The sequence below is a fragment of the Rattus norvegicus genome, unplaced genomic scaffold (genome assembly GCF_021556685.1).
Source record: "Rattus norvegicus strain SHRSP/BbbUtx unplaced genomic scaffold, alternate assembly SHRSP_T2T haplotype2-0000033, whole genome shotgun sequence".
Lineage (NCBI taxonomy): Eukaryota > Metazoa > Chordata > Mammalia > Rodentia > Muridae > Rattus > Rattus norvegicus.
Genome location: NW_028238786.1, coordinates 17,970 through 90,058, shown reverse-complemented (window position 1 = coordinate 90,058; position 72,089 = coordinate 17,970). Strand labels below are relative to the sequence as shown.

General features: G+C 44.0%; 2 long non-coding RNA genes and 2 pseudogenes across 6 annotated transcripts; 3 read left to right on the top strand and 1 right to left on the bottom strand.

Annotated features, from left to right (window-relative positions):
* Positions 1–20,653: 20,653 nt before the first annotated feature.
* On the bottom strand, positions 20,654–51,109 carry LOC147997864 (uncharacterized). Of its 3 annotated transcripts, XR_015647526.1 has the most exons (4): positions 50,902–51,109; positions 50,307–50,428; positions 34,305–34,511; positions 20,654–21,312 (listed from the first exon to the last, which is right to left on the bottom strand). It is a non-coding gene; the product is annotated as an uncharacterized LOC147997864 (long non-coding RNA). The 3 variants fall into 3 exon arrangements; XR_015647529.1 differs by lacking the exons at positions 50,307–50,428; positions 50,902–51,109 and adding an exon at positions 36,139–36,326; XR_015647528.1 differs by lacking the exons at positions 20,654–21,312; positions 34,305–34,511 and adding an exon at positions 48,771–49,153.
* LOC147997867 (sperm motility kinase Y pseudogene) lies at positions 29,728–31,304 on the top strand (annotated as a pseudogene). The gene has a single exon (XR_015647524.1). The product of XR_015647524.1 is annotated as a sperm motility kinase Y pseudogene (transcript).
* LOC147997866 (uncharacterized) lies at positions 32,293–36,963 on the top strand. The gene is made up of 5 exons (XR_015647525.1): positions 32,293–32,985; positions 33,447–33,541; positions 35,086–35,264; positions 35,381–35,591; positions 36,218–36,963. It is a non-coding gene; the product is annotated as an uncharacterized LOC147997866 (long non-coding RNA).
* LOC147997865 (sperm motility kinase Y pseudogene) lies at positions 42,428–47,079 on the top strand (annotated as a pseudogene). The gene is made up of 3 exons (XR_015647523.1): positions 42,428–42,438; positions 44,021–45,613; positions 46,340–47,079. The product of XR_015647523.1 is annotated as a sperm motility kinase Y pseudogene (transcript).
* Positions 51,110–72,089: the final 20,980 nt, after the last annotated feature.

Below are 72,089 nucleotides of genomic sequence, written 5' to 3'. Positions count from 1 at the left end.
ATATATACATATATATATATATATATATATACACATATAAATTTGAAAACACCACAACATTTTATTAGTATATGTTAACCGAGTAAAGTGACAGATGTGGCATTTGTCTGCACATCATGCATGGGTGGGAGAAGAAATTAGAAGCCCTTGCATCAAATGAGGAGCTGCAGTTAACAGCAGCTGATAGAAATTCATTCTTCCTTGGGGGAAGGCCTTTGGTACGACTCCCAGTGAACAGCTGTACACACAGTATGCAAGCCTGACCAGGTCTAACAGGGATTAATGAGATACAAAAAATGTGTTTATGTGTATTTCTGTACACACACACACACACACACACACACACACACACACACACACACACACACACAGAGGGGTGGTTTAGTGGTGCTGACTTTTAACCCAGGATCTGATTCAGGTGGACCTCTGTGAGTTCTAGACTAATCTGATTTACACAGCCAGTCCCAGACTAACCAGTGCTATAGAGTCAAAAGGGGGATTCTGAGAGGAATCTTTTAGAATTTGGAGGAGAGAAGTTAGGGTTGATAAGACCATATTTTACTGTATAGATGTATGGAAATTTAATTAAGTGAGAAAATACATGAAGTAACTGAGAGGAAAAAAGTACACTCAATAATGGCAACTTTTTGAACTGACTTTTGTCCAGTTACTTGGCAAAGCAGAAATAAATATGCCTTTAACTGATTTCATCTATGGCAATGCCACTTTCCTTGAGTCAAAACACTTAACATAGATGATTGGAAATGACCTTGAAATCACAGTTACCCTCAGCATCCATGGGCTACATTGAAAATTTATAGTTCTGATTAAGAAGCTGGAAGATATTTCATAACTTTGTATTATCCACTGCGGATTATTTTATAGATCTATAGAATTCCACAACTCAGCTGTTAATTCATTCAATTCTCCCAGTAAACATCCATGATACAGTAATGATGCCCTAATCTCTTTGAACAGGTGCTCTGGTGCAGAGTTTGCCTGAGATAGCCCAACAGCTGCATCCTCTCTTGTCTCCTTCTAGAGAGCTTCATGACTCTGCTGAACAGAATATAAAGTTGGTTATTTGTTTGGATTTTACTTGGGATTTTTGTTTTTAGCCTTTTCCCTGATATCTTTCCATGATATATATTCTATTTTTCTAACTTTGATTTTAGTTCATTTCAAGCACATTATGCTACATGCAATATTAAAATAACCCAGCACTAAGTCTGGCTAAACACAGGCATCAGAGTTTCACGCAGCCTCCATGGCTACTTCTATGCACTTGTTACTCTGCATCCTAAGGCTCGATTGCTAAGCCGATTGTGAACCAGTTTAACATAAAATACCTTGACTACTCAAGATGAAATTGCTCTTTGTTTGAGCATGTGAAAAGATAGTCTTTTTATGAGCCAAATTTAATAATAACCAATCCTAAGTCTTTGCTCATGCCTTGTGAAGGATGGCATAAGGAATCTTTACCTTTCTTGTTTGGTTCTCTAGAATTTTCTAGTTCTTCAGGGTGGCTCCCTCTGCCCTTTCTGACCCAGAGAACTCTGGAAGGAGTCCAGGGCCTAATTACTTTTCCTATAAGCAGAAACATAAGGTCTTTCTCCCAAACTAGCATGTCCTTTAGCCAGTAACCAGAAAGATTTTTAGCTTGACATCTTTCCCAGAAAAATAGTACAATAACCAGAAAATTCAAAATCACACACATTTTGAAAATTAACTTCTCAACAAAGTAACTAAACCAAACAAGCACAGTAGAAACCTTACTTTCCGGCCTTTTCTAATCTGCCAGGCCAGGATATTGAACCCACTTTTGAGAGAACAGGAGCATCCTGTGAGACACTGAGACTTTCCTAGAGGATTTTATCCTCATCCAATCTCTGTTGTCTGCTTTGCAGGTTGTAGTTTTTCTGTTAGCTCAGCTTCTCCCTGCACAGCAGGAGCTCCCAGATAATCTGGGCCCATTTTCCCTGAGTTAGCTCTGAACCTCAGGAGAAATTCCTCAGGTGACTGAGGCCAAAATTGTGTCCTCTTCTATCCAATTAAACCAAATTAGCAACAATTAACCAAACTTTATTAAAAGCAGGCACCCTTTACTTTCCCTCTCTGCCTGGAGCCATTCATTATACTGATTCTTTTTACAGGAGGAGAACTCAGAGCCTGATATGGGTCTGTCTATCCCTGTGTTTAAGATTCCCATGTGCTGGAGTCCCTTGACTCATCTCTGCTCATTCAGGAATCTAATTCTCTCATCCCTAGGACAAGAATCCTAACTCCCTAGTGGATTGTTGACTACCACACTCGACGTCATCTATTGCATGTAGTTTTAAATTAAACCCATGCTAATTCATTCTATGCTCTGGTATCAGTGGTTAGGTTCACCCTACATGGCTAGTTCTATGCAGCCATCTTGTCTTGGTTCCTGCTGTTAGTTTGCTACTTTAACCAAACAAATTTTAACTGAAGTGCCTGGAGTGCTGTTGCATTTCTCATCCCACCCACACCCTCTGGCTGGCCTGCAGAAGGCTGGGTAAAGTTCCTCTCACAGGACTTGCCTTAGTCATTTGAAATGAAAATACCAGAGGTTTATACTAACCAGATTTACATGGGTAAATCTCCAAACCAAAAACGCCCATGCAAGGAACAGAAAACTCAATAATATAACGACAAAGTGTGCGATTAGATTGGACAAATACACCTCTACAGCACTCTATTGCCCATTTATGAAATCTCTAGCTACTTGTGGCTCCTCCAGGCCACAGGGGTCTGCTCCATTTTCAACCTCTTCCTCCTCCATCTACTTCTTGCCCACATCCTCCATCTCTATTTTTCTTTCTCTCCCTTTTCCAATGCATTCTGCTCTACCTTTTCCTTCCATTGTCCAATCAGAGGAAGTAACCTTTATTTGGCTAATTACTATTTCACCTGACATCATCTGAATATGTGATCTATTGCACTACAGGTCCACCCTGTTGGGAAAGCAAAAATACAAAGAGCAATCCACAAGACATTTTGCTCATTTTGAGTTAACACATATTGTAATTTCACCACATCTTTTTCATCATTTTTATTCTATTCTTATTAAGTTATTTCTAGGGAATATTTGTAGTTTTTAACTACAATGCTTACACATAGTAAGGAGGAGTTACAACACCCTAGACCTGAGCAGAATCTCTGAGGAGGTATACTTCCACTGTCAATACAAAGACTTAAGGACCATGGGACACAGGAGCAACACCAAGGTCCCAATACCACACCATCAGCTCCCTGGCAGCCCCATGACCATCAAACTGCTTCTAAAGAAGCAATGGTGCCAGCCACTCCTGACCAAGGCAGAGACAATGATGATGGTCGACCACCTGAACAGCATCTTATTTCCTCAAGTAAGAGCTCATTGAAGGACAACAGTTTTATGAAAACACCAGAAAATGGGGGTAAGGTAGAGGAGGATAAAGTCAGGCAAATATTTAGGCAAATTAGAGCAACTGTGAGCTAATGCCATGAGCATGGATGGTATAGTACACAGGGAACTCAAACCATATAAGATTATGTTGGACATAAATGGATAAGTTAAAATCGTAGACTTTCTTTCGCATTAGAACACAAGTTGAACCAGGGCAATGCTGAACTGGCACTGTGGTGCTTTGTCTTTTGGAACTCCTGAACTCTTGCCCAGCAAACTTTATGATAGTCCACAAAATGACATTAGGACCTTAGTTTTACATGGTACTTAAAAAGTTAAGATCTTTATTCATACTAGATTTGAAAAGACTTGTTGTGGCAATTGTATTCTGCCACCTGTTGGGTGTTAGAAGAGATGGATAACCTGCTTAGCCTCTTAATGATACTCAACATGAAATATAGGATGACAGTCACTGATGTGATGATGTACCTCTGGTTAAAGGAAGACCGGAAGGCTTTCTCAAATCCATATGAGGACTGAGCTCCATCACACAAGACCCTGTAATTGTGGACGACATGGAACATATTGAGTCCAGAGCCTAAGATATTACAATGTATAATCAACCCATGGGATCATGTTGCTTACTGTCCTGGCAAGTTCTCCAGGTGCAAGGCTGAACAACAGAGGCTCACACATTGAGTTCAGTTATTCCCTACCCTTGATGATAATGATTCATTCCCTTTGGGCTCAAGAGGAGTGGAAGCTACCCCACCCTAAGCACACTGGTCTCATCATCCTCCAATGGCTTTCTGTTTCCCTGCGGCCATAAACTGGTCCATGATTAGGCATAAGAGCCCCTGGTGCTGCCCTTCTCTCTTCAGGCCACTCGAGATGACACCCACACTGGAGAAACATGCATCCATGCCTCCAGTGTCGCCTGAATACACTAAATAATCAGCCTCACTGAGAAGAACAATGGCAATAAGAACACAGAAGCCAATCTACTCTCCTGGAATGCCTCAGTAGGGAGAAAGTCTGTCCTCAGCTAGTGCCAGCCCAGAGGCTTTAGGGACAGACCAAGCAAAAGTGGTGTTCCTGACACAATGAGGTCCATTGTCAATGGAGGTCCTGGGACAGTGGATGTGCTTCAACAGTTGAGGTCCTCAGAATATAGAGTAGAAGCTATGGAGGTCCCAGGACAGGGGAAGTGCCATATCAATGGTGCTTCGACAACTGTGGAGGTGCTGCAACAGTCGAGTTCCTTCAAATTGGAAGACTTGTGACAGTGGAGTGGCTGAGTTTTTGGAGGTACTGCAAGAGTGGAGGTACTGTGACAGTTGAGGTGCTTCATCAGTTGAGGTCCTGTAACAGTGGAGTTCCTAAGACATTTCAGGTCCTTTGACAGTGGAGTAGCAGCTGGGACAGTGGATATGCTGCTACAGTGGAGGTCTTGAAAAACTTCAATTGATGCACGAGTCAGGATCTTTGACCTAGGAGGTGATGGGACAGTACAGGTGTAGGAGAGCCAGTAGAGGTGTGGCGACAATAGAAATGCTATAATAGTGAAAGCCTTGCAGCACTAGAGGTCCTGTGATAGTGGAACTGCTTCGACAGTAGACGTACTGTGACAGAGGAGGTCCTGCCAATTCTAGTTTCAGAGGAAATAGATGTCCAGAAAAGTGGAGATCGTTCAATAGTGGGCTTTATGTGATAGTTGAGGTGCTACCACAGTGAAAGTCCAACATCAGTGGGTGGACACGCTGTGCCAGTTGAGGTAATGGAACTTGGATTTCCTGAGTTATTGGAGGTCCTGTGACTGTGGGGTCCTGGGAGAGTAGAGGTGCTGAGACACTGCTCTGTGACACTGGATGACCTTGTGACAGTTTAGGTGCAGTGACAATGAAAGTCCAGCAACAGTACACATACTGTGACAGTAGATGTCCTGAAAATTGAGGGTCCTGACAATGCAGCCGCTGTTATTGAGAAGGTCCTATGACACTGGAGGTCCAGTGATAGTGGAGGTACTGGGACAGAAGCCACACTGGAACAGTGGATGTCCTGCTACAGTGCACATCAAAGTGCTTGTAATGATGATGATTTTTGACCACTCTAACTTCATTTCACTACGCAAGTAATTGAGTCTGAGACAAGATAATACCTTTTCATGGTGCTACTTGAATGCCACTTGTTTTACAGTTAAGTCTGAAGGTCTAGGCTGTGACAGAGGAGGTCCTTTGACAGTGATGGCCCTGCAAAATTGGACATCCTACAACACTGGAGCTCCTGCAACAGTGGAGGTCTTGAGACTCTAGATTTACATTGACATTGCAGGTCCTGCGGCAGTGGAATTTCTCTGCGAGCTGAGGTCCTGCAACATACTAGTTGCTGAGAGATTCAATTTTCTGCAACAGTGAATGTCCGACAATAGTTCAGGTCCTGAAAAGTTGAGACTCTGTGAGAATAGAAGTACAGGGAAAGTGTATGTCCTGTGCCAGGAGAGGCCCTGCAATTTGGAGGCCCTGAGAATGTGGAGTTGATTTGACAACAGAGTTTCTACCACACTGGTGTTCCTGTGACAGTGTCCAACAAAGTCCTTGTATTAGAGAAGAAATAATGCCAGCCAGCAATGACCATGGAAGTGATGATGATGGCTGATCACCCCAACATCATCTCGATTCTTCAAGTAATATAGACCAAAACAATACATCTCTTCATGGAGCTGGTTGAAGGGCAACAGCTTTACAAATACACCCAAAAGTATGGCTATCTAGAGCAAGGCAAGGCCAGCAAAATATTGTGTAAATAATAGCTGTGATGAGCTACTGCTATGGGCACACAATATTTCACAGGCACCTAAAGCCAAAGAATATTGTGTTGTACATCAATGGGAAAGTCAAAATTACCAACTTTGGCCTTAGTATCCCATTCCAATCAGGGTAAATGATGAACCAGCACTGCAGTACTTATACTTTTTGTGTTCCTGAACTCTTCTTTGGCAAATTTTATGACGTTCCAAAGAACTAAATTTGACGCTTAGGTGGAGTTTTATATTTCATGGCAGTCAGAAAGTTTCCATTTGACTCTCTCTTCATTCTAGAGTTGAGAAGACAGGTTGTAGCAGGAGTGTGTGGTGCCTCTGGTGTGGTGTCAGAAGGACCTACTTAGCCTCCTAATGACAGTCAACCCTAGATATAGGCCAAAAGTCACTGTGGTCATGATGCAACCCTAGTTCAACTAAGGCTAGACGCAGTTCCCAAATCCCTATGAGCAACTGATCCCCCTCAGGCCAGACCCTGTAAGTATAAGAGCAATGGAATATATAGGATTCCAAGTGCTGGAAACTAAGGACACTTCAACTGAACAAAATTATAACCAGACCATGGCATCCTACTTCCTTCTGCAAAGGCAGGAAGTTCACAGGCAAGACAGCACAAAATAGGCTTGGACAGTCAGCACAGTGGAGGTGTGGGGAAAAAGCAGGTGCTAAGACAGTGGATGTCCTGCTACAGTGGCCTCCAAGTCCTTGTGAGGAGGAAGCACTTATGCCATCCAATAATGACCATGGCAATGATGACAATTGTGGTTAACCACTCCAACATCATCTTCAATAATTGAGACGAAAACAAGTAGATACCTTGTCATGGAGCTGTGTGAGGTTCAATGTCTTCATAAATGTATCTGAAAGTATGGCTACATAGTGAAAGACAAGGCATGGGAAATACTTATGCAGATATTAGCAGCCTGGATCTACTGTCAGGGGCACAGAATAAATACAGGACTTCAAAACAAATAAAATGGTGGATAAGAACAATAAAGTCAAAATCATCGACATTGGCCTTAGTACCCAAGACAAACCAGAGCAAATGCTGAACATGTACTACGGTGCTAACACTTTTGATGCCCCTGAACTCTTCCTGGGTTATACTTATGATGGTCCAAAGAACCACATATGAATGTTAGTCTTACATTTTATGGTAGCTGAAAAAGTTACCTCTGTTTTAATATAGGAGCTGAAAAGACAGGTTGTGGCAGGTGTGCATCTTGACCACTGTGGGATGTCAAGAGAGCTAGATGACCTGCTTAGCATTTAATAACAGTCAAACCCAGAAATATCAGTCATAGACATGATAATGCACCCCTGTTTCAAAGAAGATTGGGAGCGTTTCCCAAATCCCTATGAAGAAATGATACCTCTCAGGCCACACCTTGGAATTTTGGAAGTAGTGCAACATGTTCTATTCAAAACACAAGACAAAGATTCTTTACATCAAAGAAAGTCTAAGCGGATCATGGCATCCAACTGCTTACTGGAAGGACAGGCTATTCTGATGCCTGGCTTCATACCCAGGCTCAGACAGTGAGTCTAGTAATGGCTCCATTCCCTACCCTTAATGATTATGCTGCTGTCCCTCTAGGACTGGACTGCAGAGGAGTGGAAACCAACCCACCATTGACACATTGGACTTGTCAACCCCATGGCCTCATTTATGCCTTTGTCCATATTCTAGTCATAGAGCTTTCAGAAGAACCACTGGGACTGGCTTTCTTCTCAGGCCACTACAGATGACCTGGACAAAACATACATGCCAGATTGTCTTCTTCCTTCATTCAACAAGCAGCCTCAGGCTGAACAGAAGCATCAATGAAAACACAGAAGACAACCTATTATCTCTCTGTGCATGAGGAGAGGGCGAGTCTGTCCCCATCAGTGGCTGGCTAAGAGGATTCAAGGGATGGTCCAAGAAATTAGGAATATCCAAATGAAGCAGTGTTCCTGTGCTCAATCAAGCAAGAAAACTCTCCTGGGACAGGACAGTTTCTCTCCTGAGAAATGAGGGCTGGAGACAGCATCCAAAAAATAAGCGGCAGGCAGGCAAGGACAGGTACCTTTGTGCTTTGTTCTACCCAGTTTGCTCTGTGTTGCTTAGCTCTGTCTCTGGTATCCATTTCTGCAAAATCGTTTCTGTCTTAACTTTTTAAGTACTGTATGATTCTTCCGCCAATTCTTCTCCCTCTTCTAGATTTCTCCTCTTCCGAACAAGGACTCAATATGACTGATGTGTACCCCAGACTTCAGAGTTGTCCTGTTACCCCATGCCTTTACCAGGACGGTATCACCACCAAAAGGAAACGGTTCCCACAAGGTGAGGTCTAGAGGCCTATGGATTCATGCAATCTTCTAGGGGCAAATGATCCTTGCACATATGGCAATTAATCACAAGCGGTTTGGAACAAATTCTTATTTTGTCAAAAGTAACATCATTCTCCATTAAGCTTCAAAATAAATAACCAGCAAAGCCTTGTAATAAGTGATAGTGGTGTTGATAAAACAGTGCAGCACCCGTGACATTGTAGGTCCTTCAACAGTGGAGGCACTGAGAGACATTGTAGTTCATGCAACAGTGGAGGCACTGAGATAGCGAAGGTCCTTTTACATTCAAGATCATGCAACAGTGGAGGTCCTGAAAGAGTGGGCGTCCTGAGACATTGGAGATGGGATTGGTACAGTGGAGGTCCTGAGACAATGCAGGTGTTGCAAGAATGGATGTCCTGCAACAGTGGAGTTCTTTGCACAGTAAAGGTCCTGCAATAGGGGTTGTCTTTAGACAGAGGAGGTCCTGCTACAGTGGAATTCCTGTGATAGCTGAAGTTTTGAGACAATGTCAGACCAGGCACAATGGAGATGCTGTGCCAGGAGAGGTTCTACACAAGTCGAGTTGGTGATAGAGTGGATGTTCTAAGACAGTGGAGATCTGGTGACAGTGGAGGTCCTGCACCATTGGAGGTTCTGGAACAATCGAGGTCCTGAGACAGTGCAGTTGCTCGGACATTGGAGTTTATGCACCATTGTAGGTCATGTGAGAGTGGAGGTGCTGGGCCAGTAAAGGTGATGGGACAATGGAGGTCCTGTGACTGTTTTGGTGCTGCGATATTGGAGATCCTTCATCAGTTGAGGTCGTGGCACATTTGAGGTCCTGAAATATTGGATGTCCTGCATTATTGGAGGTCCTCAGTCAGTGGAGATGGGCCTGGGACAGCTGAGATCTGGCAAAAATGGGGGTGTTTCCACACTACAGGTCATGCAACAGTAAATGACCTGATACAATGCAGTTGTTCCAACACTGTAGGTTCTGCAATAGTTGGTTTGCTAGAACAGTGTAAGTGGAGATCCTGCATCAACAGAGGTCCTTTGACAGGGAATGCCCTGCAACAGTGAACATCCTTCAACATTGGAGGTCCTGCAACAGTGGATGTCATGAGTCAGTGCCATTGAACTGACGGTGGAGGTCCAACAACAGAGGAATTACTGTGCCAGTAGAGGTCCTGCAAAAGTCTGGCTGCTAAAAGAGTGCATGTTCTAAATTGGAGGTCCTGCAACAGTTAAGGTACTGCAACAGTCTAAGTATAGATACTGTGCATATCCTGTGCTAGTAGAGGTCTTGCACATTGGTGTTGCTCACCGTGAAGTTGATGAGACACTGAAGGTCCTGCCACAGTGGAGGTCCTTATAACAGTTGAGGTCCTGCAACAGTGGAAAAGCAGTGTCAATGGATAACCTGTGCCAGTAGAGTTCCTGCAGCTTGGAGGTCCTGAGAAAGTGGAAGGGCTGAGACAATGGAGGTCTTTTGACAATGCAGGTCCTTATAACCGTGATATAGGAGGTCTTGCGACAATAGAGGTCCTTGAAACAGTTGAAGTGCTGTGACAGTGGATGTTCAGGGACAGTAGAATTCCTGTGCCAGTAGAGATCTTGCAGTTTGGAGGTACTGAGTCTGTGGAGTTTCCTGACAGCCGAGGTACTACCACAGTGGCTGTCCTGTGACAAGGGAGTTCTTAGGGTAGTGCAGGTTCTGGGACAGTGGAAGTACTGCTACAATGGTTATCAAAATGCATGGAAAGAAGCAGCAAGGATGCCACCCAGACCAGACCATGGCAAATATAATGAAGATATTAATCCACCCCAAATTCATATTGCTTCACCAAGGAATTGAGTCTGAGACACGTCTATACCTTCTCATGGAGCTCTTTGAAGTTCTACAGCTTTACAAATTCATCTGAAAGTCTGTGATAGTGGAGGCCTTAGACAATGTAAGACCAGCCACAATGGAGATCCTGTTCCAGTAGAAGTTCTGCAAAAGTCTAGTTGGTGATAGAGTGGATGTCCTGAGACAGTGGAAGTCTGGTGACAGTGGAGGTCCTGCACCATTAGAGTTTCTGGATCATTCGAGGTCCTGAGACATGCAGGTGCTCAGACAATGGAGTTCCTGCAACAGTGTAGGTCCTGTGAGAGTGGAGGTGCTAGGAAAGTGAAGGTGATGGACAGTGTAGGTCCAGTGTAGGAATATTGTGTTCCTACAACATTGGAGGTCCTGCAACAGTTGAGGCTCTCATACGGTGCAGTTCTTCCAACTTTGGAGGTCATGCAACTGAATAGGTCGTGGGAAAATTGAGGTTCTGGGACAGTAAGGGTGTTGGGACAATGGAGGTGCTATGTCACCTGAGGTCCTGGGACATTTGAGGTCCTGCAATATTGGAGGTCCTAAGACAGTGTAGATGACCTTGGAATAGTTGAAGTCTGGAATAAAGGGAGGCTCTGCACCAGTAAATGTCCTGAGACACTGGAGATCCTGCAGTTTGCCTGGACAGTGAAGGTCCTACAAAAGTGGAGGTCCTGTGACAATGGAGGTCATGAATCGGTGCATTGGCACTGACCATAGAGAGCCAGCAGCAGTGGACTGTCTTTGCCAGTAGAGGTCCTGCAAGATTCTAGCTGTTGTGAAAGTGGATATCCTACAACATTGGAGGGCTGGCATTAGTGAATGCCCTGAGACAATGGAGATCCTGCAGGAGTTGGTTTTCTTGGACAGTGAAGGTGCTACAAAAGTGGAAGTCTTGCGTCAGTGGAGGGGCTTGGCAAAAATGGAGGTGCTGCCACACTACTGGTCCAGCAACAGTGAATATCATGAGACAGTGCATTTGCAGTGACAGTGGAGCTCCAGCAACTGTGGAATTTTTGTACCAGTAGAGGTCCTGCAAATTCTAGCTGCTGAGAGGGTCTATGTCCTGCAACCTTGTTGGTCCTGCAACAGTTGAGGTACTGCAACAGTGTAAGTCCAGCTACAGTGGATATCCTGTTATAGTAGAGGTCCTTTAAATTGACGTTGGTGAGACAGTGGACGTCCTGTGATAGTGGAGGTCCTATGACACTGGAGGGGCTGGAACACTGGAGGTCATGCCAAAATTGCAGTTCTTGTAATGGTTGCGGTGTTGTGTCAGTGGAAATCTAGCGACAGTGGACATTCTGTAGGACAGTAGGGGTCCTACAATATAAAAGTCCTTGGACAGTGGAGGTACTGACGCACTGGAGGTCCTGTGAGAATGGAGGTTCTTATAACAGCTGTGACACTGGAAGTACAGCAAATGTAAATGTCCTCTGATAGGAGAGCTCCAACAAACTGAAGTTGCTGAGAGACAGGAGGTCCTCCAACAGCAGTGGTCCTAAGACAGTAGAGATCCTGTAACAGTGGAGAGGCTGAGACCCTGGAGGTCCTTTGACAGTGGAATACTTTGTAACAATAGACGTGCTATGACAAGGGGGTTGTACAATAGTAGAGGTCCTTGTTATAGTTGAGGTATTCGAACAGTGGAAGTTTATGGACAGTGTCTTCCAGTGCCTGTAAAGGTCTTGCAATTTGGAGGGTCTGAGACAGAGGAGTTGCCTGACCACAGACGCCCTACCACAATATTGGTCCTTTGACTGTGGAGGTCTTGGGATAGTTCAGGTGCTGGGACAGTGGAAGTTCTGCTACAGGGGTTATCAAAGTGCATGCAAAGAAGAAGCAATGGTGCCAGCCAAACATGACCATGGCAAATATAATGAAGTTTTTCATCCACCCCAACATCATCTTGCTTCTCCAATTGAGTCTGAGACAATTCTAATAACTTATCGTGAAACTGGTTGAAATTTTAGAGCTTTACAAATACATCTGAAAATCTTTCCACCGAGAGGAGGAAGGAGCCAAGGAAATATTTAGGCAAATGTTAGCAGGCTTTATCTATGGCTATGGGCACTGTATAAGTTCACAGTGACCCGAAACCAGATTATATTTTGTTAGAGAAGAACGGAAAAGTCAAAAGCATCGACTTTGGCCTTCAACTCAAGACAAACCTGGGCAAATGCTGAACTGGCAGCATGGTGCTTACCCTATTGGTGCACCTGATCTCTTCCTAGGACAACTTTATGATGGTGCAAAAAAAAAAAAAAACAACAACGTATGGATCTTAGGAGTAGGCTTATATTTCACTGTTGTATTTGACTCTGTTGTCATACAACAGTTCAGAAGACAGGTTGTAGCAGGTGTGTACCCTGCTCACTGTGGGGTGTCAGAAGAGGCAGCTTAGCCTCTTAATAAAAGTCAATCTGAACTATGGGCTGACAGTCTCAGAGGTGATGGTGTACCCCTGGTCAATGAAAACTGGAAGAGGTTCACAAATCCTTATGAAGAAGTGATCCCTCCCATGCCAGATTCTCCAAAAGAGGATGAAACGTAATATATTGAGGTTTGAGGTAAAATATTATAGATTCATTGCATCAAAAAGGTATAACCAGAACATGGCATCCTATTGCTTAATGTAACAGCAAGGAATTGCTTCACAACACAGGCTCAGCAGCTTTGTCCAGTTACGGTCCCATTCTCTACCCTTGCTGATTTCCCTCTAGGACTAAATAGGAATAGATGTGAACACAACATAGACACATTGTTCTCATCTTCCAATGGCCTAGTGTATCCCTATGATCATAAGGCTAGTCAAAGAGGAAGCAAAGAGCCATTGTGCATGCCCTTCTTCTTTTCAGGACACTCCCGACAACACCCATAGTGAACAAAGCATACATACACACCAGAAGTGTCCTGTGTCTTCACTCAACAATCAGCCACACTTAGAAGAGCTGTAGCAACGAGAAAACAGAGGACAACCTACTTTCCTGCTGTCTCTCAGCAGAGAGCAGGACATTCCCCAGCTGGGGATTTCCCAGAGGCATTAAAGGATGAACCAATTCCAATGGGGAAATTCACTGATGAAGTTGTGTTGCTGCTTTCCTTCAAGAATGAAACATTACAAGGGGGTGGAGGAAGAGTTTTCTCCCAGAAATGAGGGCAAGGGAGATTGTCCAGAGAACACGCAGATGGCAAAACCCACGTGCCTTTGTACTTTGTCCTTCCCAGTTTGCTCTGTGCTCATTCTTCCTTTGGCTCTGTTTTCCAGTTCCCCATAATTCTTACCATCTTATATCCTCTAAGTATTTTATGATTCTTCCCCCAACCCAACCATCTCCCTCTTCTGGATTTCTTCTCTTCCCAGCAAGGACTCAATATGACTGCTGTGTAGCCCACTCTGGAGCGTGGTGCAGCTGAATGCATCCATTCACCTGAAGTTTATCACACTCTAAAAACACCAGCTTCCACAAAGTGAGGTGGAGAGTGGTATGAGCTCATGAAGTCTTCCATAGGTTACTGGTCCTAGCACACACGGCATTTATCACAAGAGCTAGAGAACAAATTCTTTTTTTTTTTCTTTATCTATTTATTTCTTTTTTTTTTATTAACTTGAGTATTTCTTATATACATTTCGAGTGTTATTCCCTTTCCCGGTTTCCGGGCAAACATCCCCCTCCCCCCTCCCCTTCCTTATGGGTGTTCCCCTCCCAACCCTCCCCCCATTACCGCCCTCCCCCCATAGACTAGTTCACTGGGGGTTCAGTCTTAGCAGGACCCAGGGCTTCCCCTTCCACTGGTGCTCTTACTAGGATATTCATTGCTACCTATGGGGTCAGAGTCCAGGGTCAGTCCATGTATAGTCTTTAGGTAGCGGCTTAGTCTCTGGAAGCTCTGGTTGCTTGGCATTGTTGTACTTTTGGGGACTCGAGCCCCTTCAAGCTCTTCCAATTCTTTCTCTGATTCCTTCAACGGGGGTCCTATTCTCAGTTCAGTGGTTTGCTGCTGGCATTCGCCTCTGTATTTGCTGTATTCTGGCTGTGTCTCTCAGGAGCGATCTACATCCGGCTCCTGTCGGTCTGCACTTCTTTGCTTCACCCATCTTGTCTAATTGGGTGGCTGTATATGTATGGGCCACATGTGGGGCAGGCTCTGAATGGGTGTTCCTTCAGTCTCTGTTTTAATCTTTGCCTCTCCCTTCCCTGCCAAGGGTATTCTTTTTCCTCATTTAAAGAAGGAGTGAAGCATTCACATTTTGATCATCCGTCTTGAATTTCGTTTGTTCTAGGGATCTAGGGTAATTCAAGCATTTGGGCTAATAGCCACTTATCAATGAGTGCATACCATGTATGTCTTTCTGTGATTGGGTTAGCTCACTCAGGATGATATTTTCCAGTTCCAACCATTTGCCTACGAATTTCATAAACTGGTTGTTTTTGATAGCTGAGTAACATTCCATTGTGTAGATGTACCACATTTTCTGTATCCATTCCTCTGTTGAAGGGCATCTGGGTTCTTTCCATTTTCTGGCTATTATAAATAAGGCTGCGATGAACATAGTGGAGCACGTGTCTCTTTTATATGTTGAGGCATCTTTTGGGTATATGCCCAAGAGAGGTATAGCTGGATCCTCAGGCAGTTCAATGTCCAATTTTCTGAGGAACCTCCAGACTGATTTCCAGAATGGTTTTACCAGTCTGCAACCCCACCAACAATGGAGGAGTGTTCCTCTTTCTCCACATCCTCGCCAGCATCTGCTGTCACCTGAGTTTTTGATCTTAGCCAATCGCACTGGTGTGAGGTGAAATCTCAGGGTTGTTTTGATTTGCATTTCCCTTATGACTAAAGATGTTGAACATTTCTTTAGGTGTTTCTCAGCCATTCGGCATTCCTCAGCTGTGAATTCTTTGTTTAGCTCTGAACCCCATTTTTAATAGGGTTATTTGTTTCCCTGCGGTCTAACTTCTTGAGTTCTTTGTATATTTTAGATATAAGGCCTCTATCTGTTGTAGGATTGGTAAAGATCTTTTCCCAATCTGTTGGTTGCCGTTTTGTCCTAACCACAGTGTCCTTTGCCTTACAGAAGCTTTGCAGTTTTATGAGATCCCATTTGTCGATTCTTGATCTTAGAGCATAAGCCATTGGTGTTTTGTTCAGGAAATTTTTTCCAGTGCCCATGTGTTCCAGATGCTTCCCTAGTTTTTCTTCTATTAGTTTGAGTGTGTCTGGTTTGATGTGGAGGTCCTTGATCCACTTGGACTTAAGCTTTGTACAGGGTGATAAGCATGGATCGATCTGCATTCTTCTACATGTTGCCCTCCAGTTGAACCAGCACCATTTGCTGAAAATGCTATCTTTTTTCCATTGGATGGTTTTGGCTCCTTTGTCAAAAATCAAGTGACCATAGGTGTGTGGGTTCATTTCTGGGTCTTCAATTCTATTCCATTGGTCTATCTGTCTGTCTCTGTACCAATACCATGCAGTTTTTATCACTATTGCTCTGTAATACTGCTTGAGTTCAGGGATAGTGATTCCCCCTGAAGTCCTTTTATTGTTGAGGATAGCTTTAGCTATCCTGGGTTTTTTGTTATTCCAGATGAATTTGCAAATTGTTCTGTCTAACTCTTTGAAGAATTGGATTGGTATTTTGATGGGGATTGCATTGAATCTGTAGATTGCTTTTGGTAAAATGGCCATTTTTACTATATTAATCCTGCCAATCCATGAGCATGGGAGATCTTTCCATCTTCTGAGGTCTTCTTCAATTTCTTTCCTCAGTGTCTTGAAGTTCTTATTGTACAGATCTTTTACTTGCTTGGTTAAAGTCACACCGAGGTACTTTATGTTATTTGGGTCTATTATGAAGGGTGTCGTTTCCCTAATTTCTTTCTCGGCTTGTTTCTCTTTTGTATAGAGGAAGGCAACTGATTTATTTGAGTTAATTTTATACCCAGCCACTTTGCTGAAGTTGTTTATCAGCTTTAGTAGTTCTCTGGTGGAACTTTTGGGATCACTTAAATATACAAACATGTCATCTGCAAATAGTGATATTTTGACCTCTTCTTTTCCGATCTGTATCCCTTTGATCTCCTTTTGTTGTCTGATTGCTCTGGCTAGAACTTCAAGAACTATATTGAATAAGTAGGGAGAGAGTGGGCAGCCTTGTCTAGTCCCTGATTTTAGTGGGATTGCTTCAAATTTCTCTCCATTTAGTTTAATGTTAGCAACTGGTTTGCTGTATATGGCTTTTACTATGTTTAGGTATGGGCCTTGAATTCCTATTCTTTCCAGGACTTTTATCATGAAGGGGTGTTGAATTTTGTCAAATGCTTTCTCAGCATCTAATTAAATGATCATGTGGTTCTGTTCTTTCAGTTTGTTTATATAATGGATCACGTTGATGGTTTTCTGTATATTAAACCATCCCTGCATTCCTGGGATGAAGCCTACTTGATCATGGTGGATGATTGTTTTGATGTGCTCTTGGATTCGGTTTGCCAGAATTTTATTGAGTATTTTTGCATCGATATTCATAAGGGAAATTGGTCTGAAGTTCTCTTTCTTTCTTGGGACTTTGTGTGGTTTAGGTATAAGAGTAATTGTGGCTTCATAGAAGGAATTCGGTAGTGATCCATCTGTTTCAATTTTGTGGAATAGTTTGTATAATATTGGTATGAGGTCTTCTATGAAGGTCTGATAGAATTCTGCACTAAACCCATCTGGACCTGGGCTCTTTTTGGTTGGGAGACCTTTAATGACTGCTTCTATTTCCTTAGGAGTTATGGGGTTGTTTAACTGGTTTATCTGTTCCTGATTTAACTTCGATACCTGGTATCTGTCTAGGAAATTGTCCATTTCCTGAAGATTTTCAAATTTTGTTGAATATAGGTTTTTATAGTAAGATCTGATGATTTTTTGAATTTCCTCCGAATCTGTAGTTATGTCTCCCTTTTCATTTCTGATTTTGTTAATTTGGACGCACTCTCTGTGTCCTCTCGTTAGTCTGGCTAAGGGTTTATCTATCTTGTTGATTTTCTCAAAGAAACAACTTTTGGTTCTGTTGATTCTTTCTATGGTCCTTTTTGTTTCTATTTGGTTGATTTCAGCTCTGAGTTTGATTATTTCCTGCCTTCTACTCCTCCTGGGTGTATTTGCTTCTTTTTGTTCTAGAGCTTTTAGGTGTGCTGTCAAGCTGCTGACATATGCTCTTTCCTGTTTCTTTCTGCAGGCACTCAGCGCTATGAGTTTTCCTCTTAGCACAGCTTTCATTGTGTCCCATAAGTTTGAGTATGTTGTATCTTCATTTTCATTAAATTCTAAAAAGTTTTTAATGTCTTTCTTTATTTCTTCCTTGACCAGGTTATCATTGAGTAGAGCATTGTTCAATTTCCACGTATACGTGGCCATTCTTCCCTTATTGTTATTGAAGACCAGTTTTAGGCCGTGGTGGTCCGATAGCACGCATGGGATTATTTCTATCTTTCTGAACCTGTTGAGGCCCGTTTTTTGACCAATTATATGGTCAATTTTGGAGAAAGTACCATGAGGAGCTGAGAAGAAGGTATATCCTTTTGCTTTAGGATAGAATGTTCTATAAATATCCGTTAAGTCCATTTGGCTCATGACTTCTCTTAGTCTGTCGACATCACTGTTTAATTTCTGTTTCCATGATCTGTCCATTGATGAGAGTGGGGTGTTGAAATCTCCCACTATTATTGTGTGAGGTGCAATGTGTGTTTTGAGCTTTAGTAAGGTTTCTTTTACGTATGTAGGTGCCCTTGTATTTGGGGCATAGATATTTAGGATTGAGAGTTCATCTTGGTTGATTTTTCCTTTGATGAATATGAAGTGTCCTTCCTTATCTTTTTTGATGACTTTAATTGAAAATTGATTTTATTTGATATTTGAATGGCTACTCCAGCTTGCTTCTTCTGACCATTTGCTTGGAAAGTTGTTTTCCAGCCTTTCACTCTGAGGTAGTGTCTGTCTTTGTCTCTGAGGTGTGTTTCCTGTAGGCAGCAGAATGCAGGGTCCTCGTTGCGTATCCAGTTTGTTAATCTATGTCTTTTTATTGGGGAGTTGAGGCCATTGATATTGAGAGATATTAAGGAATAGTGATTATTGCTTCTCGTTATATTCATATTTGGATGTGAGGTTATGTTTGTGTGCTTTCATTCTCTTTGTTTTGTTGCCAAGACGATTAGTTTCTTGCTTCTTCTAGGGTATAGCTTGCCTCCTTATGTTGGGCTTTACCATTTATTATCCTTTGTAGTGCTGGATTTGTAGAAAGATATTGTGTAAATTTGGTTTTGTCATGGAATATCTTGGTCTCTCCATCAATGTTAATTGAGAGTTTTGCAGGATACAGTAACCTGGGCTGGCATTTGTGTTCTCTTAGGGTCTGTATGACATCAGTCCAGGATCTTCTGGCCTTCATAGTTTCTGGCGAGAAGTCTGGTGTGATTCTGATAGGTCTCCCTTTATATGTTACTTGACCTTTTTCCCTTACTGCTTTTAATATTCTTTCTTTATTTTGTGCGTTTGGTGTTTTGACAATTATGTGACGGGAGGTGTTTCTTTTCTGGTCCAATCTATTTGGAGTTCTGTAGGCTTCTTGTATGTCTATGGGTATCTCTTTTTTTAGGTTAGGGAAGTTTTCTTCTATGATTTTGTTGAAGATATTTACTGGTCCTTTGAGCTGGGAGTCTTCACTCTCTTCTATACCTATTATCCTTAGGTTTGATCTTCTCATTGAGTCCTGGATTTCCTGTATGTTTTGGACCAGTAGCTTTTTCCGCTTTACATTATCTTTGACAGTTGAGTCAATGATTTCTATGGAATCTTCTGCTCCTGAGATTCTCTCTTCCATCTCTTGTATTCTGTTGGTGAAGCTTGTATCTACAGCTCCTTGTCTCTTCTTTTGGTTTTCTATATCCAGGGTTGTTTCCATGTGTTCTTTCTTGATTGCTTCTATTTCCATTTTTAATTCCTTCAACTGTTTGATTGTGTTTTCCTGGAATTCTTTCAGGGATTTTTGCGATTCCTCTCTGTAGGCTTCTACTTGTTTATTAATGTTTTCCTGTGTTTCCCTAAGTGTGTTCATGTCTTTCTTGAAGTCCTCCAGCATCATGATCAAATATGATTTTGAAACTAGATCTTGCTTTTCTGGTGTGTTTGGATATTCCATGTTTGTTTTGGTGGGAGAATTGGGCTCCGATGATGGCATGTAGTCTTGGTTTCTGTTGCTTGGGTTCCTGCGCTTGCCTCTCGCCATCAGATTATCTCTAGTGTTACTTTGTTCTGCTATTTCTGACAGTGGCTAGACTGTCCTATAAGCCTGTGTGTCAGTAGTGCTGTAGACATGTTTTCCTCTCTTTCAGTCAGTTATGGGGACAGAGTGTTCTGCTTTCGGGCGTGTAGTTTTTCCTCTCTACAGGTCTTCAGCTGTTCCTGTGGGCCTGTGTCTTGAGTTCACCAGGCAGCTTTCTTGCAGCAGAAAATTTGGTCTTACCTGTGGTCCCGAGGCTCAGGTTCGCTCGTGGGGTGCTGCCCAGGGGCTCTCTGCAGCGGCAGCAACCAGGAAGACCTGTGCCGCCCCTTCCGGGAGCTTCAGTGCACCAGGGTTCCAGATGGTCTTTGGCTTTTTCCTCTGGCGTCCGAGATGTGTGTGCAGGGAGCAGTCTCTTCTGGTTTCCCAGGCTTGTCTGCCTCTCTGAAGGTTTAGCTCTCCCTCCCACGGGATTTGGGTGCAGAGAACTGTTTATCCGGTCTGTTTCCTTCAGGGTCCGGCGGTGTCTCTGGCAGGGGTCCTGCCGCTCCTGGGCCCTCCCCCACGGGAGCCCAGAGGCCTTATACAGTTTCCTCTTGGGCCAGGGATGTGGGCAGGGGTGAGCAGTGTTGGTGGTCTCTTCCGATCTGCAGCCTCAGGAGTGCCCACCTGACCAGGCGGTTGGGTCTCTCTCTCACCGGGTCTGGGAGCAGAGAGCTGCTGCGGGCCGGGATCCGCGGGTGTGGGACTTCCGGTAAACACAGAACGTGCCCGGTCCTAGAGAAATTCTGCTTCCGTGTGTCCCAAGCTCACCAGGCAGCTTTCTTGCAGCAGAAAATTTGGTCTTACCTGTAGTCCCGAGGCTCTGGTTCGCTCGTGGGGTGCTGCCCACGGGCTCTCTGCAGCGGCAGCAACCAGGAAGACCCTAGAGAACAAATTCTTATGCAGTCAAAAGTAGCATCACATTTCATTCAGCCTTAAATCTAATAACCAGCAATGACTTTGAAAAATTGAAATTACAGTTGCTGCAACAGTGCAGATCCTGTGAAGAGGTAGGTCCTGCGACAGTGGAGGCACTGAAATAGTGCCGGTTCTGTGACAGTGAAGGTCCTTTGAAAGTGGAGGCACTGAGATCGTGGCGGTCAATCTACTTACAGGGGAGCTGCTGCACAATTGAAGGTTCTGCTACAGTGGAGGTCCTGCAAAATTGGAATTGCTGATACAGGGGTATTCCTGTCACTGTAGAGATCCTGTGGCAGTGAAGTTGCAGAATCATGGGAGATCTTGCTTCAGTTGATGTCCTGAAACACTTTAGTTGCTACGGGTGGTGCTACGACAGTGGAATTCCTGGGATAGTGGAGGTTATAGGACAGTGGGTGTCCTGAGACTGTTGTAGTGCTCCTAGAGTGGAAGTCCTGCAATAGTAGTGTTGCTTGGACAGTCCAGTTCTTGGACAAAGGAGGTCCTGTGACACTTGAGATGCTGAGACTCTTGAGCTCCTGAACAGTAGAAGTGCTGTGATAGTTGAAGTGCTGAGACACTTGTGGTCCTGTAACAGTGGAGTTGACACACAGACAGTGGACTTCCTGAGGTAGTGGTGGTGCTTAAACAGTGGATGTCCTGTGACAGAGGAGGTCCTGCAATAGAGGAAGAACAATATATGCTGGCTGATGACCCAGAGCTTCCAGAAAATAGACCACCAATCAATATATATCAGAGGATGGCATTATTTGAAACCAATGGGATGGAAGGCCCTTGGTCCTGTGGAGATGTGATGCTCGAACATAGGAGGAGGCTGGAGTGGTGGGTTTCGAAAAGTTGGGTGAGTTTAGGAGCAGCATCATAGTGGCAAAATGGAGGGAGGAGGGAGAAGATGTAGGAGTGGGCATTTGTGGATTGGCACCTAGGACGTGGGACATCATTTGAGATGTTAAAAACAGTGGAAATGATAAGGTTTACATTGTCTGACCCAAACCTAAGGGATACTACATAAGGAACACAAAAACCCACAGGTGCTCACCAACATTGAGATAAAATTTGGCCTTTGGCGGTCTACTCCAAAGAAACGCTTCCAAGAACACTGTTTAGTTTTTTCAAACAAAGTTTAAAACTCTTAAGTGTACTCTCAAATCTGCCCTAATTTGTATAAATCGGTCAAAACTGTTGGCTTTGTAAATACTTCTATCTTGTCCCAATAGTCACATGCTGGTCATCCCAACAACAAGATACTTGTCAAGGTGGGAGTCAATCAACATGGGATCCTTTTTCCAACTCGGCATGCAGACCCTCAGCTCACCTTCACACACACACACACACACACACACACACACACACACACACAGAGAGAGAGAGAGAGAGAGAGAGAGAGAGAGAAAGAGAGAAAGAGAGAAAGAGAGAGAGAGACACACAGACACACAGACACACAGACACACAGACACAGATTCACAAACACATGCACACACACACACACACACACAGACACACACACCCATGAGAGAGAGATAGATCGAAAGTGAGGTAGAGAGAGAGAGAGAGACAGAGAGAGAGAGAGACAGAGAGAGAGAGAGAGAGAGAAAGAAAGAGAGTTCTTATCATCTACTTTCTAATGCATATTGTGTGCTCTTGGAGTTGAGCACAGAGACTTGCACATGTAAACCAGTCCTGTACACCTAGGAACATTTTCTGATCAGTATTTTCTCTTCTTTATGCAGTTCTTAAATTATCTTTAAGAGAGTGTAGGGCATGGACCTACCATGAAATCTTGGACCTAAAGGTACATTTTAATACAAAGCTTACATATCACTTACAGATGACTCTAGTAGGAAGTACATTAAGTTCAGAATCATTCAATCAGAAACCCTTAATGTATATACCCCATTCTAACTGCCTTCACTTAACCTCATGTTTGGACCACTGTTCCTAGCTGGAGATTCCTGTTTATCTCCCAGAATAAAAGGGAGGCTCCATGCTCAAGTGGAACAGCAGATTCAAGGTGGGACTGTTGGGTGACATTACCGTGAACACCAGGGACTGCCCCACAGAGGCAGGTAGTGGCCCTTTCTTTCCTCCTGGGGAATCATTAGCTACATTGTCCTGAGCAGAGAAGGATCCTCTCATTCTAGCAGATGTTCTGGATGACACAAGGAATGTGAATAGATTATGAAATCACTTTACCACATTTCTTTCTGAGGCAGAGACCCTTGAGACCCTTGGCTCAGGAGTAACAGTTCCAGATAGCAAGGTGAGGTCAGTGTGGGCCCTGTGTTGACCTATGAATAGTTATTTATGTTAATCACCAAATCTTTAAAACTTACAGCATGTGAGAGAAAAGTCTCCCAGGAGTCTCAGCTAAAACTAATCAGTGAGTTTTTAAGAACAAGAACAAGTAGGAAATTTAAATTCATGTGATTGCTACAAATAAAGCAAGACACTGTCACTAGATCACCTTTGTGTAAGGGCCCTGACGACATACACAACTTAAGATGTGAAGTGCTCAGCTAGCAAGCTTCGTGGCATGAACCCAAGACACAGTTTCTCTGTGTCTCATCACCTCTGAAGCATGGTCCACAAACAATGGCAACAAACCTTCTCTTCCTCAGAGTTCAAAGTTACCTTTACTGTTAGTGATAGTTTCACAGTTAACTAACCTCTACTGGATAGACAGCTTTGACTAACCTTCTCTGAGCTTCTCCCAACCATGTACAGATGGTACATCCCTCTGCACATGAGGCCTGTTCCTCTCAGGCCTGCTGTTCTCCTTCCCAGATTAGAAACTGGATACCTTTCAAGCCTACATTCTTAAGTCATCTATCAACTTTGGGTACATGATAAGCACAACATGACATTGGGTGCCAAATAACACTTTCCTACCTGACAATGAATATGATCCAGGGGTACCAAACATGGAAACTGGTCAGGTAAGGTCAGGTAACCCCCATACTATCTCCATGTGGAGATGAAGATTGACACACCTTCCCAAGCAGACTTTCTCAGCTGTCTCAGCCCACACAGCAGTCCTTTGCTGAGCTTCCTTACTCCCAGTGACTGATGAGAGTACATGAGAAGATGCCTGATTTCTGGAAAGCCCTGGGCCCCATGACCCACAGTAGCAGCAGCTTCTGATCACAGGTGATTTCAGGAACTGAAAATGCCTAATGTTCCTGTGTTGATTTGAATATGCTCAGCCCAGGAAGTGGGACTATTTGCAGATGAGCCCTCATTGGATAGGTGTAGCCTTGATTGAGGAAGTGTGTCACTGTTGATGTGACCCTTATGTTTCTTGTCCTAGCTGCATGAAAATCAGTTTTCTAGTAGCGGCCTTCAGATGATGATGTAGAACACCCAGCTCCTCCTGTACCATGTCTGCCTAGATGCTGCCATGCTCCCACCTTGATGATAATGAACCAAACTGCTGAACTTGTAAGCCAAACCCAAAGCAGTGTTCTTCTTATAAGATTTGCATTGGTCATGGTGTCTGTTAATAGCAGGAAAACACTAAGAAAGTCACTTTCTACCACAGATTACGAGGTTAATTGAGTGATGTCATCACCTGAGGAGACATGGCCTCTTATTAAGGTTCTAATCTCCTAAGTAATTGCAGGCTCTCTTCTGGCCTAGGCATTGGCTATTATATTAATCTTCCCAGTGTCTTCTTCTCTGTAAACTATACATTTTGCATTTCTATTTGCCCCATTTGCTCTTTTTCATTGAAGTCCTATAACCTCAGTATAACAGAGGCCATACTGGGCTCTCTTCAAATTTTCATCGAAGAAATTTGTTTATTACTTTTTAATTTAGCCTCAGGTAGGTTTTTACGATGTGGGCTGAAGGAAGCCACATTTTTGTAAAAGCATCATACAAATTATCCCAGGCCAGTTACAAATATTATTGCCTTCTGAATCCCCTTTTCCTGGGCTTCCACATTCTGGATAGGTCTTGGCACTCCTGACTCCCAAGCTCCTGCCAGTATACCCCATTAAACTCTTCTTAGAGCACTGGGCCACTTCTAGTTCAAAGTTCTGAATTCTTGCATATTTTCCAAAACAAGTAACAAGCACAAACTGGCATGGTCAGGTATCACAGAGCAAGAGTCCGCTCTATTACATCCCCTTCTGCATTAGTTACCTTAGTATTTCTGTGACAGAAATGCCATGAGCACAGCAAACTATAAAACATGTAGGCGATTAGTGATCCTATTTCACAGACCACCTGTTACCATAGGTTAAGTTCCATGACTACAGGGCACAGTGGAAGGAGCAGGAAGCAGAGGACTCACATCTGGAATCACAAGTACAAAGCAGAGAGTGCACAGGGAGTGGTGCAGAGCACTAAAACCTCAAAGCCCAGCCCCACTGGCATTCTTTCTCCAGCAAGGGCACACCTCCTGAATCTTCCCAAACAGAGTCAGCAACTGGGAAAGGAGTACTCAAATGCCCGAGACAGTGGAGGATAGCTCATGCAAAATGTCATGATGATTCAGGAATTCGAATCAGTAACAGAGAGAACCTTCACTCTGGGTCAATGTGTGTTGATGCAGAGCCAGCAAGCTGCTCTCCCTCCTCTTGAACATAAGATGTGGATTAAGTACAAATGTAAACAAGCATCTGCATGGAAAATCAACAGCCCTGTTATCTGGTAATACTTATAGGATAAGTCCAGAGGTGCTGGATACTGAAATCACAGAAGAAGCCAACACAAACTCAAACCGTTTAGTCTATAGGAATAAAAATAGCACAGAAGCCAAAATGGGTAACGATATGGAGCAAACGCTCACTCACTCAGCAGATAAAATTACACCTAGCCCTTACTCACAGACCTACTTCATAAACAGTGTACATTCTGCTGGTACCTACTCAACACAATCCTAAATGCTGCAATCAAACCAAATGGTTTCTTACTTTGTTGAGTATGACTTAAAAACACTGAAGTACTCTGAAGGAGGTTAATGGAAAGTTCTCAGGGCCTGGGGAAGTTGGCTGAGGGAGTACAGATTAACAAAGCAACACAACCCAATTTCCCCACCAGCAAGCAGAAACCGGCCTGATGTCAGTTGCCAATTCCTGAGGGTTTAAGAGAAGCCTACAGACTGGAAGGACTGAGGTAGGTGAGATTAAAGTACAGTTACACTGATTGCTCACTTGAAGAATGGGTAGAGTAGCAACTGGAAAGTGCTCTGTGTGTGTGTGTGTGTGTGTGTGTGTGTGTGTGTGTGTGTGTGTATGTGTGTTCCATGAATGTGTTTCTGTGTGAGTGTGGTTGGGTTGTTGCTGTTGTGTGCTTAATTTGAGACAGAGTGTTACCACAAACTGAAGCTGTCCTAAAACTCACCCTGTACACAAGGGTGGTTTGGACAGTAAAGAGACCTTCTCTCTCATCAAAGGGGGATTAATGATGTGTAGCACAAGCTTTGTGTGAATGTAAATTTCAAAATCTGAAGATTTTATAAATCTCCTTTGGCTTGCTTTAACAATGCTGGTGATTATAGCAATACATGGTACACTGAGGACAGAACAGAATATATAGTGTGAGCTTTTGAGATGGTTCAGAGGTGAAAGGAATAGCTGATGATCTGAGTTTAGTTCCAGAGGCACTGTTAATAATCAAACACAAATATAGCCGACTTTTATCCTGTGTAAAAATCAGTCAGGGCATCCAGTCATCTAAAGTCTGGAAGCTTGGGAAGGGAACATAGAAAATGAATATCCTAGTAAGAGCACCATTGGAAGGGGAAGCCCTGGGTCCTGCCTAGACTGAACCCCCAGTGAACTAGATTGTTGGGAGGAGGGCGACAAGGGGGGGAGGATGGGGAGGAGGGAAGGGGATGTTTGCACGGAAACTGGGAAAGGGAATACTGGAAATGTATATAAAAAATACTCAAGTTAATATATATATATATATATATATATACACACACACACACACACACACACACACACTGAGGTCAACCCTAGATAGGGCATAGAGCAATCCACACATCATGGGATTCAACGGGGCGTTTTATGAAAGAGCTATTTCCCAGGAGCACACCTGTGTGTCAAGGCCTCCCTTCCAGCTAGGCCTTTGGAATCTCCAGTGCTAAACACTGTCTCTTCCTTTGCAGAAGTGAAACATAATAAAAATTCACACTTCACAGTACAAGGAATAGCAGTAATCGCAAAAGGTGTAAATAGAACCGATGAGTACCAGAGTATGTGGATTGATGTTATATGAAATGTGTTTGGATGCCGTGCAGTATCCTCTTCCATGTCCCTACATACTGAGCAACGACCCTGTCCAATTTCTCTCTAGACAGAACCATCTGGAATTCACTCACTGAGGGACTTATTCCCTGGAGTGGCAGCTACAGGTAGGACTTGTGCAACCATGTCACGAAGCGAAGAGACAGAGATGCATGGATTAAATGGAGAGAAGCAGATTGGAATGGTGGAGAGGCTAACCTGCCAACAACTCCAAACCCCCAGCAGGATGACAATGGAGAACAGCGAGCAGTTTCCCAGCCAGCCTCACTCTCCATAGCCAGACTTCTTCCAGTCCTTCCATTTTCCCAAGGAAAGAAAAGTTCAAAAAGCAGGGACAGGGAAAGAAAAACTGCTCTACTCCCAGGAGCCAAGGGCAAACCCCCTGGCACCTCCCTGTCTGAGCCCATAAGCAGAGACAGCCCAGTCCTGGGATCATCTCTAGAGGCTCAGGGACCCAGGCAGATGAGCCCTTGAATCACAAAGTGTTCCTCTACAGCATTCTATGGGTGTCAGTCCTGAGTCCCTGAGCCTGAGGTGCTCTGCACAGCTATTCAGAGAAGCCTTCTCCTGATCTCTGTACAAAGATCTCTGTGTTGGATGTCAAAGGAGAGTGTCCACCCAGCATGGGTTGGGGCTCTGGCCCTCTAATCTGTTGGTCCATGTTAACTTCTCCACAGAGAAAGCTTATGAGCTTTGCTGATGCATCCATTAGGCGTTTGGGGGATTCAAACTCAAGTCTCTGACTAGTCCTGCAGCTTTGTCTCAGGTGTTTGATGATAACCTAGAGCCTTTCTGAGGACTTATGAGAACAGTGTCCTCTTGATGGGTCAGTTTAGAAACAGCTTTGTCTTTAAAAAAAGAAAACTATACCATCAGTTTGAGGCTAATCCTTCAGAATTCAAAGATAACGTGACACCCTGAGTGTAGACATGAGGACTTTAAAGCAGGATGCAGAGTAAACATTCAAAACAGAGAACTATGGACAGCTAAACATCTTACAGGGTTTTATTTCTAACAGCCTAAAGTCTTTCCATAGCCCATAGAAGCCACGGTCTCAGAGTCCTTCCCAACCATGTTGACAGGTCCTATTGTGACCTCATGAGGAGCGATTGTGAGGCGGCCCAGCAAACACATATTAAGCTGTTGCCAGGCCTGGAATTCTTTGAGTGCTTTGAGAGGAGGTGTGGAGTGGAGCCCTCTGCGACTTGGTTGTATCTAGTGAGCTGTGTGTGGTTGTGTCGAATTTTACTGTACTGTGTATATGTGTATGTATCAGTGTGTGTAAGAGAGTGTGTGTTGACAGATTGGCCTGTGTGTGAGTGCGTGTACACTTTTGCCTGTGTGTTTGTCAGTATATGTAGGAGTGTGTGAGTTTACAGGTTTGTATATGTGTATGTGTTTGTATGTGTGTATGTCTTCTTGTGCGTATGTGTATCCCTGTGTGTATGTGTGTATGTGTCTGACGTGTGTTTTTCCAGGTTTGCTTGTGTGTAAGTATGCGTGTTTTGTGTGAATCTGGGTGTTTGTAAGAGTTTGTGTGAGTATAAGTTCACTTCTGTGTATTTCTGTGTGTGTGCCTGTGTGTGTGCCTGTGCCTGTGTGAGTGCCTGTGTGTGTGTGTGTGTGTGTGTGTGTGTCTGTGTGTGCACGTGCCCATCCCCTTTTGCCCCTTGTATCTATATTACCTGCACCTCAGTGCAAGAGAGTGTAGAGGCCAGAAGTCACCCCGGCTGCTGTTCCTGAGGTAGGTTCTCAACCTTATTTTCAAGACAGGCTCTCTCACTGGCCTGCAGCTGCCCAAGTATCTGGGCTGGCTGACCAGTCGCTCCCAGGCATTTGGTATGCCAACCCCATAATATCAGTTTAAAGGCCTATGTAGATGGCTGGCTGCCTATTTCTTGATTGATTGATTTTTGGATGACTTCAAGAGAAAGAATTAGGTCACATATTGCCTCGCCACTGGCTATTTCCTTATTGGGGTTTTGTTTTTTGTTTTATTTATTTATTTATTTATTATGGATTGCTGGTTTCATTTTTTAGTGGTTTTTATGTTCTCACATGCTATATTACTGCTTTGATTATTTACGGTTCTGCAGTCGGATGATTAACTCTATCTCCATTTTCAATGTCCTGCGGTTTCATCCTTTTACATTATTCCTGTTTCTCTATTTATTGAGTACAAGCAATCATTGGCTTAGACTTGATACAAATTTGCCCTTTGTGACACTTTGACTCTTCGGCCTTTGTTTAAGGTTTACTATTCACTGATATTTAACTGCCTTATTCCTTGTGGTTGGTTAATTTTAATTTTCAGTATTTTGCTCTGGAGAGTTGTGGATTTTTGTGGATCACTAGGTCCTGAAATTCAATGGAGTTTTCCCTTAAGTGTTGGCTTTTTATATTTGTTTGTTTTGTCTTATACTAATTCTTTCTCCTCTCGTTTCTTTCATCTGTTTTTTTCTTTTTCTTCAATGAACATCTATTCATAGTATTGACCATCTTTGGCCGCCCAATCCTATTGTAGTATGACGATTTTTATTTTCATCATTGCATTTAGTATGTGTGTGCTCTTGGCTTTCTCTTTTGGGGTTGGTTATTTGGGTGGCTTTTACTTATGACTCTTCATATTTTCCCCTTAACTTTTTCATAATTTTGCTCTATTTTTCTAGTCTAGTTTTTACTTTGTCTTTGTTTGTTTTTTTTCTTTTTCTTTTGTTTGTTTCTTTTAGGTACCACAAGTGTAATTTTAGCTCCTATATTGCTCCATCTTTTTCATTATTTGATTCCATTTTTGTTATTTTTAGGTAGCATTAGTACTGATAAAATGCCTACAGAGACTGAGGAGGAGTTACCAACCCCTACACCCGAGCCCAGTATCTCTGAGGAGGGCAACTTCCATTCCCAATACCAAGTATTGGGGACAATTGGGCAAGGGGGCAACGCCAAAGTCCTCCTGGCCCACCACCGGCTCACAGGAACCCCGGTGGCTGTCAAAGTTCTGCGAAAGGACAAGCAGTGGTTCCAGCCAGCCATGATGGAAGCAAACATAATGAGAAAGATCAACCACCCCAACATAGTGTCTCTCATACAAGTTATTGAAAAGGAAACGAGAATATACCTCATAATGGAGCTGGTGGAAGGCCAAGAACTCTACCAGTACATCAGAGAGTCAGGGCACATAGAGGAGGATGAGGCCCGGCAAATATTTGAACAGATATTGTCAGCAGTGAGCTACTGCCATGGAAAGGGGATTGTTCACCGAGACCTCAAACTGGACAATATAATGATTGATAAAAACAAAAAGGTCAAAGTCATCGACTTTGGGCTTAGCACCCAATTTCAACCTGGAAAAATGCTAAACCACCACTGCGGCACGTACTCTTTTGGTTCCCCTGAACTCCTCCTTGGCCATCGGTATGACGGGCCGAAGAATGATATGTGGATTATAGGAGTGGTCTTGTACTGTATGGTAGTGGGAAAGCTCCCATTTGATTCAGTGATCATCCAATAACTGCAGAGACAAGTAGTGGCAGGGGTATATCCTGCTCCCTGTGGGGTTTCAAAAGAACTGGAGGACCTCCTTAGTAAATTACTGAGGGTAAATCCCAACTTTAGACCAACAGCAAGAAAGGCGATGAAACACCCTTGGTTCAAAGAACACTGGAACGGATTGATAGGTCCCTATGAAGAAATGCTTCCCCTCACACCAGACCCGGCCATTTTGGATGCCATGAAAAGCATTGGATTCCAAGCCTCTGTAGTAAAACACTCTTTAAAACAAAGAAAATATAATGAGGAAATGGCAACTTATTTCTTTCTACAAAAGCAGGCTCTCCAGGGGGATGGCTGCACAGCCCAGGCACAGCAAGTGAGTCCCGTTGTAGCCCCATTTCCTAGCCTTGATCCTGCTGCTGCTTTTAGATTAGAACCAAAGAGGAGTGGAAGCCTGCCAGTCCTTGGCACCTTGCGGGTGTCATCCTCCCATGGTCACGTATCTCACTATGGCCAGAATGCTCATCCAAAAGGAGGCAAAAGATCCACTGTGGCTGGTCGTCTCAGGCCTCTACCGATGACACCTACACAGGACCACTATCACAAATGTGCCGTGAGTGTCCCATGCATTCAAACAACAAGCATCTTCACTGAGAAGAGTAGCAATAAGGAAATCAAAGAAGACAACCCACTCTCCCACAGAGCCCCATTAGAGGATAAGCCCATCCCCAGCAGGGTCCGGCACAGAGGTTTTAAGGGGTGGACCAGGAATATAGCAAATGCCCTGATAAAGCTGTGTTGCTGCATGCCAAGGAGAAAGAAACCTCGCCTGGGGCAGAACAGAATCTCCCCCCAGAAATGAGCCACAGGGAGAGTCCAGAGAACAAGCAGCAGGCATAGCCCAGGTACCTTTGTGCTTTGTCCTTTTCAGTTTGCTCTACGCTGGTCCTTCCTCTGTCTCTGGTTTCCATTTTCCCCACAATTCTTACCTTGTATCTGCTCTAAGTTCTTTATGAGGTTTCCCCAACACCAAGCCTTCTCCCTCTTCTTGATTTCTCCTCTTCCCAGCAGGGACCCAATAGGATTGATGAGTTCCACACTCTACAGAGTTTTCTAGTTGGCCCATCCCTTCAGATGGACTCCAGCTCCCCCTTAGGCCAATAGCTCCCACAAGGTGAGGACAAGAGGTTCATGGGCTCATGGACTCCTCCAGGGGCTACTGATCTTTTCACATGTGGTCATCAATCACAAGTGCTGCAGAACAGAGTCTTATGTTTTCAAATATAACATCCCATTCCATTAAGCCTCAAAACTAATTAACAAGGTTTTTCATTGAATAAGTATCAACAACCTAGTTTGTGGGTTATAGTTGATGGTCAGAATCCTGCATGCATGCATATTGTTTTGCATACTGGTTTTTTTTGTTCCTAAGTCCTAGTGATCTATTGAATTTTATAGGTAGTAGTTCTAAATGGTTTCTTTCAAAGACCTCAACTGAGAAGTAGAAAAAAGAAGTTATAATATAGTAAGGCAAATCAAAGCCCCAAATGGTAAGCTAAGAATTCTACCTCACTGTCTTTTTTTCTTGGAATAAATTGTCTTGTCTCTTTCACAGTGTCATCTGGAAATTCTTTCATGTCCTCAGTATAAACAGTAGGTGATTTCAGACACATGGCAATGGAAAAGACACCAGCAGAAACTACAGCAGCAACAGGAGTAGCAACAATAGCAGAAGCAGCATTAGGCACAGCAGCAGCAGGAGGAGGAGAACGAGGAGGGTAGGAGGAGGAGGAGGAAGAGGAAAGAGGAGGAGAAAGAAGAGGAGGAGGAGGAAGAGAAGGAAGAGGAGGAGAAAGAGGAGGATGAAGAGCAGGGGGAATATTTTGATTCCCTGTCCCCGTGAGAATTGCTGATGACTACTTCTGGACACAGATATCATGCTGAGAACTGTTTATCAAAATGATTTAACAGAATATTAATTTTCATAGAAGACATGTCAATGTTCCTGAGGGCATGCAGCCCTGGAAAAGAGAGCCAGATGGCTGAGGCAAGCAGTGTGGAATGTTCTTACTGAGGAAGACCTTCTCAAAGCTGATGATGTAATAGGCATGAAGGAGCATTTCATGGGAGTCACGGTCCCATGCCCCTGTGTCAGGGCACACAGAGCTCCTAGCCTTGCATCCTGCGTGAGAGGGGACCTGGAATATTCCCTGATCCCCACAGGGTCCTGGATTGCTTGGTTCCCCCTCAATCATGGTCCTCCCTGTGCCCCATGGGGTCCGCAGCTTCTACGGGCTGAATTTATATCAGTGATTAACTGGAGCTGGACCACAACCACACCACAGGCAAGCCCTGGGCACTGAGGACATTAAGAGCAGCAGACAACATCTCCTCCGCTGCTTCTGACTCTGCTCCACAAGCCAAGGCAGCTCCCACACAGCAGGCATCCAGCCTAACTCCCAGCAGGGAGAGTGTGAGATGTCTGTGGATGAGCCCACAGGGACTACAGGATTCTGTGGGAAGACATCTGGTAGCTTCTGGAGCAGCTGCAGCAGCCAGGACACATGAACTACAGTGGAGGTGAGCTATAGGACCAGGTAGCAAAGAGCCTGATCTGGCCAATGCTGATCTGAATCCCTGAGGGCAGGCTGGAATGGTCACTCAGGGCTATTAGAGTGAAGGCCAGCCAAGGGCATACAATGTGTCACTAACATTCTCAAAGTCTTGTCCAGGAAATAAACCACTGGCCTTGACCAGTAAAGTTGAGTCCAGACTCATGGGCTACAGGATAGCAGATTGAACTGAGTCTGAATTCCCATGAGTATGACCTCTGGCTGCTCCCTAGGCTCAGTATAGATGAGCATGAGAAGGCACCATTGCTGTGTTTGCAGGAGTAGCAGAGAGCTCGGAATACATGACCCACTCCTAACCCAGACTGGAGCCACTCTGGGGAGGAGATGGCATCATTTGAGAGATGGGCTTATGCGGGACACTGTGCTCTGGTTTGTGGCACATACAGCTCCTGTCTTTCTTGCTGACAGTTCAGATCCTCAGCTGGCCTCATCACGGACAGTCCCATGAGGAGTGGGTGTTTGGTTCCTGCTTCCCAGTTAGGGCAGGAACAAGCCCAGACGCAGTGAGTAAGGACAGTGCTTCTGTCTTGACCCAGCTTCCTTGTCCTCCCCCCTCCCCCAACTCATCAGGAGCCACCCAGAGACCTTCATAGGAGTGTGGGTCATGTTAATCGGAATGCACAGCTGGAGATTAAATTCTGGGTAAGGTCTCCATACAGCCCTGGTGGCTCCCACACCCTGCCTACCTAAGTTTTCCCAATTGGGTCCTCAGGGTCGTGGAGAATCTTCTACAGGCTGCCATGAAGATACAGCCAGTTTCTTGGTAACATTGTGTTTAGCAGAGGTTCTCTGCTTCAGTGAGAGGGTTTGCTGAGTAGCACACCAGGACCAGAAAAGTGTAGAGCCCTCCAGTGGTAGACATGAAGTACTGCAGGAGTTTATTTCCTGATTTCTTCACATCTACCTTGTTCTAAAGGCTTTTTGTCAGACACATAGGGACCTAAGAAACTTGAGTTTGCACCCCCATAGGGAACCCAGGACACTAAACCAGCAGCCCTGTTAAACGTCGGCAGAGGACAGTCTGGGCTCTGTGTTTATAGAACGGCTCTAGACTGGTATGAAGACTGATTGACCAGCCAGTCAAGGAGAGTTAGGGACAGTTAGAGACTTGGAGGAGAGCATGAGCGGCAGACACAGCAGAGTCCAGGCCAACAGTGGAACCAGTTCATTTAATAGAGAAGCATATGCCCTCCCAAAAGGCTGTCAGCTTAAGGCACTGCACTGAAGACCTGACCCAATAACATGCCCAATTTACACATCACCCACCTGTGGCTTGTGGAGGGTCCTCAGTGTAGATCCTAAAGTCCATCATGGCTGAAAGGCAGAAGTTTGCACATCATTGCAATGTGGAGGCTACTCTCTGCTGATGGGACCCACACAGTCTGTGAAAAAGTTTGCTTAAGTGAAAGTTGGCCGTCCTTGAACTCTCTGGTCTTCCAGGGTAGTGTGTGTTGACCACATGCAGAGCCATTCCTGAAAAACGTAAGAGCCAAAATTCAACAATAGGGAGAGAATCCTGTGCCAGATGGAATCCCTCAGGCCAGTGCGGATTCAGAGACATCCTATGCCATGGCATGGAGGATCCCAAGAACTTCTAGGATCAATGTGAGCCACACCAGAGGCCACAGTCTATCCTGGGAGAACATTAAAGTATCTGGAATTATCAGGGACCCTAAGGTAGGTTCGTCAGGATATGGAGCTGATGCATGGTGGGATGCTTGGAGGATACAGCCTAAGGCAACGTAGAGGAAAGTGTGTTATGAGAGCTAAGACAGAGCAACCACACAGTCTGAGAACAAGTTTGCTTAAGTGAAATTTGGCCGTCCTTGAACTCTCTGTTCTTCCAGGGTAGGATGGCCTATCGGGCCCAGGACAGAGCGACTATGCCAGAATTACAATGGTCTGTAATAGAGATGGAGAAGGTGTCAGGATGGGACTTGGGCAGTGGATGGAGCTCTATGACTGCAAAGCCTGCCTAGGCTCCCAGGACCCAGAGCTGGCTGCTGCAGGAAGTCCTAGATCACAACTCTGCCGTTCCTCTTCCCAGGTCTTGCTTTTAACTACTGGACCCAACACAAAGCCTCCCTTGCAGGCTTACCAGAGCATGAAAACGAAATGGCCACCTCCTGTAACAAGAAACACTTCTAGAAGAGGAAGGAGACATCAATACATTCACAAAACTTTCAACTCGAATTCTGTCTTGCCAATAAGTGTGCAGGGATAAAGGTAAAGCAGATATTGAGGGACCAACCAGTCAATGACTGACACAAAGTGAGATCTGTCTCATGTGACAGACACAACCTCTGACGCTATTTATGATATTCTTTCTGATTTACTTGCAGACAGAAAAGTAGCACACCTGTCTCCAGAGGCTTCACTCAGCAGCTGAAAGCCACAGCCAATCCTCAGATAGAGCTCGGGAAGTCTTGTGGAAGAGTGGGGGGAGAGTGACAAGGAAACTGGTTGGGATAAAACACTACAAGAAGTCCCCTACTGTCAGATACCTTGGACCATGGAGTATGCTAGAGCCTGTGCAACCAACCCCAGAGCCAGGTTAGCTATCTGCAGTTGGTCTCCATGTGGGTCATCTGACAAGTAGATCCAGGACTGTCTCAGTCTGTGTTGCCTGCCATTGGATCTGTTCCCCATACCCGGACTGCCTGATTGTAAATCTGTGGGGCAGAATGTGCTCGGGCCACCTGGGACTAGATGTCCCAGGGTGGTGTGGTACCCAGGGACTCTCCCCTTGTCCAAAGAGAAGGGAGAGCATTATGGTAGAAAGGATTTGTAAGGTGGGACTGGGAAGGGAAGAGGGAGAGTGACTGGGATCAGGATGTAACCTGAATAAAGAAGACATTATTGGAAGTAAAAAAGTTAGCCTGGAAAATGGAAAGATTGATAAGTGGCTAAGAGCACTGAATGCTCTTCCAGAGGTCCTGAGTTCAAATCCCAGCAAACACATGGAGGCTCACAAATGTCTCTAATGACATCTGATGCCCTCTCTGGTCTTTCTAAATACAGCTACCCTGTACGTATGCATAACGAATGATTGAATGAATGAATGAATGAATGAATGAATAAATAAATAAATAAATTTTACCTAGTCTTAGTTATCAGGCAATGAATAAAATGTTGAAATTATGTTCAAACCCATGTCATGGATTGCCTGGATCTTTTAGATCTTCAGGAAACATCTCAACGAAGAACAAGAGAGGCTGGAGAAGAATGGGGAAGGGTTTGATCCCTGAAGTTCCTCAGTGTCCACTAGCACAGCACTTGTCCTTGGGAGATGACGTCTTTCACTCTTCCTGACTGTTGCACCAATCAGAATTACAAGCTCTGTGGATGAACCTGTAAAAGAGGACAGTTGCTCTTGGGCCAATATGGAGGTTCCTGACCTCTCAGCAAGCTCACTGCTGACTTTTGAGGTCTCTGGAGGGTGAGCAAAATGAAGACACACAGAGTAGCCTCAGGTTGAGTCAGCCAGGGCCAGGGGGCTCAGTGGTGTCTCTCAGATTCCCAGGCCCTCCCTGAGATTGAACACACTACACAGTGTAAGAGGATTAGGGGATAACCAGGAAATGCAGTTGCTCAGGTGTCTGGCTCTGTAGGAGGGAAATAAATCACAGTGGGAAGCTTCAGGACAGTCAGGTGACCTGAGCCCTCCACAGAGTCTAAGTCCAGACTCACAGACATTCATCTGTCCACAAGTCTCCTAAACACAGGCCTTGACTGACCTGCAGTCCAGAGTATGTTATTATACAGTGTCGCTTAGAGAGAGGACATACTTTCCAATTAGGCCTTTTCTGTGTCACACTGAGACTGGGTTTATGGTACAGCTGATGCAGATGGGGACTGGCCACAAGTGGCAGTCTATCGCAGATCATGAAATAAATAAATAAATAAATAAATAAATAAATAAATAAATAAATACCCACTTATCTCACTGCCTGCAATCCTCATTGTCACCATAAGGGAGCGCTGCTTTGACCTTCTCAGAAATAAAAGCTGACTTCCCTCAGGGAAATGGATGGACGGATGGATGGATGGATGGATGGATGGATGGATGGATGGGTGGGTGGGTGGGTGGGTGGATGGATGGATGGATGGATGGATGGATAGACAGAGAAGTGATTTGACTTAATCAGTTTCTTCCTTTCCTACTTTTCTGGTCGAAAACACACTGAACATGTCTGCTGCAATTGCTTGTTCTTCATTTCTGCTTTCTTTGGCTGTTCATTCAAGGCAGCTCCCTTAGAATCTGCTCATCTCAATAAAGGTCCATCTGTGGAATGTATAGCTTCTCAGTTAGGAGCTAAGGGATTCTTGGAAGGAGTTCCCAAAATCCCCTCTGGGGCAGTTGCCAGTGTTCTCTACTTCAGACAGCAGCTGCATGAAGCAAACACACACCTGTCTGAACATTCCAGCTTGGGTGCACGTCACAGTGCACCTGCCCCAGGGTCCTTGCCAGTTGCACATGCCACAGGGCCACAACTACAAGATCCCTTCCCCAGGAATCATGCCCCCTTGCATCTCCCCCAGGATTCCTGCTCTGTTGTAACTGAACCAGGGTCCCTGCCCGGTTGTTCCTGGCTCACGTTTCCTACTCAGTTTTACCTGCCCCAACGACCCTGTCCCACTGCACCAGCCTCAGGGATCCTGTCCCATTGTGCCCACTATGCTGCACCTTCCTGAGAGTACCTACTAACTGTTCCTAGGTGGCATTTTTCAAAATCTAATTCAAAGATCTTGCCAGTCAGAACCCATTGTCTTTATTAACACCAAGTAGATATTTGCAGGGCTTCCTCACCTACACTTAATCAATCCCTTCTCTCAGTTGTCCATGTGGAAGCAAAGAAACTAGCAGCAGAACATGGATTATTCATCCAGGATATCAGCAGCCCTAGAATTCTCATGAGATGGGCTGCTGTGACTGTGATACAGGGGTGGAAGGGAGGCTTTGACACTGAACAAGCCCAGAGTGCTGCCTCTGCTCACATTGTGCCAGCACCTTAGCCTACCTCTAGATGTCCTAAACTCTGAGAGGAGGAAGGAGATCTTCCTACATAGAAGATGTTCTCTGAATCTGTGCTGGCCCAGGTCAAGCCAGAGTGTTTGCACATGCCAGTTCCAGCCCCTGAGGGTTCTCTGCCTGCCTGGTGTTTTGTTGTGCTTTATGTCTGGCAAGGTGAAGATGTGGCCCATACTAGGAATATCTTTGAAGACAACTGCCCTGGGTTCCCATGCTAAAATTCAATTAGGGACTGACAGGGACCTAAATAACAACAAGACAGTGCCAAGACCATGAGTTCCAAAATCAAGAGCAAATGGGGCCTTGATGGTATCCTGTGCTGATCTGACAGGAGTCAGCACACACAATTCTCCTGCACATCCAATGCCCCTTGGAAAAATCCTCTGTCAAGGGTAAGTGATGCCTCATGAGAATGAACTGTCGGCGTAGGACAAGACACTTGGGACTACTGTCCTGAATTCACCAGTCTCAGATGAATGGGCTTTGAAAAGTTTTCAGGACACAGAATAGGGGTGTGTAAGCAAGTGCAGGTAATCCTTGGGTAACACATAGTTCCTGAGGAGGTTCTGAGAGCTGTTGGATCCACTCCTGGAAAAGGCAGCATTGTGTTCAGGGGGGTAAGAAAGCATGAGCCTGCTGATGTTTTCACAGTATTGCATGGGAACAGTAACAATGCCCTTAGGAGCAGGATGTCCTAACACTCTCAGATCAAGCAGACAGCCTAGAGCCTATTAGGCCCATATCCCAAGAGAATACCGGTCATGTGTGAAGCTTCTATAGCCAGGAAGCTGGAACAGGGAACATTGGCATTGTCTCAGTTAGGGGTTTACTGCTGAGAACAGACACACCATGACCAATGCAGCTCTTATGAGGACAACATTAATGGACACAGGATTGCAGGTTCAGAGACTCAGTCCAGTATCATCAAGCTGGGAGCATGGCAGCATCCAGGCAGTCATGGTGCCAGAGTAAGTGGGAGGTCTACATATTCATCTGAAGGCTGCTTGAGGAAGATTGGCTTGCATGTGGATAGGAAAATGGTTTCAAAGCCCATGCCCACAGTGACACACCTACTTTAACAAGACCACGACTCCTAATATTGCCACTCCCTGAGCTAAGCATATACAAACCATCATAGACATCTTGCAGGAGGGTGGTACTGTTCTATCAGAGAGAAGCCTCTGCTCCCGTTAATATACTGAGGTCAACCCTGGGTAGGGCACAGAGCCCTCCACACATCCTGGGACTCAGGGAGGCATCCTATGAAAGAGCTTTTTCCTAGAAGGAAACATGGGTGTAGGCCTCCCTTCCAGCCAGGCTGTAGGGAGTCTCCAATGCTAAACTCTGTCTTTTTGCAGAAGTGAAACAATGAAAATTCACCCTTAACAGTACAGTGAATAGCAAAAATGGTGAAAGGTATAAAAAGAACCAATTAGTACCAGAGCATGAGGATTGGTTTTATATGAAATGTGGGTGGGTGCAGTGCAGTATCCTCCTCCATGTACCCACATGTTCAGTAACTACCCTGTTCGATGCAGCTTTACACAGAACCATCTGGAATCCATTCACTGAGGGACTCCATCCCTGGACTGGAAGCTACAGGTGGGACTTTTGTATCCAGGTCTCCCAGCCCTGGGACAGGGATGCATGGATAAAGTGGAGAGAAGCAGACTGGAATGGTGCAGAGGTTATCCTGCCAACAACCCCAAGCCCCCAGCTGCATGACAATGTAGAACAGCGAGCAGTTTCCCAGCCAGCCTCACTCCCCATTGACAGACTTCTTCCAGTCCCTCCTTATGCCAAGGAAAGAAAAGCAAAAAAAGTAGGGGCAGGGAAAGAAAAATTGCTCTACTCCCAGGAGCCAAGGACAAGCCCCCTCCCATCCTCTTATCTGACCCCATAACCAGCCACAGCCAAGTCCTGGGCTCATCTCTAGAGGCACATGGACCCAGGCAGATGAGCCCTTGAATCACAATCGGCTCCTCAAAAGCATCCTATGGGTGTCAGTCCTAAGTCCATGAATCGGAGGTGCTCTGCACAGCTATTCAGAGAAGCCTTCTCTTGATCTCTGTGAAGATCTCTCTGTTGGATGTCAGAGGAGGGTGTCCATCCAGCATCAATCCAGGGACTGTGGCCCTCTAATGTGTTAGCCCATGTGAACCTCCCCACCTGTCCTTGTGCAACTCCTCCTTGATCGCCTTTTATAGGAAGATATTTAGGGTCCCTTGCAGGAGGCAGGGAAAATAGCACACAGCTGAGGGTGGTAGACAAAGCTGGGAACACATCAAATATTGAGTTGGTGTGAGGCTCCCTAAGCCATGCTTGGGCAGGTCTGTGCCAGCGATCCCATAAGACCCTTTGATTCTCCCCATGTACACAGCAGGAACCAATTGCCAGGCCTACCCTCTGCCCAGAGCAAAGGGAGATTGGAACTTGGATTCCAACCCTGGCCATTCCTATAATACCTGACCTTGTAACCCTTGCTCCCTTTGGGGCTCAACAGTCCCCCTCAAATGTAGACAGCAATGTCTAGATGGTGTTCACAGCTTTTCTTGCCTGAAACTGTGCTTTGTTTGATACTACAAACCAGGAAGTAGGGACTTAAACTTGAGATCACTGACTCAGGCTAGGGAGGACTCCAGGGCACCTGAGCTCAGCTGCAAAGGCAGAAGCTGAACCACAGTGAGCAGAGGTGGCACATTTTGCTGTTTCTTTCCTTTTCTGCTCTCAGGCCTTTCAGTGAACTCTACAGATGAGGATCTTTCCTCCCAGGCTTAGTGTCTGCAGCCATGAGAGTCCTCTACAGGGGACTCCAAACCCCAGAAGAGTCTTCAGAAGGAAAGCGCTACACACTGCACTGCCCCCAGCACTCTGAGAAACAGAGACCCTTTTTGGGCTTGGGCCAGTCAGTGCTCAATAGTTAGCTTCTGGCTGCACTGGCTGCTCACAAATAACACTGCAGACTGGGTCCTGTGACCTGGCTGTCACAGACTGTGATTGAGAATTCATTTCAACTGTGTCAGCATAGCCACTCTGTTCCTTCTGGCCCGAGGTTGCACAGAGCTCCTTGTCCTCATACATGCCTCTTCCATCACTGGACCTTAATATTTAAAGTGCGCCCTACACTCTGGATGGACTTGGTTTTCTATACATCATGCCAACCTCTGTGTTAGAGGAAGTGTCTGCCTGTGTATGCCTACCCCTTTATGTGCCTAGGTGTCCATGCATACCACTACCCCATGTCCTGTCAGGGGCCATCCTCTGGACAGGTCCTCACGCCTGCATGTCAGACCACCTGTCTTCAATCCCCAACCCCTCCCCACTGCACAGATGCTGAGCTTATGGGCTTTGCTGATGCATCCAACATTGATGGGGGTTTTGGGGATTGAAACTCAATTCCTTAACCTTGGGAGGCAAGTGCTCTGCCTATCCCTGCAGCTTTGTCTCAGGTGTTTGATGATAACCTAGAGCCTTTCTGAGGATTTATGAAATCAGTTTAATCTTGATGGGTCAGGCAAAGAAGTGCAGACCGACAGGAGCCGGATGTAGATCTCTCCTGAGAGACACAGCCAGAATACAGCAAATACAGAGGCGAATGCCAGCAGCAAACCACTGAACTGAGAATAGGTCCCCTATTGAAGGAATCAGAGAAAGAACTGGAAGAGCTTGAAGGGGCTCGAGACCCCAAAAGTACAACAATGCCAAGCAATCAGAGCTTCCAGGGACTAAGCCACTACCTAAAGACTATACATGGACTGACCCTGGACTCTGACCCCATAGGTAGCAATGAATATCCTAGTAAGAGCACCAGTGGAAGGGGAAGCCCTGGGTCCTGCTAAGACTGAACCCCCAGTGAACTAGTCTATGGGGGGAGGGCGGCAATGGGGGGAGGGTTGGGAGGGGAACACCCATGAGGAAGGGGAGGGGGGAGGGGGATGTTTGCCCGGAAACCGGGAAAGGGAATAACACTCGAAATGTATATAAGAAATACTCAAGTTAATAAAAAAAAAAAAAGAAACACAGCTTTGTTTTTTTTTATTTTTTTTAACAGTGTACCATCAGTTTGAGGCTAATCATTCAGAATACAATGAAAAAGTGACACCCTGAGTGTAGACATGACGACTTTGAAGCAGGAGGCATAGAAAACATTCAAAACAGAGAACCGAGGAGAGGTAAACATCTTACAGGCTTTGATTTCTAAAAGCCTTAAATCTCTCCATAGCCCAAGAAGCCAGAGCCTTGAAGCCCTTCCCAACCATGTCATGACAGGTCCTATTGTGACCTAATGAGGAGCGACTGTGAGGCGTCCCAGCTAACAGATGTTAAGCTGTTGCCAGGCCTGGATTTCTTTGAGTGCTTTGAGAGGAGGTGTGGAGTGGAGCCCTCTGCGACTTGTTTGTATCTTGTGAGCTGTGTGTGGTTGCATTGGATTTTACTGTACTGTGTATATGTGTATGTATCAGTGTGTGTAAGAGAGTGTGTGCTGACAGATTTGCCTGTGTGTGAGTGTGTGTACACTTTTGCTTGTGTGTTTGTCAGTATATGTAGGAGTGTGTGAGTATACAGGTTTGTTTGTGTGTATGTTTGTATGTGTGTACCACTTCTTTTGTGTGTGTGTGTGTCCCTGTGTGTGTGTGTGTGTGTGTGTGTGTCTGTGATGTGCATTTTTCCAGGTTTACTTGTGTGTAAGTATGTGTGTGCCTGTTCCTACGTGAGTGTGTTTTGTATGAATCTGGGTGTTTGTCTGTGTGTGTGCCTGTGTGTGTGTGTGTGTGTGTGTGTGTTTGTGTGTGCACGCACGTGCCCATCCCCTTTTGCCCCTTGTATCTATATTACCTGCACCTCAGTGCAAAAGAGTGTAGAGGCTAGAAGTCACCCTGGCTCCTGTTCCTGAGGCAGGTCCTCAACCTCATTTTCAAGACAGGCTCTCTCACTGGCCTGCAGCTGCCCAAGTACCTGTCTTGGCTCTCCAGTGGCTCCCAGGAATTTGATATGCCAACCCAATAATATCAGATTAAAGGCCTACGTAGACTGCTGGCTGCTTATTTATGGATTGATTTTTTTTCTATGTGTTTAAGAGATAGAATTAGGCCATATATTCTCAAGACCACTGGCTATTTCCTTATTGTGGTTTTGTTTTATTTATTTATTTATTTATTTATTTATTTATTTGTTTATTATGGATTGCTGGATTCATTTTGGTGGTGGTTTTTATGTTCTCACATGCTATATTACTGCTTTGATTATTTACGGTTCTGCAGTCGGATGTTTAACTCTATCTCCATTTTCAATGCCCTGCGGTTTCATCCTTTTTCATTATTCCTGTTTCTCTATTTTGAGTACAAGCAATCATTGGCTTAGACTTGATACAAATTTGCCCTTTGTGACACTTTGACTCTTCGACCTTTGTTTAAGGTTTACTATTCACTGATATTTAACTGCCTTATTCCTTGTGGTTGGTTAATTTTAATTTTCAGTATTTTGCTCTGGAGAGTTGTGGATTTTTGTGGATCACTAGGTCCTGAAATTCAATGGAGTTTTCCCTTAAGTGTTGGCTTTTTACATTTGTTTGTTTTGTCTTATACTCAGTCTTTCTCCTCTCATTTCTTTCATCTGACCTTTTTCTTCAAACAATCCATTCACAGTATTGATCAGCTTTGGCTGCCCAATCCTATTGTAGTATGACGATTTTTATTTTCATCATTACGTTTAGTATTTGTGTGCTCTTGGCTTTCTCTTTTGGGGTTGGTTATTTGGGTGGCTTTTACTTATGATTCTTCATATTTCCCCCTGTTCATAATTTTACTCTATTTTTCTAGTCTAGTCTTTTCTTTGTTATTATTTTTTCTTTTTGTTTCATTTGTTTCTTTTAGGTACCACATGTGTAATTTTAGTTCCTGAATTGCTCCATCTTTTTCATTATTTGATTCCATTTGTTTGTTATTTTTAGGTAGCATTAGTACTGATAAAATGCCTACAGAGACTGAGGAGGAGTTACCACCTTCTAGTCCCGATCCCAGTATCTCTCAGGAGGGAACCTCTCATTCCCAATATAAAGTACTGAAGACTATTGGAAAAGGAAGCCATGCCAAGGTCCTCCTGGCCCACCACCAGCTCACAGGAACCCCAGTGGCGGTCAAAGTTCTCCGAAAGAACAAGCAGTGGTTCCGGCCAGCCATGAGAGAAGCAAACATAATGAGAAAGATCAACCACCCCAACATTGTTTCTCTCTTACAAGTCATTGAAAACAAAACTAGAATATACCTCATAATGGAGCTGGTGGAAGGCCAACAACTCTACCAGTACATCAGAGAGTCAGGGCACATAGAGGAGGATGAGGCCCGGCAAATATTTGAACAGATATTGTCAGCAGTGAGCTACTGCCATGGAAAGGGGATTGTTCACCGAGACCTGAAAGTGGACAATATAATGATTGATAAAAACAAAAAGGTCAAAGTCATCGACTTTGGGCTTAGCACCGAAACACAACCTGGACAAATGCTAAACCAGCACTGCGGTGCGTATTCTTTTGGTTCCCCGGAACGCTTCCTTGGACTTCTGTATGGCGGGATGAAGAATGATATGTGGACAATAGGAGAGGTCTTGTATTATATGGTAGTGGGAAAGCTCCCATTTGATTCTGTGATCATCCAAGAATTACAAAAACAAGTTGTTGCAGGGGTGTATCCTGCCCCCTGTGGGGTTTCAGAAGAACTGGAGAACCTCCTTAGTCAATTACTAACAGTAAATCCAATGTATAGACCAACAGCCAGCGAGGTGATGAAACACGCCTGGTTCAAAGAACATGGGAAGGGGTTCACAGTTCCTTGTGAAGAACTGCTTCCCCTCAGGTCAGACCCTGAAATTTTGGGTGCGATGAAATGCATGGGATTTCAAGCCTCTGTAATAAAATACTCCCTAATAAAAAGAAAGTATAATGAGGAAATGGCAACTTATTGCTTCCTACAACAGCAGGCTCTCCCAGGGTATGGCTGCACAGCCCAGGCACAGCAAGTGCGTCCCATTGCAGCCCCATTTCCTAGCCTTGATACTGCTGCTGCTTTTAGATTACAAAGAAAGAGGAGTGGAAGCCTGCCAGTCCTTGGCACCTTGCAGGTGTCATTCTCCCAAGGTCACATATCTCATTATGGCCAGAAGGTTCATACAAAAGGAGGAAGAAGGTCCACTGTGGCTGGTCGTCTCAGGCCACTACCAATAACACCTACACAGGACCACTATCACAAATGTGCCATGAGTGTCCCATACATTCAAACAACAAGCATCTTCAGTGAGAAGAGTAGCAACAAGGAAATAAAAGAAGATAATCTACTCTCCCACAGAGCCCCATTAGAGGATAAGCCCATCTCCAGCAGGGTCCGGCACAGAGGTTTTAAGGGGTGGACCAGGAATATAGCAAATGCCCTGATAAAGCTTTGTTGCTGCTTGCCAAGGAGAAAGAAACCTCGCCTGGGGCAGAACAGAATCTCACCCCAGAAATGAGCCACAGGGAGAGTCCAGATAACAAGCAGCAGGCACAGCCCAGGTACCTTCGTGCTTTGTCCTTTCTAGTTTGCTCTATGCTGGTCCTTCCTCTGTCTCTGGTTTCCATTTTCCCCACAATTCTTACCTTGTATCTTCTCTAAGTTCTTTTATGAGGTTTCCCCAACACCAAGCCTTCTCCCTCTTCTTGATTTCTCCTCTTCCCAGCAGGGACTCAATATGAATTCCCCACTCTACAGAGTTTTCTTGTTGACCCATCCCTTCAGATGGACTCCAGCTCCCCCTTAGGCCAATAGCTCCCACAGGGTGAGGACTAGAGATTCATGGGCTCATGGACTCATCCATGGGCTACTGGTTCTAGCACATGTGGTCATCAATCACAAGTGCTGCAGAACAGAGTCATATGTTTTCAAATGTAACATCCCACTCCATTTAGCCTTAAAATTAATAACAAGGATTGTCACTGAATAAGTATCAACAACCTAGTTTGTTGGTTATTGTTGATGGTCAGAATCCTGCATGCATGCATATTGTTTTGCATACTGATTTTTTCATTCCTAAGACCTAGCAATTGATATATATATATATATATATATATATATATATATATATGTAACATTTCTAAATGATTTCTTTCAAAAATCTTAACTGAGAAGTAGAAGAGAAGATTTGATAAAATAATAAGGCAATCAAAGCTCCAAATGGTAATCTAAGTATTCTACCGCATAAGAGTTTTGCTTAGAATAAATTGACTTTTTTTCTCTCACAGTGCCATCTTGAAATTCTGTCATGTCCTGAGTATAAACAGGAGGTGATTTCAGACACATGGCCAAGGAAAAGACACCAGCAGAAACTACAGCACCAACAGGAGAAAAAGCAATAGCACCAGCAGCATTAGCAGCAGAAGGAGGAGGAGGAGGAGAAAGAGGAGGAAGAGGAGGATTCCCCAACACCAATCTCCTCCCTCCTCTTGATTTCTCCTCTTCCCAGCAGGGACCCAATATGAATGATGAGTTCCCCACTCTACAGAGTTGTCTTGTTGACCCATCCCTTCAGATGGACTCCATCTCCCTCTTAGGCCAATAGCTCCACAGGGTGAGAACTAGAGGGTCATGGGATCATGGACTCTTCCTTGGGCTACTAATCCATAGAGAAACGGGCCTGTAATACCAGACACTCAAGACACACAGTAGGTAGGGGGATCAGAACTTCAAGGCTAGCCTGGTCTACATCATGAGTTTAAGATCAGCTTGGCCAACTTACTGACACCCTTTTCCTAGAGGTGAGGAGGGCTAAGGCTACTAACTCAGTGGTAGAGTACTCGTGGGGAAACAGACTGCTGTCCATTGATACCTCTCCTTCCTTGCTCGGAAATACACAATGGTATTAGAAGAGTCAAAGGTTCCTGGCCTAGCATCCACTATTCTATTTGCTACATCATTAAGGGTGCAGTTTTTGGTATTTTGGTCAGGGATCAAATCTATGAAATAAAACTTAAGCAATACTCTCATTGCTGTCATAGTGGGAGGTGGATGATAAATGCTTGCCCACCTGCATCAGTACAAAGCTGGTTCCTTGGACTCCCTGCAAACACATCACTGCTAACTGTGTGCCTTGTATAGGCTTTTCCAGCACTGTCATAGCTTGAAAACCTTCCCTGCTATGGACCCTTGAGTGGGCATCCTGCCTTTCTCAGTCTCAGAATGGAGCAAAGATCCCCTGCTCACCTCTAGGCTCACAGGTCAGGGACCTCTTCCATCCCATAGTGAACAAGACTGGCACAGCTGCACACACCTTGGAAAAAGAATGTATTGGCAACCCTTAACAAAAAAGATGGTTCTTACTTTCGATTATGGCATTCTATAAAATACGGGTATTTCCTGGTATAATTACACATGTCATTGATTGTGTGTGTGCGTATGTTTTTTGAGGTTGGAGGGGGATAATTCATTTCTCTAAGCCCCTTCCTCAATGCTGGGTGATAAACATTGACTCTCATATAGATTTTAATAATTATACATTTATTTATATATTTTTAAGATTCGTTTATTTTCCCAACTTTTGTAGCTCTTTCTGTGTGTGTGTGTGTGTGTGTGTGTGTGTGTGTGTGTGTGTGTGTGTTTGTGTGTGTGTGTGTGTGTGTGTAATTAGATATAATACTCAGGGTCAGTAATCCTACCCTTGAGCTACCTTATAACTTTTTATGTTTTAAACAGCTTTATTATGATATCTTTGATATATAAAGCTGATATGTGCTAGAGGTGAGCATCTTGATGTTCTTAAAGACATGTTCTTCCTCAGATACAGAACGCGAGCTGGCTAAAATCCTTGCTACTCCTGCAGATTAACCTTGTCATGCACTGAAGCAATGGGGCACATACTAAGCACACTCCCTGAGCTGCTTCCTAGGTTGGTAGCACTGGCTCCATCCCAGGCACAGCTGGAGTGGGCAGCTGTAAGGTTGAGGACCTGCACTCAGGACACTGGGCCCCAGGAGCACCCCACCTGCTGGTCATCCTGTGTACCTCTGAATGTCACTCCTGGGTTCTCACTGCCTGGCACTTAACCATAGACACCACTGTAGAACAGTCTAAGGCCAGAAGGGCAAAAACATTGTTGTTATAAATTTCTACTATGGAAACATCAAATGTTGTGCTTCTTGAACAGTTTTATGAAATGAACCTGGGAGAAACACAAGAAATATGGCCTGAAGTCTCTTCTGCAACTGCCACTCCAGCATAAGCGTCCACAGGCAGTCAGTCTCCTCTGCACTACCGTCCCCCTTGTTTTGCAACTCATGGATCTCCTTGCTTAGCATATGCACAAGGTGCATTTGCTGTTGCTTCTCCAGCTTCTTCCTGACATCTTATTTTTATGGGTCTGGAGACAGACTCCCCAGAGGACAGCACCTCTTTTCTGATAGTTATGAACTGCAGATCCCTGTGCTCAATAGTGGGGGGCTGCTGCAGGGACTACAACACCAGAATGACTGTTTCTTGGGGCCTCTGCAGTGTGGAAGGTTTTCCTGGTTTGGTCGGTGTGGTCAAAGATGAGAAGGAAGCAAGTTCAGGGAATGAGAGTGCATCTGTCGCCCTTTCCTCTCCTTGTCCCTGTGCTTCCTCTCTGCTTCCTTGTCCAGACAGGCCTTCTATATCTCAGACCACCACTGCTGCTCCTCACTCTTTTTACCCAGCCACCTGTGCAGACTGGGATGCTGCCTTGTTTGCAGAAGGAGGGGGGAGTGGCAAATCCACTGAAATGCCACCAATATCTGGTGTAGTGGACCTGTGGTAGAGGAGGTGGTGGAGGGAGGTCTGTTCATATGGGCTGGGAGACAGTCACAGGGGTGGGCAGCACCTCTGCTGGGGTTTCCCAATGGCCAGGACCACTCTTGGTCAGAGTGGAAGCAGGGGCAACTGACTTGGAGGAAGGGTTCAGGTGCTCCTGGCTGCATGTGCTAGATTCCACTGAGGACCTATGGATCCACATATCACTGTCACACTAGAGACCCTTGCCAGCTTCTACTCAGTGGAGCTCAAGTAGGTAAAACTTCCTGAAGCTCTTCCTTGGAAGGGGTAAGAGGCTGAGAAAAGAAAAGAGGAAGCTGTACTACTTCAGGGACTCACCAGAGATATTTGCAAAATTTCATGCATGTTTCTTCCTCACAGAAGAGGTAACAAAAACTGGGGAATGGTTATATAACCAGACCTGACACTGCTTTATGGCTCACTGGCCAAGTAGCCAGCTGTTCCTGTGTCTACAAAGGAATAAAAAGATTTTTTCTATACACTGATGCATGCTGTTTGTGGCATTGTCACTCCTGAAATTTAGCTCCTAACTTCAGGTCTAGGTAGAGGGGTCTGTTCTTGTGAAATGTAAAGAAGTAAACAATCAGATGCTTAAAACTGCATAAAAGGCGTACTTTTTCCTCAGGTATCTGTTTTACAATCTTTTAAAAAGCATTCATGGGGGTTGACACCTCGAAACAAGCTTTGCCATTTCAGGAAAAGTGTGATGGAGGGAAGATTTGTATGGTGGGTTACTGGGAAGACAGGATTGTAAAGGAAATAAATAAATGGTTTTCTAAAAAGCATGTATTTTAAATGCCCTGCTAAAAACTATAATTTTGACACTATGCTTTCAATAAAAAACATTTCACATTTTATTTACTCATTTAAACTAATTCTCATTTTCCCAGATTCATTAATTTAGTATTAATTTACTTGAGTAGCGTAATAAAAATAAAACTGAAAAAATAAAAAGTAAAAATAAAAGCTGAGTCAGGGTCAGAAGAGGATTCACAATACTGCACCTAACAGACTGTGAATATATCTAGTAAACCGTACCATCAGATCTGATCTGTATCATGATCCAGAAGTATTTCTCAGCATCATGCACTCAGTCTCAACTAACTTCTTCCTTGAAAAGCTGAGCAAGAGCTGTGGTAGGAGCTACTACATGGGACTTTTAGGGTCTCACTTTATAAAAATAATTTATGTGTATGAGTGTTTGCCCAGCATGTGTGCACATGAATGCTTGACTGGTGTCCAAAGAACTTAAAAGAAGGTTTCAAATCCCCTGAAATTAGAGTTTTAGGCAGTTGTGAGCTAACACTGGTGTTGTAAAATACTGAACCATCTTTCCAGCCCCAGATTTTGATAACTTTTAGGAGGAGCCATATCTCAATACAGGATTACTATATGTTGGCTAACCTGGCTTGAGTCACTAGCTCTTACCTCTCTGCACCATGGAGGACAATGGCTGGGTAAGACAGGTGGACAGGCAGTGAGAGAGGATGCCTTGATTTGCAACTTCCAGTGTAACCATGGAACTGGTTGTAGTCATGAGTTCTGCTGCCCTAGGAAGAAAATATAAAGAAACAGTGCTCACTGTCATAGAGGAGTCTATGTTCAGAATACTTGTGCTTAGGTTCCTCAGCCTGGTTGCTGTTTGGGGAAATAAACCAGACTTTCAGAAGATTATGTCCTGTCCACATCACTTATGATAATTAATTATAAAACAGGTAAATATATTCTATTCTATAACATAAACATTAAGATATTTAAAGATTTTACAAGCTCTAAGTATATGTGTACATATTTATATAATTATTTAATGAAATGTTCTATACTAATATACATTCTTATGAGTGAACCCAAAATGAGATTCATGTGCTCTAAGAACTAGGGTTATAGTGAATGTGAGTAAACACAAAGAGCTTTTACATCACTTCTTTTTGAATTCAAATTTCAAAATTAAATGCAAACTATCACTTCAGTACACTAAAACTAACCAATTAGTTGACGCGTTTAAGTGACCAATTAGTCATACCTTTCCTGAGAAAGTCCAACCAGACTAAATTCATCCACAATGAGGAGTTGGGCATGGGCACCTAGTTGTCCAACCTGAGCCACCAGAAGGGTGTAGGGAGAAAAGAAAAAAGGCAGGGTCACTGGTTGCTGCCGCTGCGGAGAGCTCATAGGCAGCACCCCACGAGCAAACTTGAGCCTCGGGACCACAGGTAAGACCAACTTTTCTGCTGCAAGAGACCTGCCTGGTGAACTCAGGACACAGAGAGGCAAAAATTCCTCTAGGACTGGGCACTTCCGGGGTTTACCGGGAGTCCCAAACCCGCGGATCCCGGCCCGCAGCAGCTCTCTGCTCCCAAACCCCGTGGGAGAGAGACCTCACTGCCTGGTCAGGTGGGCACACCTGAGGCTGCAGAGCAGAAGAGACCACCAACACTGCTCACCCTTGCCCACATCCCTGGCCCAATAGGAAACTGTTTAAGGCCTCTGGGTTCCCGCAGAGGAGGGCCCAGGTGCAGCACGACCGCTGCGTCTGAGACACGACCAGAACCTGAAGGGACAGACGGGATAAACAGTTCTCTGCACCCAAATCCCGTGGGAGGGAGAGCTAAACCTTCATAGAGGCAGACATTCCTGGGAAACCAGAAGAGACTGCACTCTGCACATATCTCTGACGCCAGAGGAAAACACCAAACTCCATCTGGAACCGTGGTGCACGGAAGCTCCCGGAAAGGGCAGCGCAGATCTTCCTGGTTGCTGCCGCCGCAGAGAGCTCATAAGCAACACCCCACGAGCAAACTTGAGCCCCAGGACCACAGGTAAAACCAACTTTTCTGCTGCAAGTGACCTGCCTGGTGAACTCCAGACAGAGGCCCACAGGAACAGCTGAAGACCTATAGATAGGAAAAACTACACGCCCGAAGGCAGAACACTCTGTCCCCATAACTGGCTGAAAGAAAACAGGAAAACAGGTCTACAGCACTCCTGACACACAGGCTTATAGGACAGTCTAGCTACTGTCAGAAATAGCAGAACAAAGTAACACTAGAGATAATCTGATGGCGAGAGGCAAGCACAGGAACCCAAGCAACAGAAACCAAGACTACATGGCACCATCGGAGCCCAATTCTCCCATCAAAACAAACATGGAATATCCAAACACACCAGAAAAGCAAGATCTAGTTTCAAAATCATATTTGATCATGATGCTGGAGGACTTCAAGAAAGACGTGAAGAACTCCCTTAGAGAAACACAGGAAAACATTAATAAACAAGTAGAAGCCTACAGAGAGGAATCGCAAAAATCCCTGAAAGAATTCCAGGAAAACATAAATAAACAAGTAGAAACCCATAGAGAGGAGTCACAAAAATCCCTGAAAGAATTCTAGGAAAACACAATCAATCAGTTGAAGGAATTAAAAATGGAAATAGACGCAATCAAGAAACAACACATGGAAACAACCCTGGATATAGAAAACCAAAAGAAGAGACAAGGAGCTGTAGATACGAGCTTCACCAACAGAATACAAGAGATGGAAGAGAGAATCTCAGGAGCAGAAGATTCCATAGAAATCATTGACTCAACTGTCAAAGATAATGTAAAGCGGAAAAAGCTACTGGTCCAAAACATTGGTCCAGGACTCAATGAGAAGATCAAACCTAAGGACAATAGGTATAGAAGAGAGTGAAGACTCCCAGCACAAAGGACCAGTAAATATCTTCAACAAAATCATAGAAGAAAACTTCCCTAACCTAAACAAAGAGATACCCATAGGCATACAAGAAGCCTACAGAACTCCAAATGGATTGGACCAGAAAAGAAACACCTCCCGTCACATAATAGTCAAAACACCAAACGCACAAAATAAAGAAAGAATATTAAAAGCAGTAAGGGAAAAAGGTCAAGTAACATATAAAGGCAGACCTATCAGAATCACACCAGACTTTTCACCAGAAACTATGAAAGCCAGAAGATCCTGGACAGATGTCATACAGACCCTAAGAGAACACAAATGTCAGCCCAGGTTACTGTATCCTGCAAAACTCCCACTTAACATAGATGGAGAAACCAAGATATTCCAGGACAAAAACAAATTTACACAATATCTTTCTACAAATCCAGCACTACAAAGGATAAGAAATGGTAAAGCCCAATGTAAGGAGGCAAGCTATACCCTAGAAGAAGCAAGAAACTAATCGTCTTGGCAACAAAACAAAGAGAAGAATAGCACAAAAACATAACCTCATATCCAAATATAAATATAACAGGAAGCAATAATCACTAGTCACTAATATCTCTCAACATCAGTGGCCTCAACTCCCCAATAAAAAGGCATAGATTAACAAACTGGATACGCAACGAGGACCTTGCATTCTGCTGCCTACAGGAAACACACCTCAGAGACAAAGACAGACACTACCTCAGAGTGAAAGGCTGGAAAACAACTTTCCAAGCAAATGGTCAGAAGAAGCAAGCTGGCGTAGCCATTCTAATATCACATACAATCAATTTTCAACTAAAAGTCATCAAAAAAGATAAGGAAGTACACTTCATATTCATCAAAGGAAAAATCCACCAAGATGAACTCTCAATCCTAAATATCTGGGCCCCAAATACAAGGGCACCTACATACGTAAAAGAAACCTTACTAAAGCTCAAAACACACATTGCACCTCACACAATAATAGGAGATTTCAACACCCCCACTCTCATCAATGGACAGATCATGGAAACAGAAATTAAACAGAGACGTAGACAGACTAAGAGAAGTCATGAGCCAAATGGACTTAACAGATATTTATAGAACATTCTATCCTAAAGCAAAAGGATATACCTTCTTCTCAGCTCCTCATGGCACTTCCTCCAAAACTGACCATATAATTGGTCAAAAAACGGGCCTCAAGAGGTACAGAAAGATAGAAATAATACCATGCGTGCTATCGGACCACCACGGCCTAAAACTGGTCTTCAATAACAATAAGGGAAGAATGCCCACATATACGTGGAAATTGAACAATGTTCTACTCAATGATAACCTGGTCAAGGAAGAAATAAAGAAAGAAATTAAAGACTTTTTAGAATTTAATGAAAATGAAGGTACAACATACCCAAACTTATGGGACACAATGAAACCTGTGCTATAGAGGAAACTCATAGTGCTGAGTGCCTGCAGAAAGAAACAGGAAAGAGCATATGTCAGCAGCTTGACAGCACACCTAAAAGCTCTAGAACAAAAAGATGCAAATACACCCAGGAGGAGTAGAAGGCAGGAAATAATCAAGCTCAGAGCTGAAATCAACCAAATAGAAACAAAAAGGACCATAGAAAGAATCATCAGAACCAAAAGTTGGTTCTTTGAGAAAATCAGCAAGATAGATAAACCCTTAGCCAGACTAACGAGAGGACACAGAGAGTGTGTCCAAATTAACAAAATCAGAAATGAAAAGGGAGACATAACTACAGATTCAGAGGAAATTCTAAAAATCATCAGATCTTATTATAAAAGCCTATATTCAACAAAACTTGAAAATCTGCAGGAAATGGACAATTTCCTAGACAGATACAAGGTACCGAAGTTAAATCAGGAACAGATAAACCAGTTAAACTACCCCATAACGCCTAAGGAAATAGAAGCAGTCATTAAAGGTCTCCCAACCAAAAAGAGCCCAGGTCCAGATGGGTTTAGTGCAGAATTCTGTCAGACTTTCATAGAAGACCTCATACCAATATTATCCAAACTATTCCACAAAATTGAAACAGATGGATCACTACCGAATTCCTTCTATGAATCCACAATTACTCTTATACCTAAACCACACAAAGTCCCAACAAAGAAAGAGAACTTCAGACCAATTTCCCTTATGAATATCGACGCAAAAATACTCAATAAAATTCTGGCAAACCGAATCCAAGAGCACATTAAAACAATCATCCACCATGATCAAGTAGGCTTCATCCCAGGCATGCAGGGATGGTTTAATATACGGAAAACCATCAACGTGATCCATTATATAAACAAACTGAAAGAACAAAACCACATGATCATTTCATTAGATGCTGAGAAAGCATTTGACAAAATTCAACACCCCTTCATGATAAAAGTCCTGGAAAGAGTAGGAATTCAAGGCCCATACCTAAACATAGTAAAAGCCATATACAGCAAACCAGTTGCTAACATTAAACTAAATGGAGAGAAACTTGAAGCAATCCCACTAAAATCAGGGACTAGACAAGGCTGCCCACTCTCTCCCTATTTATTCAATATAGTTCTTGAAGTTCTAGCCAGAGCAATCAGACAACAAAAGGAGGTCAAGGGGAAACAGGTCGGAAAAGAAGAAGTCAAAATATCACTATTTGCAGATGATATGATAGTATATTTAAGTGATCCCAAAAGTTCCACCAGAGAACTACTAAAGCTGATAAACAACTTCAGCAAAGTGGCTGGGTATAAAATTAACTCAAATAAATCAGTAGCCTTCCTCTACACAAAAGAGAAACAAGCTGAGAAAGAAATTAGGGAAACACCACACTTCTTAATAGACCCAAATAACAAAGTACCTCGGTGTGACTTTAACCAAGCAAGTAAAAGATTTGTACAATAAGAACTTCAAGACTCTGAAGAAAGAAATTGAAGAAGACCACAGAAGATGGAAAGATCTCCCATGCTCACGGATTGGCAGGATTAATATAGTAAAAATTGCCATTTTACCAAAAGCGATCTACAGATTCAATGCAAACCCCATCAAAATACCAATACAATTCTTCAAAGAGTTAGACAGAACAATTTGCAAATTCATCTGGAATAACAAAAAACCCAGGATAGCTAAAGCTATCCTCAACAATAAAAGGACTTCAGGGGGAATCACTATCCCTGAACTCAAGCAGTATTACAGAGCAATAGTGATAAAAACTGCATGGTATTGGTACAGAGACAGACAGATACACCAATGGAACAGATTTGAAGACCCAGAAAAAAACCCACACACCTATGGGCACTTGATTTTTGACAAGGGAGCCAAAACCGTCAAATGGAAAAAAGATAGCATTTCCAGCAAATGGTGCTGGTTCAACTGGAGGTCAACATGTAGAAGAATGCAGATCGATCCATGCGTATCACCCTGTACAAAGCTTAAGTCCAAGTGGATCAAGGACCTCCATATCAAACCAGACACACTCAAACTAATAGAAGAAAAACTAGGGAAGCATCTGGAACACATGGGCACTGGAAAAAATTTCCTGAACAAAACACCAATGGCTTATGTTCTAAGATCAAGAATCGACAAATGGGATCTCATAAAACTGCAAAGCTTCTGTAAGGCAAAGGACACTGTGGTTAGGACAAAACGGCAACCAACAGATTGGGAAAAGATCTTTACCATTCCTACAACAGATAGAGGCCTTATATCCAAAATATACAAAGAACTCAAGAAATTAGACCGCAGGGAGACAAATAACCCTATTAAAAATGGGGTTCAGAGCTAAACAAAGAATTCACAGTTGAGGAATGCCGAATGGCTGAGAAACACCTAAAGAAATGTTCAACATTTTAGTCATAAGGGAAATGCAAATCAAAACAACCCCGAGATTTCACCTCACACCAGTGAGAATGGCTAAGATCAAAATCTCAGGTGACAGCAGATGCTGGCGAGGATGTGGAGAAAGAGGAACACTCCTCCATTGTTGGTGGGATTGCAGACTGGTAAAACCATTCTGGAAATCAGTCTGGAGGTTCCTCAGAAAATTGGACATTGAACTGCCTGAGGATCCAGCTATACCTCTCTTGGGCATATACCCCAAAAATGCCCCAACATATAAAAAAGACACGTGCTCCACTATGTTCATCGCAGCCTTTATTTATAATAGCCAGAAGCTGGAAAGAACCCAGATGCCCTTCAACAGAGGAATGGATACAGAAAATGTGGTACATCTACACAATGGAATATCACTCAGCTATCAAAAACAATGACTTTATGAAATTCGTAGGCAAATGGTTGGAACTGGAAAATATCATCCTGAGTGAGGTAACCCAATCACAGAAAAACACACATGGTATGCACTCACTGATAAGTGGCTATTAGCCCAAATGCTTGAATTACCCTAGATGCCTAGAACAAATGAAACTCAAGACAGATGATCAAAATGTGAATGCTTCACTCCTTCTTTAAAGGGGAACAAGAATACACTTGACAGGGAATAGAGAGACAAAGATTAAAACAGACACAGAAGGAACACCCATTCAGAGCCTGCCCCACATGTGGCCCATACATATACAGCCATCCAATTAGACAAGATGGATGAAGCAAAGAAGTGCAGACTGACAGGAGCCGGATGTAGATCGCTCCTGAGAGACACAGCCAGAATACAGCAAACACAGAGCCGAATGCCAGCAGCAAACCACTGAACTGAGTATAGGACCCCCGTTGAAGGAATCAGAGAAAGAATTGGAATAGCTTTAAGTGGCTCTAGACCCCATATGAACAACAATGCCAAGCAACTAGAGCTTCCAGGGACTAAGCCACTACCTAAATACTATACATGGACTGACCCTGGACTCTGACCTCATAGGTAGCAATGAATATCCTAGTAAGAGCACCAGTGGAAGGGGAAGCCCTGGGTCCTGCTAAGACTGAACGCCCAGTGAAGTAGATTGTTGGGGGAGGGTGGCAATGTGGGGAGGATGGGGAGGGGAACACCAATAAAGAAGGGGAGGAGGGAGGGGGATGTTTGCCCGGAAACCGGGAAAGGGAATAACACTCGAAATGTAAATAAGGAATACTCAAGTTAATAAAAAAAAAACAGTGGGGAAAAAAGGCAGCATCAATGCACAGCAGCATTCCTCACACCACACAGTCAGTGCACAGCAGCATCCCTCACACCACACAGTCAGTACACAGCAGCATTCCTCACACCACACAGTCAGTGCACAGCAGCATTCCTCACACCACACAGTCAGTGCACAGCAGCATTCCTCACACCACACAGTCAGTGCACAGCAGCATTCCTCACACCACACAGTCAGTGCACAGCAGCATTCCTCACACCACACAGTCAGTGCACAGCAGCATTCCTCACACCATATTCAATGAACTGCAGTTTTCTTCACACCACACAGCATCCACAGCCATGAGCATCTGCACACTTTTTCACAAAGCTCGAGTGCAGAATGCCCTTCACTGATTCCTTTAAAACAAATACTGGCCACATCTGCAACACTGCCTTGGACAACGACTTAACATACATTTCCAGTTTATACCGGCCAGCACCCTATGCAAAAACAAGGTCAGAACAGCACAATGTAATCACACAGCAGGAAATGAGCAAAATCCTACCCACATATACCCTGGAATCTTGACTAGTTAGTAAAATTTCTATTTTATGGTTCCAAACTTCTAAGAAAAATACTCCTGTAAAATGGACAATTGGGTCAGAAAATGCCTATGGACTTGGAATACTCAAAATGATTATTTATAAAGTCTAAAACAGCTACAAATCTAAAGGAATGAGAAACATAACAAGTGACCAGCCCTTACCCACATCAGGACAGAAAACCAGCTTGGTACTAAATAATCCAGCATCTGCCTTCTCTATCTTCCATTTAAACATAATTTATAAATTTTAAAACAAGAAATTAACTTCTTGGAGGAAGCAGTTAACAGCATTTTGTAAGGAACTATTATCCAGAAAGTACTCTACTGGAATTCATACCCTGGAGCTGAACAGTCAAATGCACTTACAATAGCATTCTATGGAAAGCTAATGAAATGTTTGAGAAAAAACTTAGGTATGGTATATAATTTCAGGATCATCAATATTCTGCTTAGAGATCATAATATAACAACAAAAGAGTTTTGGATCACATAGGGAAATATTATACAATGCAGTCATGTGCATGAAGCCTTACCCGGACATTACTGGAATTAGCACAACATTATGTGTATACTTTTGTACTAACAATAAAAATAACTTACCATAATAACTGTGAGATAGTATATCATATAATAATGTATCATAAAAAGTGACTTCAAGAAATGAAGAAAAATTTCTAAAGAAGGAATCAAGAAGATGTTATTTTATATGCACACCATCTGTATTTCCACCCAGTAGTTAACATTTTAGTTTACCTTTTTCATTGGTGAGACTGGTCCATTTTCTCCCCTGCAGTAGGGAGTAGGGACAAGGCAGCAGTCATCAAGTATGCAGTGTGTTACTGTTTCATAGGCATACAACCTGTGTTTTATTTACATATATATATATGGATGTATGTAATAAAATTATGAATAAAATAATAAATTACATTGTACATTAGTATATAAATAGAAATTATATATTATAAAAGAGAATTGTCTTATATAGGGTTCTTTAGAGTCACAGAACTTATGGGTAATCTCTGTACAGAGAGACAATTTGTTGATGACTTGCAGTCTGTAGTCCAACTCCCCAACCATGATCAGCAGCAGGTATGAATGGGAGTCCAAGGATCTAGCAGTGGCTCAGTCCCACAAGGCAGGCAGACAGGCAGGTGAAAAAGAGAGACTCTTCCTTCTTCCAATGTCCTCATGTAAATCCCCAGCAGAAGGTGTGTCCCAGGTTAAAGGTGCATACAACCACAGCTGGATCTGGGACTTGCTTTGTCCCAGGTGACCTTGAACTCAGAGACCTCCTTGCCTTAAGCTCCTGAGATTCCTAGCCACTTTGCCTCATGATCTCCATGCCAAGATGCAGTTCAGAAACTTGTATCTCCCAGCCTCAACATCAGGATCAAAGGTGAGCTTTACAATTCTGGGTTGTAGTTCATTCCACTTATAGTCAAGTTCACAACCAGGAATAGCCACTACGAGTATATACGATGTGTCATTATACATGCACAATATATATACATATATATATATACATATAAATTTGAAAACACCACAACATTTTATTAGTATATATTAACCGAGTAAAATGACAGATGTGGCATTTGTCTGCACATCATGCATGAGTGGGAGAAGAAATTATAAGCCCTTGCATCAAATGAGGAGCTGCAGTTAACAGCAGCTGATAGAAATTCATTCTTCCTTGGGGGAAGGCCATTGGTACGACTCCCATTGAACAGCTGTACACACAGTATGCAAGCCTGACCAGGTCTAACAGGGCTTAATGAGATACAAAAAATGTGTTTATGTGTATTTCTGTACACACACACACACACACACACACACACACACACACACACACACACAGAGGGGTGGTTTAGTGGTGCTGACTTTTAACCCAGGATCTGATTCAGGTGGACCTCTGTGAGTTCTAGACTAATCTGATTTACACAGCCAGTCCCAAACTAACCAGGGCTATAGAGTCAAAAGGGGGATTCTGAGAGGAATCTTTTAGAATTTGGAGGAGAGAAGTTAGGGTTGATAAGACCATATTTTACTGTATAGATGTATGGAAATTTAAATAAGTGAGAAAATAATGAAGTAACTGAGAGGAAAAAAGTACACTCAATAATGGCAACTTTTTGAACTGACTTTTGTCCAGTTACTTGGCAAAGCAGAAATAAATATGCCTTTAACTGATTTCATCTATGGCAATGCCACTTTCCTTGAGTCAAAACACTTAACATAGATGATTGGAAATGACCTTGAAATCACAGTTACCCTCAGCATCCATGGGCTACATTGAAAATTTATAGTTCTGATTAGAAGCTGGAAGATATTTCATAACTTTGTATTATCCACTGCGGATTATTTTATAGATCTATAGAATTCCACAACTCAGCTGTTAATTCATTCAATTCTCCCAGTAAACATCCATGATACAGGAATGATGCCCCAATCTCTTTGAACAGGTGCTCTGGTGCAGAGTTTGCCTGAGATAGCCCAACAGCTGCATCCTCTCTTGTCTCCTTCTAGAGAGCTTCATGACTCTGCTGAACAGAATATAAAGTTGGTTATTTGTTTGGATTTTACTTGGGATTTTTGTTTTTAGCCTTTTCCCTGATATCTTTCCATGATATATATTCTATTTTTCTAACTTTGATTTTAGTTCATTTCAAGCACATTATGCTACATGCAATTTTAAAATAACCCAGCACTAAGTCTGGCTAAACACAGGCATCAGAGTTTCACGCAGCCTGCATGGCTACTTCTATGCACTTGTTACTCTGCATCCTAAGGCTCGATTGCTAAGCCGATTGTGAACCAGTTTAACATAAAATACCTTGACTACTGAAGATGAAATTGCTCTTTGTTTGAGCATGTGAAAAGATAGTCTTTTTATGAGCCAAATTTAATAATAACCAATCCTAAGTCTTTGCTCATGCCTTGTGAAGGATGGCATAAGGAATCTTTACCTTTCTTGTTTGGTTCTCTAGAATTTTCTAGTTCTTCAGGGTGGCTCCCTCTGCCCTTTCTGATCCAGAGAACTCTGGAAGGAGTCCAGGGCCTAATTACTTTTCCTATAAGCAGAAACATAAGGTCTTTCTCCCAAACTAGCATGTCCTTTAGCCAGTAACCAGAAAGATTTTTAGCTTGACATCTTTCCCAGAAAAATAGTAAAATAACCAGAAAATTCAAAATCACACACATTTTGAAAATTAAATTCTCAACAAAGTAACTAAACCAAACAAGCACAGTAGAAACCTTTCTTTCCGGCCTTTTCTAATCTGCCAGGCCAGGATATTGAACCCACTTTTGAGAGAACAGGAGCATCCTGTGAGACACTGAGACTTTCCTAGAGGATTTTATCCTCATCCAATCTCTGTTGTCTGCTTTGCAGGTTGTAGTTTTTCTGTTAGTTCAGCTTCTCCCTGCACAGCAGGAGCTCCCAGATAATCTGGGCCCATTTTCCCTGAGTTAGCTCTGAACCTCAGGAGGAATTCCCCAGGTGACTGAGGCCAAAATTGTGTCCTCTTCTATCCAATTAAACCAAATTAGCAACAACTAAACCAAACTTTATTAAAAGCAGGCACCCTTTACTTTCCCTCTCTGCCTGGAGCCATTCATTATACTGATTCTTTTTACAGGAGGAGAACTCAGAGCCTGATTTGGGTCTGTCTATCCCTGTGTTTAGATTCCCATGTGCTGGAGTCCCTTGACTCATCTCTGCTCATTCAGGAATCTAATTCTCTCATCCCTAGGACAAGAATCCTAACTCCCTAGTGGATTGTTGACTACCACACTCGACGTCATCTATTGCATGTAGTTTTAAATTAAACCCATGCTAATTCATTCTATGCTCTGGTATCAGTGGTTAGGTTCACCCTACATGGCTAGTTCTATGCAGCCATCTTGTCTTGGTTCCTGCTGTTAGTCTGCTACTTTAACCAAACAAATTTTAACTGAAGTGCCTGGAGTGCTGTTGCATTTCTCATCCCACCCACACCCTCTGGCTGGCCTGCAGAAGGCTGGGTAAAGTTCCTCTCACAGGACTTGCCTTAGTCATTTGAAATGAAAATACCAGAGGTTTATACTAACCAGATTTACATGGGTAAATCTCCAAACCAAAAACGCCCATGCAAGGAACAGAAAACTCAATAATATAACGACAAAATGTGCGATTAGATTGGACAAATACACCTCTACACCACTCTATTGCCCATTATGAAATCTCTAGCTACTTGTGGCTCCTCCAGGCCACAGGGGTCTGCTCCTTTTTCAACCTCTTCCTCCTCCATCTACTTCTTGCCCACATCCTCCATCTCTATTTTTCTTTCTCTCCCTTTTCCAATGCATTCTGCTCTACCTTTTCCTTCCATTGTCCAATCAGAGGAAGTAACCTTTATTTGGCTAATTACTATTTCACCTGACATCATCTGAATATGTGATCTATTGCACTACAGGTCCACCCTGTTGGGAAAGCAAAAATACAAAGAGCAATCCACAAGACATTTTGCTCATTTTGAGTTAACACATATAGTAATTTCACTACATCTTTTTCATCATTTTTATTCTATTCTTATTAAGTTATTTCTAGGGAATATTTGTAGTTTTTAACTACAATGCTTACACATAGTAAGGAGGAGTTACAACACCCTAGACCTGAGCAGAATCTCTGAGGAGGTATACTTCCACTGTCAATACAAAGACTTAAGGACCATGGGACACAGGAGCAACGCCAAGGTCCCAATACCACACCATCAGCTCCCTGGCAGCCCCATGACCATCAAACTGCTTCTAAAGATGCAATGGTGCCAGCCACTCATGACCAAGGCAGAGACAATGATGATGGTCGACCACCTGAACAGCATCTTATTTCCCCAAGTAAGAGCTCATTGAAGGACAACAGTTTTATGAAAACACCAGAAAATGGGGGTAAGGTAGAGGAGGATAAAGTCAGGCAAATATTTAGGCAAATTAGAGCAACTGTGAGCTAATGCCATGAGCATGGTATAGTACACAGGGAACTCAAACCATATAAGATTATGTTGGACATAAATGGATAAGTTAAAATCGTAGAATTTCTTTCGCCTTAGAACACAAGTTGAACCAGGGCAATGCTGAACTGGCTCTGTGGTGCTTTGTCTTTTGGAACTCCTCAACTCTTGCCCAGCAAACTTTATGATAGTCCACAAAATGACATTTGGACCTTAGTTTTACATGGTACTTATTAAGTTAAGATCTTTACTCTGTATTCATACTAGATTTGAAAAGACTTGTTGTGGCAATTGTATTCTGCCACCTGTTGGGTGTTAGAAGAGATGGATAACCTGCTTAGCCTCTTAATGATACTCAACATGAAATATAGGATGACAGTCACTGATGTGATGATGTACCGCTGGTTAAAGGAAGACCGGAAGGCTTTCTCAAATCCCTATGAGGACTGAGCTCCATCACACAGGACCCTGTAATTGTGGACGACATGGAACACATTGAGTCCAGAGCCTAAGATATTACAATGTATAATCAACCCATGGGATCATGTTGCTTACTGTCCTGGCAAGTTCTCCAGGTGCAAGGCTGAACAACAGAGGCTCACACATTGAGTTCAGTTATTCCCTACCCTTGATGATAATGATTCATTCCCTTTGGGCTCAAGGAAAAGTGGAAGCTACCCCACCCTAAGCACACTGGTCTCATCATCCTCCAATGGCTTTCTGTTTCCCTGCGGCCATAAACTGGTCCATGATTAGGCATAAGAGCCCCTGGTGCTGCCCTTCTCTCTTCAGGCCACTCCAGATGACACCCACACTGGAGAAACATGCATCCATGCCTCCAGTGTCGCCTAAATACACTAAATAATCAGCCTCACTGAGAAGAACAATGGCAATAAGAACACAGAAGCCAATCTACTCTCCTGGTATGCCTCAGTAGGGAGAAAGTCTGTCCTCAGCTAGTGCCAGCCCAGAGGTTATAGGGACAGACCAAGCAAAAGTGGTGTTCCTGACACAATGAGGTCCATTGTCAATGGAGGTCCTGGGACAGTGGATGTGCTTCAACAGTTGAGGTCCTCAGAATATAGAGTAGAAGCTATGGAGGTCCCAGGACAGGGGAAGTGCCATATCAATGGTGCTTCGACAACTGTGGAGGTGCTGCAACAGTCGAGTTCCTTCAAATTGGAAGACTTGTGACAGTGGAGTGGCTGAGTTTTTGGAGGTACTGCAAGAGTGGAGGTACTGTGACAGTTGAGGTGCTTCATCAGTTGAGGTCCTGTAACAGTGGAGTTCCTAAGACATTTCAGGTCCTTTGACAGTGGAGTAGCAGCTGGGACAGTGGATATGCTGCTACAGTGGAGGTCTTGAAAAACTTCAATTGATGCACGAGTCAGGATCTTTGACCTAGGAGGTGATGGGACAGTACAGGTGTAGGAGAGCCAGTAGAGGTGTGGCGACAATAGAAATGCTATAATAGTGAAAGCCTTGCAGCACTAGAGGTCCTGTGATAGTGGAAGTGCTTCGACAGTAGACGTACTGTGACAGAGGAGGTCCTGCCAATTCTAGTTTCAGAGGAAATAGATGTCCTGAAAAGTGGAGGTCGTTCAATAGTGGGCTTCGTGTGACAGTTGAGGTGTTACCACAGTGAAAGTCCAACATCAGTGGGTGGACATGCTGTGCCAGTTGAGGTAATGGAACTTGGATTTCCTGAGTTATTGGAGGTCCTGTGACTGTGGGGTCCTGGGAGAGTAGAGGTGCTGAGACACTGCTCTGTGACATTGGATGACCTTGTGACAGTTTAGGTGCAGTGACAATGAAAGTCCAGCAACAGTACACATACTGTGACAGTAGATGTCCTGAAAATTGAGGGTCCTGAAAATGCAGCCGCTGTTAGTGAGAAGGTCCTATGACACTGGAGGTCCAGTGATAGTGGAGGTACTGGGACAGAAGCCACACTGGAACAGTGGATGTCCTGCTACAGTGCACATCAAAGTGCTTGTAACGATGATGATTTTTGACCACTCTAACTTCATTTCACTACGCAAGTAATTGAGTCTGAGACAAGATAATACCTTGTCATGGTGCTACTTGAATGCCACTAGTTTTACAGTTAAGTCTGAAGGTCTAGGCTGTGACAGAGGAGGTCCTTTGACAGTGATGGCCCTGCAAAATTGGACATCCTACAACACTGGAGCTCCTGCAACAGTGGAGGTCTTGAGACTCTAGATTTACATTGACATTGCAGGTCCTGCAGCAGTGGAATTTCTCTGCGAGCTGAGGTCCTGCAACATACTAGTTGCTGAGAGAATCAATTTTCTGCAACAGTGAAGGTCCTACAATAGTTCAGGTCCTGAAAAGTTGAGACTCTGTGAGAGTAGAAGTACAGGGAAAGTGTATGTCCTGTGCCAGGAGAGGCCCTGCAATTTGGAGGCCCTGAGAATGTGGAGTTGATTTGACAACAGAGTTTCTACCACACTGGTGTTCCTGTGACAGTGTCCAACAAAGTCCTTGTATTAGAGAAGAAATAATGCCAGCCAGCAATGACCATGGCAGTGATGATGATGGTTGATCACCCCAACATCATCTCGATTCTTCAAGTAATTTAGACCAAAACAATACATCTATTCATGGAGCTGGTTGAAGGGCAACAGCTTTACAAATACACCCAAAAGTATGGCTACCTAGAGCAAGGCAAGGCCAGCAAAATATTGTGTAAATAATAGCTGTGATGAGCTACTGCTATGGGCACACAATATTTCACAGGCACCTAAAGCCAAAGAATATTGTGTTGTACATCAATGGGAAAGTCAAAATTACCAACTTTGGCCTTAGTATCCCATTCCAATCAGGGTAAATGATGAACCAGCACTGCAGTACTTATACTTTTTGTGTTCCTGAACTCTTCTTTGGCAAATTTTATGACGTTCCAAAGAACTAAATTTGACGCTTAGGTGGAGTTTTATATTTCATGGCAGTCAGAAAGTTTCCATTTGACTCTCTCTTCATTCTAGAGTTGAGAAGACAGGTTGTAGCAGGAGTGTGTGGTGCCTCTGGTGTGGTGTCAGAAGGACCTACTTAGCCTCCTAATGACAGTCAACCCTAGATATAGGCCAAAAGTCACTGTGGTCATGATGCAACCCTAGTTCAACTAAGGCTAGACGCAGTTCCCAAATCCCTATGAGCAACTGATCCCCCTCAGGCCAGACCCTGTAAGTATAAGAGCAATGGAATATATAGGATTCCAAGTGCTGGAAACTAAGGACACTTCAACTGAACAAAATTATAACCAGACCATGGCATCCTACTTCCTTCTGCAAAGGCAGGAAGTTCACAGGCAAGACAGCACAAAATAGGCTTGGACAGTCAGCACAGTGGAGGTGTGGGGAAAAAGCAGGTGCTAAGACAGTGGATGTCCTGCTACAGTGGCCTCCAAGTCCTTAAGAGGAAGAAGCACTTATGCCATCCAATAATGACCACGGCAATGATGACAATTGTGGTTAACCACTCCAACATCATCTTCAATAATTGAGACGAAAACAAGTAGATACCTTGTCATGGAGCTGTGTGAGGTTCAATGTCTTCATTAATGTATCTGAAAGTATGGTTACATAGTGAAAGACAAGGCATGGGAAATACTTATGCAGATATTAGCAGCCTGGATCTACTGTCAGGGGCACAGAATAAATACAGGACTTCAAAACAAATAAAATGGTGGATAAGAACAATAAAGTCAAAATCATCGACACTGGCCTTAGTACCCAAGACAAACCAGAGCAAATGCTGAACCTGTACTACGGTGCTAACACTTTTGATGCCCCTGAACTCTTCCTGGGTTATACTTATGATGGTCCAAAGAACCACATATGAATGTTAGTCTTACATTTTATGGTACCTGAAAAATTTACCTCTGTTTTCATATAAGAGCTGAAAAGACAGGTTGTGGCAGGTGTGCATCTTGACCACTGTGGGGTGTCAAGAGAGCTAGATGACCTGCTTAGCATTTAATAACAGTCAAACCCAGAAATATCAGTCATAGACATGATAATGCACCCCTGCTTCAAAGAAGATTGGGAGCGTTTCCCAAATCCCTATGAAGAAATGATACCTCTCAGGCCACACCCTGGAATTTTGGAAGTAGTGCAACATGTTCCATTCAAAACACAAGACATAAAGATTCTTTACATCAAAGAAAGTCTAAGCGGATCATGGCATCCAACTGCTTACTGGAAGGACAGGCTATTCTGATGCCTGGCTTCATACCCAGGCTCAGACAGTGAGTCTAGTAATGGCTCCATTCCCTACCCTTAATGATTATGCTGCTGTCCCTCTAGGACTGGACTGCAGAGGAGTGGAAGCCAACCCACCATTGACACATTGGACTTGTCAACCCCATGGCCTCATTTATGCCTTTGTCTATATTCTAGTCATAGAGCTTTCAGAAGAACCACTGGGACTGGCTTTCTTCACAGGCCACTACAGATGACCTGGACAAAACATACATGCCAGAGTGTCTTCTTCCTTCATTCAACAAGCAGCCTCAGGCCGAACAGAAGCATCAATGAGAACACAGAAGACAACCTATTATCTCTCTGTGCATGAGGAGAGGGCGAATCTGTCCCCATCAGTGGCTGGCTAAGAGGATTCAAGGGATGGTCCAAGAAATTAGGAATATCCAAATGAAGCAGTGTTCCTGTGCTCAATCAAGCAAGAAAACTCTCCTGGGCAGGACAGTGTCTCTCCTGAGAAATGAGGGCTGGAGACAGCATCCAAAAAATAAGCGGCAGGCAGGCAAGGACAGGTACCTTTGTGCTTTGTTCTACCCAGTTTGCTCTGTGTTGCTTAGCTCTGTCTCTGGTATCCATTTCTGCAAAATCGTTTCTGTCTTAACTTTTTAAGTACTGTATCATTCTTCCGCCAATTCTTCTCCCTCTTCTAGATTTCTCCTCTTCCGAACAAGGACTCAATATGACTGATGTGTACCCCAGACTTCAGAGTTGTCCTGTTACCCCATGCCTTTACCAGGACGGTATCACCACCAAAAGGAAACAGTTCCCACAAGGTGAGGTCTAGAGGCCTATGGATTCATGCAATCTTCTAGGGGCAACTGATCCTTGCACATATGGCAATTAATCACAAGCGATTTGGAACAAATTCTTATTTTGTCAAAAGTAACATCATTCTCCATTAAGCTTCAAAATAACCAGCAAAGCCTTGTAATAAGTGATAGTGGTGTTGATAAAGCAGTGCAGCACCCGTGACATTGTAGGTCCTTCAACAGTGGAGGCACTGAGAGACATTGTAGTTCGTGCAACAGTGGAGGCACTGAGATAGCGAAGGTCCTTTTACATTCAAGATCATGCAATAGTGGAGGTCCTGAAAGAGTGGGCGTCCTGAGACATTGGAGATGGGATTGGTACAGTGGAGGTCCTGAGACAATGCAGGTGTTGCAAGAATGGATGTCCTGCAACAGTGGAGTTCCTTGCACAGTAAAGGTCCTGCAATAGGGGTTGTCTTTAGACAGAGGAGGTCCTGCTACAGTGGAATTCCTGTGATAGCTGAAGTTTTGAGACAATGTCAGACCAGGCACAATGGAGATGCTGTGCCAGGAGAGGTTCTACACAAGTCGAGTTGGTGATAGAGTGGATGTTCTAAGACAGTGGAGATCTGGTGACAGTGGAGGTCCTGCACTATTGGAGGTTCTGGAACAATCGAGGTCCTGAGACAGTGCAGTTGCTCGGACATTGGAGTTTATGCACCATTGTAGGTCATGTGAGAGTGGAGGTGCTGGGACAGTAAAGGTGATGGGACAATGGAGGTCCTGTGACTGTTTTGGTGCTGCGATATTGGAGATCCTTCATCAGTTGAGGTCCTGGCACATTTGAGGTCCTGAAATATTGGATGTCCTGCATTATTGGAGGTCCTCAGTCAGTGGAGATGGGCCTGGGACAGCTGAGATCTGGTAAAAATGGGGGTGTTTCCACACTACAGGTCATGCAACAGTAAATGTCCTGATACAATGCAGTTGTTCCAACACTGTAGGTTCTGCAATAGTTGGTTTGCTAGAACAGTGAAAGTGGAGATCCTGCATCAACAGAGGTCCTTTGACAGGGAATGCCCTGCAACAGTGAACATCCTTCAACATTGGAGGTCCCGCAACAGTGGATGTCATGAGTCAGTGCCATTGAACTGACGGTGGAGGTCCAACAACAGAGGAATTACTGTGCCAGTAGAGGTCCTGCAAAAGTCTGGCTGCTAAAAGAGTGCATGTTCTAAATTGGAGGTCCTGCAACAGTTAAGGTACTGCAACAGTCTAAGTATAGATACTGTGCATATACTGTGCTAGTAGAGGTCTTGCACATTGGTGTTGCTCACCGTGAAGTTGATGAGACACTGAAGGTCCTGCCACAGTGGAGGTCCTTATAACAGTTGAGGTCCTGCAACAGTGGAAAAGCAGTGTCAATGGATAACCTGTGCCAGTAGAGTTCCTGCTGCTTGGAGGTCCTGAGAAAGTGGAAGGGCTGAGACAATGGAGGTCTTTTGACAATGCAGGTCCTTATAACCATGATATAGGAGGTCTTGCGACAATAGAGGTCCTTGAAACAGTTGAAGTGCTGTGACAGTGGATGTTCAGGGACAGTAGAATTCCTGTGCCAGTAGAGATCTTGCAGTTTGGAGGTACTGAGTCTGTGGAGTTTCCTGACAGCCGAGGTACTACCACAGTGGATGTCCTGTGACAAGGGAGTTCTTAGGGTAGTGCAGGTTCTGGGACAGTGGAAGTACTGCTACAATGGTTATCAAAATGCATGGAAAGAAGCAGCAAGGATGCCACCCAGACCAGACCATGGCAAATATAATGAAGATATTAATCCACCCCAAATTCATATTGCTTCACCAAGGAATTGAGTCTGAGACACGTCTACCTTCTCATGGAGCTCTTTGAAGTTCTACAGCTTTACAAATTCATCTGAAAGTCTGTGATAGTGGAGGCCTTAGACAATGTAAGACCAGCCACAATGGAGATCCTGTTCCAGTAGAAGTTCTGCAAAAGTCTAGTTGGTGATAGAGTGGATGTCCTGAGACAGTGGAAGTCTGGTGACAGTGGAGGTCCTGCACCATTAGAGGTTCTGGATCATTCGAGGTCCTGAGACATGCAGGTGCTCAGACAATGGAGTTCCTGCAACAGTGTAGGTCCTGTGAGAGTGGAGGTGCTAGGAAAGTGAAGGTGATGGACAGTGTAGGTCCAGTGTAGGAATATTGTGTTCCTACAACATTGGAGGTCCTGCAACAGTTGAGGCTCTCATACCGTGCAGTTCTTCCAACATTGGAGGTCATGCAACTGAACAGGTCGTGGGAAAATTGAGGTTCTGAGACAGTAAGGGTGTTGGGACAATGGAGGTGCTATGTCACCTGAGGTCCTGGGACATTTGAGGTCCTGCAATATTGGAGGTCCTAAGACAGTGTAGATGACCTTGGAATAGTTGAAGTCTGGAATAAAGGGAGGCTCTGCACCAGTAAATGTCCTGAGACACTGGAGATCCTGCAGTTTGCCTGGACAGTGAAGGTCCTACAAAAGTGGAGGTCCTGTGACAATGGAGGTCATGAATCGATGCATTGGCACTGACCGTAGAGAGCCAGCAGCAGTGGACTGTCTTTGCCAGTAGAGGTCCTGCAAGATTCTAGCTGTTGTGAAAGTGGATATCCTACAACATTGGAGAGCTGGCATTAGTGAATGCCCTGAGACAATGGAGATCCTGCAGGAGTTGGTTTGTTTGGACCGTGAAGGTGCTACAAAAGTGGAAGTCTTGCGTCAGTGGAGGGGCTTGGCAAAAATGGATGTGCTGCCACACTACTGGTCCAGCAACAGTGAATATCATGAGACAGTGCATTTGCAGTGACAGTGGAGCTCCAGCAACTGTGGAATTTTTGTGCCAGTAGAGGTCCTGCAAATTCTAGCTGCTGAGAGGGTCTATGTCCTGCAACCTTGTTGGTCCTGCAACAGTTGAGGTACTGCAAAAGTGTAAGTCCAGCTACAGTGGATATCCTGTTATAGTAGAGGTCCTTTAAATTGACCTTGGTGAGACAGTGGACGTCCTGTGATAGTGGAGGTCCTATGACACTGGAGGGGCTGGAACACTGGAGGTCATGCCAAAATTGCAGTTCTTGTAATGGTTGCGGTGTTGTGACAGTGGAAATCTAGCGACAGTGGACATTCTGTAGGACAGTAGAGGTCCTACAATATAAAAGTCCTTGGACAGTGGAGGTACTGACGCACTGGAGGTCCTGTGAGAACGGAGGTTCTTATAACAGCTGTGACACTGGAAGTACAGAAAATGTAAATGTCCTCTGATAGGAGAGCTCCAACAAACTGAAGTTGCTGAGAGACAGGAGGTCCTCCAACAGCAGCGGTCCTAAGACAGTAGAGATCCTGTAACAGTGGAGAGGCTGAGACCCTGGAGGTCCTTTGACAGTGGACTACTTTGTAACAATAGACGTGCTATGACAAGGGGGTTGTACAATAGTAGAGGTCCTTGTTATAGTTGAGGTACTCCAACAGTGGAAGTTTAGGGACAGTGACTTCCAGTGCCCATAAAGGTCTTGCAATTTGGAGGGTCTGAGACAGAGGAGTTGCCTGACCACAGACGCCCTACCACAATATTGGTCCTTTGACTGTGGAGGTCTTGGGATAGTTCAGGTGCTGGGACAGTGGAAGTTCTGCTACAGGGGTTATCAAAGTGCATGCAAAGAAGAAGCAATGGTGCCAGCCAAACATGACCATGGCAAATATAATGAAGTTTTTCATCCACCCCAACATCATCTTGCTTCTCCAATTGAGTCTGAGACAATTCTAATAACTTATCGT